This window comes from Gossypium hirsutum, chromosome A08 (genome assembly GCF_007990345.1).
Source record: "Gossypium hirsutum isolate 1008001.06 chromosome A08, Gossypium_hirsutum_v2.1, whole genome shotgun sequence".
Lineage (NCBI taxonomy): Eukaryota > Viridiplantae > Streptophyta > Magnoliopsida > Malvales > Malvaceae > Gossypium > Gossypium hirsutum.
In genome coordinates, this window is record NC_053431.1 from 14561843 (window position 1) to 14633931 (window position 72089).

Here is a 72089-nt window from a genome sequence, read left to right on the forward strand (position 1 = left end):
ATGTAGATATGTTTGAGTGTGGTTTGATTCGTGGTAAGTATATTATGTATTGGAAATGGCTTTATTTTTAAGCTTAAATTTAATTATGTTGGGTATAGTTAAATCTATTTAGATTAAAATGCTATATGTTTGGAATTACAAGTCATATGTGTTAGGTATTATGTGTTTTGAATCGGTTTGGTGGTGATGATAGATATAATGAGAAATCAGTTTTGTAGTTAGCACTATTTGGAGATTATGTTCTTGCATATAAACATGTGTGGTGAGCTTGGTTAAATAAGTCAGCTTGAATAATGCTCTAGTTGGTGTACATGAATTTGCTGTATAAATATTTGTATATTCGAGTGATACATATTACTATAATTCGGTTAGGACTTGAAAAGATGGCAGTAGTTTATTTCGATTGGTGCGTAGTTTTAAATGACATTTTGAATTTAATTAATATATATGATGATTGATGAATTGGCTTTTACACTTATATATCTATGTATATGATGTTTTGGTTTAATATAAATATGCATTTGTATTATAAAAATTACTTGGAAGATTAATTGGATGACCGAATCATAACTAATTAGTTTGGTTGTTTTTGTGCAATTTAGACAGGATAATTAACATGAGATTTGAGAGTACTTTAAATCATTATGTGTGTCTTGAATGGTAATTGTTTGCATGTAGATGATTCGGGTCATTTATATTAGTATGTGAGTTAAGTTTGATAAATTTAGGCAATGATGGTTCGACAATAATCCAAATTCGATATAGTTCAATATCCATGATGTGATTATTGGTTCATGAAATGTATACATATTCATATATAATCATTCAGTGAATTTGTCTATGACATATAAGTTAACGAACATGTAACACCCCAAACCCGGCCCAAACGTTACGACCGAATCCGGCGCGTCAAATTGAAGCGTTACTAGAAAAGTCATGTTTTATCTAAAGTCTTTCTTAGTGTTCAGAGAATATCCTTTTTATAGATTAAAGTGAATGGAAGCTGTGCACCAGGTAGGATGCCAGAAAAGAGGAGGTGAGTCAATTAGACTGCTTAAGTACCCAGCTCTCCACGGATCCAATCCTAGACATGCACACAACCATTGCCACACTTTAGTTGAGTGATTGTTTGGGGAAAACCAATTCGTTTAAAACCATTTGAAAAGGTTATTAATTTTGAAAACGTTTTCGTTGCGGAAGCTTTTCTTTGTTAATGCAATATTTTGAAATCGAGTAACCTTTTTAAAACGCGCCCTAGAGCTATTCAATTTCAAACAATTAAAACAATATCATATCTCAGCTAACAAAACATACTAAAAACAATTAAAAATAATTAAAGCAGCATTGTTACAACTTAAAAACCCAAAACAATTAAAGTAAGTAAGTGCTGATCAAAACACATGAAGAAAAGCGAATTTGCAGAACATGTGGCCACTCCGAATCCCTCACGGCTCCAAGTCCACTATGGTTGGGGATTTCCTGCATGAATGACATTAAAGGGTGAGTTTGGAAAACTCGGTGTGTAAAATAACCCAACCATATTCCAAATCAGATCAAACCACAGAAACAGATTAAGTTGGGCCTTAGCCCTAAACAAAATTTAGAATGAAGCCCATAGGTCCATAACAGATACAGAACAGATATATCATGTATGCAGAAAACCCAACCCATATCCATCCGTATACACCCCCGTACCAACCTTACACCATATAGGGATACAACTCCACCCACCCATCCGCTACACGCCACAGAATTTGTAGCATGGCTGCCAGAACAGATATTGTGACAGAGTCACCAGATACAGATATTGTGGCAAATCCACCAGAATAGATATTTGTGGCGTAGCCACCAGAAATAGATGTTTGTGGCATAGCCACCAGAAAGCTTCCTCCATCAATATAACCCCTATCCAATGCAACAGATATACATGTCATGGCATACAACATACAGAATCAAAATATCATGCATTTCAGTCAAAATTAACCTTAGGGGTATAAAAGTCACTTTGCACCTAGGGGTATAATGGTAATTTTCATACTTAGGGGTATTCTAGTAAATTTACTATTTTAGGGTTTTCATGCACATTACAGCCATTAACGTATTAACAGAAACACTTACCGAGTGTTTTTACCGAATTGGGCCTGTTGGTTCATTAACCCGATTTCTGCCCATTAAGCCCAAATATACCGAAGTGCACGAAATTGCACACTCTGCAATCATACCGCTTGAGATTACCAAGATTAACAAACAACTATCCCACGAGCACTCGCACACTCACAAGTCCACAAAAATGCTAGCTCTTCGGCATTTTGGCTTTTCGGCTTTTGCCGATCTAGTCTATAAGTGGGTGTCGTCTACACACCTGTTTTACGACGAAACGTTGACGAGTTCCACACACGAGTTGCCTACAATCAGTTACTAACGGTTAAACTATGAATCCATAACAACTTATATACAAATCCCCTTACCAATAATCGACCATTAACACCTTAGGCACTAAAGTTCTTACCTTTGCCGGAATATGGACTAGATCTAAATCTGGTCGTTCCAATTATCCAAGCCCTCGATGTAACACCCCGAATTTGGGCCTAGAAGTATTGGGCCTTGAGTGTGGGTCCGTAAGGAGGTTTTATATAGGTATTTAATTGTGCAATGAAATGACACAATTAAATGTTTGCTTTAGTGGTTAATGGCTTTGAGAAGTGTTAGAGAAATCTTGGGTTCAAACTTGGGCTTTAGCAAAAATTTTGGTATTAAGTGAAAAAAACCTGGATGCTTGGATGAGGGTTTTTAAATTATTGTGTTAAATAAATGACACAAGGAAGCTTGTAGTCTAGTGGTTGTGGCGTCATTAAGGTTGTATGGGAGCCTGGGTTCAAGCCTTGGCTCTTGCAATTTATTTTGGGTTTTTTAAAGGGAACCTGGACTTTGGCCTTTAGACCTTATAATTAATTGGTGATAAAATATGACACAAAAAGCCTTGTGGCTTAGTGGCAAGTAGCGTGTGGAGCATTTAAGGGGAGGCATAGGTTCAAATCCCATGGCAAGCAAAGAGTATTTATTTTGCTAACAGGGGGCGGCAAGAGTTGGTGTTGAATTTAAACTCTAATGTTGGAGGGATCCCACATCAGGAAGCTAATATAAGAGTGGTTGCGAAGCTGGCTTTAAATAGAGGGAACCATGAGGAGAGTAAATGTACCTTTCTTGGCTGATCCCTTTCGCTGTATGGCGTGCTCGTTTGGGTTGGGCATCGGCTAAGAGTGCTCGGAGTGTGGATTAACTCCAGTCTCCTAACATGTGTGTATTTCTCACTACTCTAGCTGTAGGATGGCTACTTCAGGTCGCGATGGGCCGAAAGGGGCCATGTGGGCCTAATGGGCCTACAGGCCCAATTGGATAAGTTGTTTGATTGTGTAGTAAATATTGGACTAGGCTAGGTGAATCTCATATTTGTGGCTAGATTTGGGCTAAAAGGGCCACACGAGCATGTGGGCCCATTTGGGCCGAGAATAGGCTTTAGGCCCATTCGTATTGTTATCCCTGTTTAGAATACTTTAGTTTACTAAAATTACCGAAATACCCTTAGTTTGTAAAAATACTGAAATACCCTCGATTTGTAAAATTACTGAAATACCCTCGATTTGTAAAATTACTGAAATACCTTCGACTTGTAAAATTACCAAAGTACCCCCGATTTACAGAATTACCGTTTTACCCCCAATTTACATAATTACCGTTTTACCCCTGATTTACATAATTATCGTTTTACCCTCGACTTACAAAATTACCGTTTTACCCTTGATTTATAGAATTACCGTTTTACCCTCGATTTATAGAATTACTATTTTACCCTTGATTTACAGAATTACTATTTTACCCTCGATTTACAATATTACTAAAATACCCTTGGTTTGTAAAATTACCAAAATACCCCTAGTTTGTAAAATTACCAAAATACCCTTGGTTTGTGAAATTATCGAAATACCCTCAATTTGTAAAATTACCAAAATACCCCTAATTTACAAAGTTACAAAAATACCCTTGACTTTCTAAAAATTATAGAAATACCATTGGTTTACAAAATTACTGAAATACCTTTGGTTTGTAGATTTACCAAAACACCCTTGTAGGATGAAATGACTAAAATACCCCTATTAGGTAAAGTGACCGTAAAGCCCCTGTAGGGTAAAGTGACTGTAATACCCCTGTATGGTAAAATGACGAATATGCCCTTATGTTCCGTATGACTGATGTGCTTAGGATTTACATATATTGATATTGGATTAGTTAAGTTTGAGTGACAGGTGGTGGTTATCGTAGGCGATTGACTTTGGAAATGTTTCAACTTCAACCCGTAACAGGTGTGTACTAACCCTCGTAATAGCTTAGATTAATATTTGCTGAAAAGCCGAAAGCTTCATATTTTAGTGATTCGGGAATTAATATTTAGATCTATTTTCTACGCACGTTTAAGTTGGATTCACAACGGATATGGGGTAGGAAGGTATTTGGAACGTTCTTCAACGAGTAGATCTCTTGGTAAGTATTCGAACCTTCTTTCCATTTGTATCTTGTGGTTGAAGAAAAGCTGAAAACCCCTCTGTCGACTCAGGCTAAAAGGGTTTTTGGTGTTATTTGGTTTGTTGGTGCTAGTGAGGATTAAAGGCTACCGATTGAGGAGTGTGTGAAAAGCTTGGATCATCGGAGTGACTAAATCTAGTCATCAACTTCGGCAAAGGTATGAACCCAAGGGCCATTGTGGATGGTGGCCGAATGTGTAAGTGATGATAATAGGTAGTTTTCGATTTGGTTTAATATTAACATGGTCTAATCTATTAACAGTTGATTATAGGAGAAATCACATAGGAGATCTCATCAAGAAATATCGCAAATCAGGTGTGTAACGAACCCTTTTCATAAGCTTAAAGCGATAAATGCCGAAAAGCTGAAATGCCAAAATTCTGGCATTTCGAGGACTCGTGAGCAAGCGAACGCTCATTAGCTAGTTAGATTCGTTGAGATGATGATCAGGAACATTGGAAACGGTAAGAATGTGATTTTTGGCATTCACGGTAAGTTGGGCCTCGAGTGGCTGCAATAGGCCCAATAGGCTTTCGGGCCCATTTGGGTAAAATTGGTAGAAAATGAAAATCTGTTAAATTACATGTTAAGACTGTTAATACTGTTGTGGATATAGGCTAAATGGGTCTAGATGACGAAATTGGCTAAGTAGGGCCCATTAGGGGTTTTAGGCCCAATAACTCGATTCGCTAAAAAATGGGCCAGAATCACTGTTTGCACCCATGAATTGTTAGTAACCGTTAATGAACATGGAAACCCTAATTTTTGGTAAAATTACAAGATTACCCTTATAACATGAAAATGACCGTTTTGCCCCTGGGTAAAAATGACCATTATACCCCTAGGGTTTGTGTATGATTTTAATACATGGGATTTTGATAAACATGGTATGTATGATATGCACATGACATGTATGATATGCACATGATATGTATGATATGCACATGATGTAATCATAAATGCATTGGGTTGGGTTTTTATATGAATGGAGGAAGTGAAAAAGGGCTTATGCCCCAGTTATTAAAGGGCTTATGCCCTAGTTATCAAAAGGGCTTATGCCCCAGTTATCAAAAGGGCTTACGCCCCAGTTATTAAAGGGCTTATGCCCCAATTATAAAAAGGGCTTTTGCCCCAGTTATTAAAAGAGGCTAGGCCTCTAGTTATATGATAAAGCAGCTAAGCTGCCAGTGGAGAGTTATGGCGGGGTGGGTCGAGTTAATCCCCACATGGTGTGTTGGTTGGTATGGGTGGAGAGTAGTGGATGGTGGGTTGAGTAGTCTCCCCAATTGGGCTTGCATTCTTTCATTGACATTATATGTGATATTGAAATGGGCCTATGGGCCATACCGTTTACAGTAAAGGCTTCGGCCTAGTAATATGAAATATGAAAAGGCTTCGGCCCAGTGTTATGAAAAATGAAATATGAAAAGGGCTACGGCCCAGTACATGTTGAGATTGGATTTGGGCTTAGGCCCAACATGCTGTTATTGTTTTGGGCTCTAAAAGGGGCTTGTTGCACACTGAGTTTCCAAACTCACCCCCTTTCCTTAATCTTGCAGGTGAGCTTAGATGTGGGGACTTGGGCCGGAGGGGATTCAGAGTAGCCACGGTGATCGTCTTTGGGCTTTTAAATAAGCGTTGGTTTTCATTAAATTTCCTTTATTATTTATTTTTGGGTTGTAATAAGGCCATTTTAACTTTTCTTTTATTTCTTTTTGGGATTATTTTAGTTTTAATAACTTTAAAATTGGTTGATAATTATTCAAAAGGGGCTAGACTTAAGACGTGATTTCAAAACAATATTTGATTTCAAAATATCACAACACCATGATTAATCGATTTATCAAAGACGTCCACTTAAACAAACTTAAACTCAATATAACAAAGTGTGGCTATGGTTGTGGGCATGTCTAGGATTGGATCCAATCAAAGAGCTTGGTACTTAAGCAGCCTTCATGGCTCACCTCCTCTGTTACGGATTCCTACCTGGTGCCCAGCTCCCATTCACTTTGTTAGCTTAACAAAAGTCGGTTTTTAAAGCACTAAAACGAAACATGGGTTTTTAACTTCAATGTGGCACATCAGATTCGGCCATAACGTCTAGGCCGGGTTTGGGGTGTTACACTCGATCAGTAGCCTTTAATCCACACTAGAGCAAAACAAATCAAATAACACCACTAAACCCTTTTAGTTTAGTCTACAGACACCCTTTGCATATAGGGGTTTTCAGCTTTTCTTTAAATCACCAAATAATGGATAGAGAAGGGATTCCGAGCATTTACCAAAGATTTACTTGCCAAAAATGTTCCCAAGTACCTTCCTATTCCTGATTTTTTGTAGATCTAACCCAAAATACGAATAGAGGATAGATCTAGGTGATTCAGCTTTTGAAGAAACGAGATGGGGAATAGAAGTTTGTGAAGTAGAGGGAAGATGTCGGCAAAAGGATAAGGGAGTTGTGAGGTTCGGCTTTTCAGCACAGAGAAAAGTCTCTATATTCGGCAATAATGAGAAGAGAATCAAAGAGAAAGGACTTATGAGTAGGAGTAGAAGATTAAGCTTGGTGAAGAAAAGATGAACAAAAAAGAATAAAGGTCAATCTTAAAAATAATAATAGATGTGAATGGCCCCAACCTAAATCGACTAACACTTAAAAATACCCAAAACTAAACAAAGAAGAAAAACAACCCATACAAGCTAAAATTTTAAGAGCGTTTTCGGCATTTAATTGCCTATAGCCGAATTGGTACTACCATGAGTCCTATTTCGGCATAAAATCCTTCCTAAGTTCAAATTCCATGTTTTTCTCCTTAATTTTAGCCACCACCTAATTTGAATTCCATCCAAATCCTTCCTACCGATTAACAGCCACCATTTTCCCACCACTTGGCCAACTTAATTTGCTGCTTGGAAGAGTTTCAGTCCAATTGAATTACTCCCCCTACGCGTGTAGTAAAAAGGTAGCCCATTGCACATACAGTAGCTCGAAACCGAGACCTCCAGGCACCCATATACGCTGCTTGCCACTACCCTGATGCTTCTCTCGTGACATAATCTTCTCACAATTAATTTTAAGGCTTAACTACTGCAGTCACAGCTACTTAAAAAAATAAATCAAAATTTCACCTTCCCTTAGGATCGAACCCACATCCTATCGGCATGCCTAGCACGCTGCTGCCACTGCGCCACAGGCGTTCTTTGTGTCAAACCTCATTCGTAACTTCTTTTAAAGCCTAATTTAGTGCAACTTGTTTACTAAAAAACAAAACAAACGTTGCGCGCGCCGTGCCTCGAACCCAGGCACCTCCCACGCCACTCCCCAAGCACCTATGTGGCGTCACATGCCACTTTACCACAAATCTTCTTTTGGCTTATTTTACCACCTCTATTTTAAAAGCCCAAAATGCCAGAACTCTCTCTCTCTAAAATTAAAAAAAATTTTGAAATTGCCTGGGGTTAAATTTACTCTTGGGCCTTCTAAAGGCCCACTAACATACTCAGACCTACATCATACAGTCAAAACACAGAAATTCTAAAATTCATTAAAAAATCACAGAAATCCCAAAAATCTAGAAAATTGGGGCGTTACAACTCTACCCTCCTTAAAGAAAATTCGTCCTCGAAATTTACCTGATTCAAACAGATGAAGGTATTGTTGTCGCATTGTCTCTTCTGGTTCCCAAGTAGCTTCCTCTCTGCCATGATTACGCTAGAGTACCTTTACCAATGGAACTGGCTTCCTTCTTAAAACCTTAACATTTCGATCCAATATCTGTACAGGCTCTTCCTCGAAAGTCAAACCAGGCTGTACTTCAATCTCTGCAACCGGTACGACATGAGTAGGGTCAGAACGATATCACCTTAACATGGAGACCTGAAAAACATCGTGAATCCTGCCTAACCCCGTAGGTAATTCCAATTGGTAAGCCACTAGACCTACTCACTTAAGAACCCGATAAGGCCCAATGAACTGCGGACTCAACTTGCGCTTCTTACCAAACCTTAATATCTTCTTCCAAGGAGAAACCTTCAAGAAGACCATATCACTCACTGAGTACTCAATCTCCTTACGCTTCAAATCTGTATATGACTTTTGCCTATCAGATGCTTCTTTTAATCAATCTCTGATTATCCTATCCTTATCTTCAGTATTTGCTACCAACTCAGGTCCAAGAACCTGTCGTTCTCCCAATTCAGTCCAACAACTAGGTGTACAACATCTACGTCCATACAACGCTTCATATGGTGCCATTCGGATACTCGCCTGATAACTGTTGTTATACGCAAACTCTGCCACGGGAAGTAATCTTCTCAACTATGTTGGAAGTCAATAACGCATCCCCTCAACATGTCTTCCAAAATCTGAATAACCCTTTTCGACTGACCATCAGTCTGAGGATGAAAAGCCATGCTAAAGTTCAATCGCGTTCCCAATGCCTCATGCAACTTTTGCCAGAACCGAGATGTGAAACTAGGATCCCGATCAGAAATAATTGATACTGGCACTCCATGAAGTCGCACAATCTCCGCCACATACAATTTGGCTAACTTCTGAAGTGAATAATCAGTATGGACAGGTATGAAATGAGAAGATTTTGTCAACCTATCGACAATCACCAAAATCGAGTCCTTCTTCGTCGGTGTCAAGGGTAGCCCACTCACAAAGTCCATGGTTACCCTCTCCCACTTCCAAAGTGGTATCTTCACTAACTGTAAAAGTCCTGAAGGTAGCTGATGCTCAGCTTTCACTTGCTGGCATGTCAGACATTTCCCCACAAACTCCGTTACTTCTCGTTTAAGCCCAGGCCACCAATACAATTCTCGCAAGTCGCGATACAACTTATTCCTTCCATGATGCATAGTACAAAGTCCTCTATGAGCTTCTTTTAGTATTGACTGCCTTAAGTCAGAGTCCTTCGAAATGCAAACTCTTCATCGAAAACACAGAACTCCTTCACTATTCAACCCAAACTCAGAAGTTTCCCCTTTCTTAATTTGTTGGAATCGAGAAACTAAACACTCATCCTTCAACTCCTTTTCCCTAATCTGATCCATCCAGGTTGGCCTTACTTGTAACTCGGTCAACAAACTACCATCATCATACAGACTCAAACGAGCAAACATTACTCTTAGATCAGATACAGCTCTACGGCTTAAGGCATCGGCTACCACATTAGCCTTGCCTGGGTGATACTCAATCGAACAGTCATAAACCTTAAGTAACTCTATCCATCTTCGTTGCCTAAGGTTCAGCTCCTTCTAAGTCAGCAAGTACTTAAAACTCTTATGATCCGTGTATATGACATACCTTTCCCCATACAAATAGTGTCTCCAAATCTTAAATGCAAAGATTACTGCTTCTAATTCTAAATCGTGAGTAGGATAGTTTACTTCGTGAGGCTTAAGCTGTCGCGATGCATAAGTAACCACCTTACCCTCTTGCATCAACACATAGCCCAAGCCCACATGTGATGCGTCACTGTGCATGGTAAAATCTTTCCCAAACTCTGGCTGAATTAATACAGGTGCCTCGGTCAGAACTTCTTTTAATTTCTCAAAAGCTTCCTGCTGCTTCTCGGTCCAAACAAACGGTGCTCCTTTCCTTATAAGCTTTGTGAATGGTGCTGCCAACACAGAAAAACCTTCCACAAACCTTCTGTAGTACCCTGCCAAACCCAGGAAACTCTAAATTTTTGACACCGACCTAGGTGGCTTCCACTCTAGAATCGCTTCAATCTTTCGAAGGTCTACCTTGATCCCCTCAGCAGAGACAACGTGACCTAAGAAGGTTACCTCCCTCAACCAGAATTCACACTTACTGAATTTCACATAAAGTTTTTTCTCCCTCAACACTTGCAGCACAATGCGGAGATGCTTAACATGCTTCTCTTCGATTTCAGAATATATCAAAATATCGTCAATAAAAACGACTACGAATCGATCCAAAAATGGTTGGAACACACGATTCATCATATCTATGAATGTTGCAGGAGCGTTCGTCAGTCCAAATGGCATAACCAGAAACTCGTAATGATCATACCGAGTCCTGAATGTCGTCTTATGAATATCTACCTCCTTGACCCTTAACTGATGATATCCAGATCGAAGATCAATCTTGGAGAATACCGAAGCTTCTCTAAGTTGGTCAAACAGATCGTCGATTCTTGGTAAAGGGTACTTATTCTTAATCGTCAGTTTGTTCAACTGCCGATAGTCGATGCACATCTGTATCGTCCTATCCTTCTTTTTTACAAACAACACTGGTGCTCCCCACGGAGACATACTCGGCCTAATAAAGCCTCTATCCAACAACTCTTGAATCTGTGCTTTCAGCTCCACTAACTCCTTCGGTGCCATCCTGTATGGTGAGATGGACACTGGTGCCGTTCCAGGCAACAAGTCGATTCCAAACTCGACTTCTCGGTTCGGAGGCAATCTCAGGAGTTCCTCTGGAAAAACATCTTGGAATTCCTTAATGGTTCTAACCTTATCCACCGTTAGACCCTCAGTCTCTAATTGACTTACAAATGCCAAATAAGCCTCACAACCCTTACGAATCCACTTCTCGGCTCTCAACGCTGACACCACATTGCACAAATCATCTCTTCGCTTACCTATCATCATAACCTCCTCACCCTCTGTGGTCTTTAACACCATTCACTTAGCTGCACAGTCCAGAGTTGCCCTATGCTTAACAAGCCAGTCCATTCCCAGAATGAGGTCGAATTCTCCAAACCGTAACTCCATCAAGTCTCTAGAGAAAATCTTACCTTGAGTTTTTAAAGGCACGTCTCTATACAGTTTGTGTACCCTAACCGAGTGGCCTAAAGGACTTAGTACCGGTACCCCACTCATAGTCTCCTCAGAGTGCGCACCCAACGACCCAAATATGGCACATGCAACATACGAATGAGTAGATCCAATATCTATCAAAGTAGTGTACGGCATGCTAGAAATCAAGAACGTACCAATTATGACGTCAGGTGCATCACCCTCCTCTCGACGACGAGCTGCATACACCAATGCTTGCTGACGAGCCTCAGCATTTTCGGCACCCCTGCCAGGTGCTCCTCGACCCCGACCATTTCCATTACCACCCCTACCTTGTCCACGTCCTTTCGGTGGTTATGGTCCACCCCTCACTGGTTGAGCGACCCTCCGTTCTACAACTTGAACCTGATCTATTTTCTAAGGACAGTCCTTGACTTTATGCTCCATAGATCCGCACCGGGAACAAGCACCGGAACGTCTCCTACACTCTCCCAGATGTACCTTACCATAGTCCCCACAAACTTGCAGTCTAACAACATTCATCGGAACTGATCAAACTGGCTCTTCCACTCTTGCTCTTTTAACATTCCTACTTGCACCACCCGAAGGTCCTGAATCCCTCCAAAAATGGTTTCGATCCTTCTCGCGATTCTGTCTTTCAGTATGCTTCACCTCCTCAGCTATCTTAGCTTTCTCCACCAAAACAGCAAAGCCACGCTCCCTCTGTGGAGTAATCAGCACCTTAAGTTCATCTCTAAGACCATCCTCGAAGCGCACACTATGTTCATACTCTGTAGCGACTATCCCAACGGCATACCGGCTGGCCTCGTACTTAGCAACTGTCTTACCCTCTTCAACCAGATTCAGAAATTTTTTCCTACGGGCGTCCACATAACTCGCCCCAACATATTTTCCCTTGAAGGCCATCTTAAACAACTCCCAAGTCACCCTGTCAGCTGGGGTCCCACCTCTCACAATAAGCCACCACTTATAAGCCTCATCTCGTAGCAATGATATGGCTCCCTTCAGCTTCTACTCTACGGAACAGTCCAAATCATCCATAATTCATTTTGTGGCCTCTAAACAATATTCAGCCACATTCGGGGCTACACCAGATACGCCCCTAAAGATCTCCGCTCCATTAGCCTAGAGTCACTCAGAAATAGATCCTCGAATCTCATTACCCATACTTGCCCTACAACCTTTTCTAGAACACGAAGCATTGCCTGAGATAGAGCGTCATCCTCGGCAACTCGATCATGAGACTCCACTTCTGTTGCCGATGGTACCGGTGCATCTGCTACTGGAATATGTCCTGAAGACGAAAATCCAGCCCGTGCACTACCTCGGCCACGTCCACGGCCTCTTCCACAAGCTGCTCTCGTACTCATGTCGTATTATCTTCTTACGAATTTTATGCATCAATTAAATATTTCAGTGTTTATTACAGATGTTTTATGAACAGACAGTAATTCAGACTTTGGTTTTCGCACAATCGTAGCCTAGCTACAGTCTCAGCCTACTTATCAAAATTCCTACAGTTCCAATATCACCCTAACTTAAGTATCATAATAGGGTTTCAGTATAGGCATATAGCTGATAATTCAGAAACATTCAGAAAAATTTAGAATGATACTTACAAACTTGGGCTGGAGATTCAGTGTGCCACCTTCTCAGAATCCAAATTTTAAAAAACTGGATGTGCAATCTTTGAAATCATTTATTATAGGAAGAAAATCTTAAAAATCTCTTCTTCTTTTTTAAACCCAGTCCACAGCCGAGTTGTTGCAATTGGGCTTTGATACCACTAAATATAACACCCCAAACCAGGCCCAGACATTACGACCGAATCTGGCTTGTCACATTGAAGCGTTACTAGAAAATTCATATTTTATCTAAAGTCTTTCTTAGTGTTCAGAGAATATCCTCGTTATAGATTAAAGTGAATGGAAGTTGTGCACCAGGTAGGATGCCAGAAAAGAGGAGGTGAGTCAATTAGACTGCTTAAGTACCCAGCTCTCCACGAATCCAATCCTAGACATACACACAACTATTGCCACACTTTAGTTGAGTGATTGTTCAGGGAAAACCAATTCATTTAAAACCATTTGAAAAGGTTATTAATTTTGAAAACATTTTCGTTACGGAAGCTTTGCTTTGTTAACTCGATATTTTGAAATCGAGTAACCTTTTTAAAACGCACCGTAGAGCTATTCAATTTCAAACAATTAAAACAATATCATATCTAAGCTAACAAAACATACTAAAAGCAATTAAAAATAATTAAAGCGGCTTTGTTACAACATAAAAACCCAAAACAATTAAAGTAAGTGCTGATCAAAACACATGAAGTGCAGAACATGTGGCCACTCCGAATCCCTCACGACTCCAAGTCCACTATGGTTGGGGATTTCTTGCATGGATGAAATTAAAGGGTGAGTTTGGAAAACTCAGTGTGTTAACCCAACCATAGTCTAAATCAGATCAAACCGCAGAAATAGATTAAGTTGGGCCTTAGCCCTAAACAAAATTTAGAATGAAGCCCATAGGCCCATAACAGATACAGAATAGATATATCATGTATGCAGAAAACCCAACCCATATCCATCCGTATACACCCCCGTACCAACCTTACACCATGTGGGGAGACAACTCGACCCACCCATCCACTACACGCCACAGAATTTGCAGCATAGCTACCAGAACAGATATTGTGACAGAGTCACCAGATACAGATATTGTGGCAGAGCCACCAGAATAGAAATTTGTGGCGTAGCCACCAGAAATAGATGTTTGTGGCATAGCCACCAGAACGCTTCCTTCCATCAATATAACCCATATCCCATGCAACAGATATACATGTCATGGCATACAACATACAGAATCAAAATATCATGCATTTCAGTCAAAATTAACCCAAGGGGTATAAAAGTCACTTTGCACCTAAGGGTATAATAGTAATTTTCATACTTAGAGGTATTCTAGTAAATTTACTATTTCAGGGTTTTCATGTACATTACAGACATTAACATATTAATAGAAACACTTACCGAGAGTTTTTACTAAATTAGGCCCGTTGGCCTATTAACCCCAATTTTGGCCTATTAAGCCCAAATATACCGAAGTGCACAAAATTGCGCACTCTTTAATCTTACCACTTGAGATTACCAAGATTAACAAATAACTATCCCACGAGCGCTCACACGCTCGCAAGTCCACAAAAATTTCGGCTCTTCGGCATTTCGGCTTTTCGGCTTTTGCCGATCTAGTCTATAAGTGGGTGTCATCTACACACCTGTTTTACGATGAAACGTTGACAAGTTCCACACACGAGTTGCCTACAATCAGTTACTAACACGTTAAACTATGAATCCATAACAACTTATATACAAACCCCCTTACCAATAATCGGTCATTAACACCTTAGGCACTAAAGTTCTTACCTTTGCCGAAATATGGACTAGATCTAAATCTAGTCGTTCCAATTATCCAAGCCCTTGATCAGTAGCCTTTAATCCACACTAGAGCAAAACAAATTAAATAACACCACTAAACCCTTTTTAGTTTTGTCGACAGGCACCCTTTGCATATAGGGGTTTTCGGCTTTTCTTTAAATCACCAAATAATGGATAGAGAAGGGATTCCGAGCACTTACAAAAGATTTACTTGCCAAAAACATTCCCAAGTACCTTCCTATTCCCAATTTGTTGTAGATCTAACCCAAAATACGAATAGAGGATAGATCTAGGTGATTCAGCTTTTGAAGAAATGAGATGGAGAATAGAAGTTTGTGAAGTAGAGGGGAGATGTCGGCAGAAGGATAACAGAGTTGTGAGGTTTGGCTTTTTGGCACGAAGAAAAGTCTCTATATTCGGCAATAGTGATAAGAGAATCAAAGTGAAATGCCTTATGAGTAGGAGTATAAGATTAAGCTTAGTGAAGAAAATATGAACAAAAAAGAATGAAAGTCGATCGCAAAAATAATAATAGATGTGAATGGCCCTAACCTAAATCGACTAACACTTAAAAATACCCAAAACTAAACAAAGAAGAAAAACAACCCATACAAGCCAAAATTTTAAAAGCTTTTTCGGCATTTAATTGCCTATAGCCGAATTGGTACTACCATGAGTCCTATTTCGGCATAAAATCCTTCCTAAGTTCAAATTCCATGTTTATCTCCTTAATTTTAGCCACCACCTAATTTGAATTCCATCCAAATCCTTCCTACCGATTAGTAGCCACCATTTTCCCACCGCTTGGCCGACTCAATTTCTTGCTTGGAAGAGTTTTGGTCTAATTGAATTACTCCCCCCACGCGTGCAGCAAAAAGGTTGCCAATTGCACGTATAGTAGCTCGAAACCGAGAACTCCAGGCACCTATATACACTGCTTGCTACTGCCCTGAAGCTCCTCTCGTGACATAATCTTCTCACAATTAATTTTAAGGCTTAACTACTGCAGTTACGGCTACTTAAAAAAATAAATCAAAATTCACCTTCCCCTAGGATAGAACCCTCATCCTGTCGGCATGCCTAGCACGTTGCTGCCACTGCGCCACAGGCACTCTTTGTGTCAAACTTCATTCGCAACTTCTTTTAAAGCCTATTTTAGTGCAACTCGTTTACTAAAAAAACCAAACGTTGCGCACGCCGTGCCTCAAGCCCAGGTACCTCCCACGCCACTCCCCAAGCACCTATGTGGCATCACATGCCACTTTACCACAAATCTTCTTGTGGCTTATTTTACCACCTCTATTTTAAAAGCCCAAAATGCCAGAACCCTCTCTCTATAAAATTAGAAAAGAAAAATTATGAAATTGTCTCGGGTTAAATTTACTCTTGGGCCTTCTAAAGGCCCACTAACATACTCAGACCTACATTATACATTCAAAACACAGAAATTCTAAAATTCATTAAAAAATCACAGAAATCCCAAAAATCCTGAAAATTAGGGCGTTACAGAACAAATTACTATGTGAATTCTTTTAATTGGTTTAAAATGTGCATGTAAAGAATTAAAAGTTATATCTTTGATTTTTAATTAGATATTCGATTACGAGTGAAGTGTTGAACATATGATGTGCACATAAGTAATATGATTTGTTTTAATGAATGTTTATAATTAATTATATGCTTTATATTTATATGATTATTATTTGAGTTATTATGAGTAAATTCAGAATTGTGCTTTTGTTCAGTAATGCCTCACAACTCCGTTCCGGCGACGGATACAGGTTAGAGGTGTTATATTTTATTGGTATCAGAGCTACAGTTTAGTAGCGTGTGTGAGTTTAGCTATACATGCCATAATTATATTCTGCGATAGTGTGATAACTTCTGACATTTGAAATGTATTTTCATATAGTAAATGGATCCCGACAGAGTTGTAACTGATGATGTCAAGAGTGTAGCTCCTACTCCCGCACAAGGGACAGCACCGATTGATTCTCGACTTTTTCCTAGTAACCAGGAAGGAAAGGCTAGACAAGCCTTTTACCAAATGATGAATGATTGGTTTACTCAATATATTCAGACTAACCCGGCTACACAACAACCTCCACCCCCAATTGATCCATCTTCGATGCCTACCGTACCTCAAGTAAGTGATCCGTTGAGATTGTATAAGCCAACTATTGACAAAATCAGAAAACATGGGGCCGAAGAGTTTAAAGCCACAGATGATGATGATGCTGAGCGGGCTGAGTTTCGGCTTGATAATACTATCCGTGTAATTGATGAGCTGTCCCGTACCCCAAATGAATGTTTGAAGTGTGCCATATCTTTGCTTCGAGACACAGCATATCACTGGTGGAATACTCTAATACCAGTGGTTCCGAGAGAGCGGGTGACCTGGGAATTCTTTCAGACTGAGTTTCATAAGAAATATATTAGCCAGAGATTTGTTTATTAGAAGCGTAAAGAATTTTTGGAGCTGAAATAGGGTTGAATGACCGTAACAAAGTATGAGCAAAAATTTGTGAGACTCTATCGATATGCCCGAGAGTGTGTTTCTACCGAAGCCATAATGTGTAAAAGATTTGAAGATGGATTGAACGAAGACATTAAATTGTTAGTTGGCATACTTGAGATAAAAGAGTTTGTGGTACTTGTTCAGCAAGCCTGTAAAGCTGAAGAGCTCGGGAAAGAGAAAAAGAAAACTGATTTTGAAGCTAGAGACTCGTGTAAGAGATCATTCAGTAGGTCAGTCCAGTTGGTACCAAAGAAGTTCCAAGATGATTTCAGTCGTTCAAAACCTACTTCGGGTTATTCTCGACGAGACCAGAGCAGACCACCGATGAGTTCGAGAGCTACCTCAGTAGCCAGTGTGGGTAATGTCAGGTCAAATCAACCTGAGTGCAAACACTGTGGTAAACGACATCCTAGCAATTGCAGATTACATGATCAGGCCTGTTTTAAATGTGGATCGATAGATCACTATATTCAGATTGCCCAGGGTTAGTTGAAGAGAATCCAGTGCAAAACATGAGATCGGGTGATACTGCGGCTCGGGGTAGACCACCTAGAAATGCAGGTAATGCGAGCAGTAGTCAGAGAGGAAATTGGGTGGTACAGCAATCAGATCTGAGGCTTATGCACCTACCAGAGCCAATGCCATTCGCGCGCGAGAGGAGGCTTCATCCCCAGATGTTATTACTGGTACATTCACTCTTTATGATACTAATGTAATTGCATTGATTGATCCTGGTTCTACTCATTCATATGTGTGTGAGACATTAGTATTCAGCAAGACTCTACCTGTTGAGTCTACTGAGTTTGTGATTAAAGTGTCAAACCCCTTGGGCCGGTGTGCTATGGTTGACAAAGTGTGTAAGAATTGTCCCTTGATGGTTCGAGATCTGTGCTTTCTGGCTGATTTGATCTTGTTGCCATTTGATGAATTCGACATACTTCTGGGTATGGACTAGTTGACTTTACATGATGCTATTGTGAACTGCAAGAGAAAGACCATTGATCTTCAGAATCAGAATGGTGAGGTTATTTGGATTGAATCTAGTGATTTGTATGGTTTACCAGCAGTAATTTCTTCGATGCTAGCTCAAAAATATGTGAGAAAAGGGTGTGAAGCTTATTTTGCCTACGTGTTCGACAGTAAAGTGGCTAAAAGAAACATTGAATCAGTGCCACTTGTATGTGAGTATCCAAATGTGTTTCCTGAAGAATTGTCGGGTTTGCCACCTATTCGGGAAGTAGAGTTTGGTATTGAGATAATGCCTAGAACGACTCCAATATCCATAGCTCCGTATAGAATGGCACCTACAGAATTAAAGGAATTGAAAGCTCATTTGCAAGAATTGTCAGATAGAGGTTTTGCACGATTGAGTTTCTCCCCGTGGGGTGCACGTATGTTGTTTGTAAAAAAGAAAGATGGAACTATGAGAATGTGCATCGATTATAGACAGCTTAATAAGGGGACTATAAAGAATAAGTATCCGTTGCCATGGATTGACGACCTATTTGACCAACTGAAAGGGGCTACAGTATTTTCGAATTAGATTTGAGATCAAGCTACTATCAGTTGCGAGTTAAAGATTTAGATGTCCCAAAGACTGCTTTCAGAATGAGGTACGGACACTATGAGTTTTTGGTTATGCCATTCGGACTCACTACTGCATCTGCTATTTTCATGGATTTGATGAACCGGATCTTCAGACCGTATCTTGACTGGTTTCTGGCTGTGTTTATAGTTTACATATTGATCTATTCTCATGATGAAGCTGAACATGCTGAACATTTGAGACTTGTGTTGCAGACTTTGCGAAATAAGCAGTTGTATGTGAAATTCAGTAAATGTGAGTTCTAGTTAACTGATGTTAGTTTTCTAGGTCATGTGGTGTCAGCATGAGGTATTCAGGTTGATCTAAGTAAAATTTCAGCTATACTTGATTAAAAACCACCTAAGAATGTTTCTGAAGTCCGGAGCTTTTTAGGACTTGTAGGTTATTATAGGCGGTTCATGAAAGGTTTCTTTATGATTGCAGGTCCAATAACGAAGCTATTGCAGAAGGATGTCAAATTCAAGTGGTCAGAAAAGTGCCAGAAAAGCTTCGATCAATTGAAATCCCTTTTAACTGAAGCTCCAGTGCTAGTTCAGCCAGAATCGGGTAAAGAATTTATTATTTATAGTGATGCATCTTTGAATGGTTTGGGTTGTGTTTTGATGCACGAAGGCAAAGTTATAGCTTATGCCTCAAGACAATTAAAGCCACATGAAAAGAACTATCTAACACATGACCTGGAATTAGCAGCCATTGTGTTCGCAATTGAAATTTGACGTCATTATCTGTTCGGTGAGAAATGTCATGTTTATTCTGATCATAAAAGTCTAAAATATTTGATGAGTCAGAAAGATCTGAACTTAAGACAACGCCGATGGTTAGAGTTGTTAAAAGATTACGAGCTTGTGATTGAATATCACTCGGGAAAGGCTAATGTTGTTGCGATGATTTAAGCCAAAAATTATTGTTTGCTTTACTGCAATGAATCCGCACATGAATATGTCTGAGGATGGTTCAATAATAGCTGAATTGAAAGCAAGACCGTTATTCATTCAACAAATTTGTGATGCCCAGAAGGTTGATAATGAGTTAATTGCAAAACGAGCTCAGTGTGAGACGGATGCTGATTCAGAATTCAGAGTTGATGCTGATGACTGTTTGAGATTCAGAAACTAAATATGCATTTCAAGGAATACAGAGTTGATTCAGATGATTTTGAACGAAGCTCATAACAGTCAGCTATCTGTTCACCCAGGTAGTACGAAGATGTATAATGATTTGAAACAGCACTATTGGTGGCAAGGTATGAAACGAGACATTTCTGACTTTGTATCGAAATGTTTAGTCTATTAGTAAGTAAAAGCCGAACATTAGGTACCTTCTGGATTGCTACAGCCGATCATGATACCTGAATGGAAATGGGACAGAGTTACAATGGATTTTGTATCTAGTTTACCGATGACACCGAGCAAGAAAGATGCAATCTGGGTTACTGTGGATAGATTGACTAAATCGGCTCACTTTGTTCCGGTTTGTACAGATTATTCACTCAATAAACTTGCTTAATTATATGTTTCTCAGATTGTGAGACTACACGGAGTACCTATTTCTATTGTGTTAGATAGAGATCTGAGGTTTACATCGCGGTTTTGGAAGAAACTACAAGATGCATTAGGTACCAAATTGCATTTTAGCATTGCTTTCGATCCCCAGACAGATGGTCAGTCCGAGCAAATCATTCAAATACTTGAGGATATGTTCAGATGTTGCATCCTCGAGTTTGAAGTTACGTGGGAATGATACCTACGTTTGATTGAATTTTTGTATAATAACGGCTTTCAATCGAATATCAAGATGGAACCTTATGAAGCTTTTTATGGTCATAAATGTCGTATGCACTAGACTGAGCTCAGTGAAAATAAGTTACACGGGGTCGACTTGATCAGAGAAGCTGAACAGAAAGTAAAAGTAATTCGTGAAAGTCTGAAAGCAGCATTGAATCATCAGAAATCTTATACGGACTTAAAACGCAAGGATATAGAGTTTCAAATCAAAGATAAAGTTTTTTTGAAAGTCTCACCATGGAAGAAAATACTCAGATTCGATCGTGAAGACAAATTGAGTCCGAGATTTATTGGGCCATATGAGGTTATAGAGCATATTGGGTCAATTGCTTATAGACTATTGTTTCCATCTAAATTAGAAAAGGTCCACAATGTATTTCATGTCTCGATGCTTCGTCCGATCCCTCACATGTGATTAGTCCGTCTGAGATCGAGATTAAGCCTAATATGACGTACGAAAAAGAACCGATTCGTATTCTGGCTCGTGAGATTAAGGAGTTACGAAATAAGAAAATTCCATTAGTTAAAGTAATGTGGCAATACAACGGTGTTGAGGAAGCAATATGGGAGCTAGAGGATATAATGAAAGATGTTTTTTGAATTTATCCACCGGTAAGATTTTCGGGGACGAAAATCCCTAAGGGGGGAGAGTTGTAACAGCCCGATTTGGACCCTAATCAGAATAGTGGTTTCAGGACCATAAATTTGAGTCAGAAAAATATTTTAAAATTATATTCTGTGTTTATTTTGTATGAATTTATATCTGTGAAATTTTCGTGATTTAATTTTGTCATTTAGGTGTCCAATTAAAAAAAAGGACTTAATCGCATAAAATGAAAATCAAGTGGTTATTTCAAAAAGGGGCTAAATTGAACTTGGCTTTTTAAATGGAAGCCTCAAAGTTGCAATAAGCCCAATATTAAGTGTATTAGACATCAAAAGACATATATTATATGATTTTATTATTATATTATTAAGGTTATTTAAGTAATTTGGTTAATAAACTTATATATGTTAAAAATAAAGTAATCAAATTCATTTTATTTCCTTTGTTCTTCATCACCGAAACTAGACAAAAGAAAAAGAAGAAAAAAGAGCTAGGTTTCGGCACTTACTCAAGCTTAATCAAGGTTCGTTTTTGTTCAGTTTTTGATAATTTTTACGTTTTTGAGATCGTTGCTTAGTAATCTTCAAGACCCAAGCTTTAATTTTTTTTTATTTTGATGAATATTTTGAGTTATGCCATTGATGATAACTTGTGATTTTTGTTGTTTGATGATGAAATATGAAAGATATGTTTTAAATTAACATATTTTGTATTGGAGTTTTTGATGATTTTCAGTAATTAGGACTAAATTGCAAAAATAATAATTTGAGGGACTAAAATGTGAAATTAATGAAATATATGGGCTTTTATAGATATGGGTACCATTCAACCTAACATGGGTACTTTGAAATTTTGTGTATTTTGTGTTTTGTGCAATAGGGACTAATTTGTAAAAATTGTAAATGTCAAGGGTAAAATGGTAATTCACCCATTTATGTGTTTTTGGACTAAATTGAATGAAAATATGTTTGACTGAGCTTAATTTGAATATATGTAGATCAAGAACCAAAGAAATCAAATTTGGATCAGGGAAAAACGAAAGTTGTCGATTAGTCGATCCGTACCGACTTTTCGTTGTCCGAGGTAAGTTTATAAGTAAATAGATGTGTTTAATGGTAATTAAATGCTAAATTTATATGCTGTTATGAAATGTTAGTATTTATATATGCTATGGCCGAACATAGAGAAACTTGGCTACTACACTTCCGATTTCGTTTTGACCGAGTTATGACGTTCGAAAGCCCAGTATGAACCTTAGGAATAGTTAGAATACATAAGTCATGCCATAGGATTCCGATATATGTGTACGAGTAAGACCATGGCATTTATATGTGATTCTGATATGTGTTTACGAGTAAGACCTTGTCTGGGACAGTGGCATCAATATGTGACTACATGTAAGACCACGTCCGGGACGTTGGCATTGTATGACTTGTGAGATTATCCGAGTATCCTATCAAATTCTGAATGGTTCATCGGGCAAAGGTAAATTGTGTTTGGAAGTGAAATACGAGCTAAAAGGGCCAAGTATGAATTTAACTTGTTGGCTAACAGTAATAAAGTAAGTATGTATTTGATATTCGTTCTTTTTATATGAATTTGGTAATATTGAACATAATTGAGATGGCATGTGTGTTCAGCTTTGTGGCCAAATAAGTTTAGTATCAATGAACAATACATAATAATGTACAAGTGTATGTGACTATGTGTAATCGGCTTTATAGGATATATATATATAAAAGTATAACATTTTGATATGATTTTCAAGCTTATGTTTTTAAGTATATGTGTGCATGATTTTCTTTTATAATTAGTTGATTTTGGAAGTTGATTATTAATAGGTTTGAATGACCATGTTAGTATTCGGCCTAGGTGGAAGAAAGTATTTGATTTAAAATTTTAAGGTCGAGTATGCTAATATTGGTATAATTGGTTGATTATAATAAATTGAATATGTCACTTGGTTGTTTATTTGCTTATGACTTACTAAGCTGTGATAGCTTACTCTATTTGTTATGTTACTCTGTTTTGATAGATTTTGGAGTCAAGCTACAAGCTCGGGGACTGTCAGCAAAGTTCATCGCACTATCAACTATTTTGGTACCTTTATAAGTTAAACTTGAATTATGGCATGTATAGGCTGGAACATATCTTTGAAGTGTTGATTTTGTTTATGCAACTAAGGCCATGTTTAAATGGCTTGCTATTTATGTTTAAATTTGAATTTATGTGTGCTTAGCTATAATTTTTTATGATCTTGATTTTTGAAATATGCGGATATGCTTGATTGTGGTTTGATTCGTGGTAAGTATATTATGTATTGGAAATGGCTTTATTTTTAAGTTTGAATTTAATTATGTTGGGCATGGTTAAATCTATTTCGATTAAAAAGCTATATGTTTGGAATTATAAGTTATATGTGTTAGGTATTATGTGTTTTGAATCGGTTTGGTGGTGATGATAGATATAATGAGTAATCAGTTTTGTAGTTAGCACTATTTAGAGATTATGTTCTTGTATATAAATGTGTGTGGTGAGTTTGGTTAAATAAGTCAGCTTGAATAATGCTCTAGTTGGTGTACGTGAATTTGCTGTATAAATATGTGTATATTTGAGTCATACATATTACTATAATTAGGTTAGGACTTGAAAAGATGGTTGTAGTTTATTTCGATTAGTGAGTAGTTTTAAATGAGATTTTGAATTTAATTAATATATATGTTGATTGATGAATTGGCTTTTACACTTATATATCTATGTATATGATGTTTTGGTTTAATATAAATATGCATTTGTATTATAAAAATTATTTGGAAGATTAATTGGATGACCGAATCATAACTAATTAGTTTGGTTGCTTTTGTGCAATTTAGACAGGATAATTAACATGAGATTTGAGAGTACTTTAAATCATTATTTGTGTCTTGAATGGCAATTGTTTGCATGTAGATGATTCGGGTCATTTATATTAGTATGTGAGTTAAGTTTGATAAATTTAGGCAATGATGGTTCGACAATAATCCAAATTTGATATAGTTCAATATACATGATGTGATTATTGGTTCATGAAATGTATATATATTCATATATAATCATTCGGTGAATTTTTCTATGACATTAAAGTTAAGGAACAAATTACTATGTGAATTCTTTTAATTGGTTTAAGATGTTCATGTAAAGAATTAAAAGCTATATATTTGATTTTTAATTAGATATTTGGTTACCAGTGGAGTGTTGAACATATGATGTGCACATAAGTAATATGATTTGTTTTAATGAATGTTTAATATTTAATAAATTATATGTTTTATATTTATATGATTATTATTTGAGTTATTATGAGTAAATTCAGAATTGTGCTTTTGTTCAATAATGCCTCACAATCCCATTCTGGCGACGGATACGGGTTAGGAGTGTTACATTTTATTGGCATCCGAGCCAGGTTTGGAAGTTGATTATTAATATATATATATACAAGTATAACATTATGATATGATTTTCGACCTTATGTTTTTAAGTATATGAGTGCATGATTTTCCTTTATAATTAGTTGTTTTGGAAGTTGATTATTAATAGGTTTGAATGACCATGTTAATATTCGGCCTAGGTGGAAGAAAGTATTTAGCTTAAAGTTTTAAGGTCGAGTATGCTAATATTGGTATAATTGGTTGATTATAATAAGTTGAATATGTCACTTGGTTGTTTATTTGCTTATGACTTACTAAGCTGTGATAGCTTACTCTGTGTGTTATGTTACTCTGTTTTGATAGATTTTAGAGTCAAGCTACAAGCTCGGGGTCTGTCAGCAAAGTTCATCACACTATCAACTATTATGGTACCTTTATAAGTTAAACTCGAATTATGGCATGTATAGGCTGGAACATATTTTTGAAGTGTTGATTTTGGTTATGTAACTAAGGCCATGCGAAAATGGCTTGCTATTTATGTTTAAATTTGAATTTATATGTGCTTAGCTATAATGTTTTAAGATCTTAATTTTTGAAATATGTGGATATGCTTGATTGTGGTTTGATTCATGGTAAGTATATTATGTATTGGAAATGGCTTTATTTTTAAGCTTGAATTTAATTATGTTGGGCATGGTTAAATCTATTTCGATTAAAATGTTATATGTTTGGAATTATAAGTCATATGTGTTAGGTATTATGTGTTTTGAATCGGTTTGGCGGTGATGATAGGTATAATGAGTAATCGGTTTTGTAGTTAGCACTATTTAGAGATTATGTTCTTGTATATAAACGTGTGTGGTGAGCTTGGTTAAATAAGTCAGCTTGAATAATGCTCTAGTTGGTGTAAGTGAATTTGCTTATAAATATGTGTATATTCGAGTCATACATATTACTATAATTAGGTTAGGACTTGAAAAGATTGCAGTAGTTTATTTCGATTGGTGAGTAGTTTTAAATGAGATTTTGAATTTAATTAATATATATGTTGATTGATGAATTGGCTTTTACACTTATATATCTATGTATATGATGTTTTGGTTTAATATAAATATGCATTTGTATTATAAAAATTATTTGGAAGATTAATTGGATGACCGAATCATAATTAATTAGTTTGGTTGCTTTTGTGCAATTTAGACAGGATAATTAACATGAGATTTGAGAGTACTTTAAATCATTATTTGTGTCTTGAATGGCAATTGCTTGCATGTAGATGATTCAGGTCATTTATATCAGTATGTGAGTTAAGTTTGATAAATTTAGGCAATGATGGTTCGGCAATAATCCAAATTTGATATAGTTCAATATACATGATGTGATTATTGGTTCATGAAATGTATACATATTCATATATAATAACTCGGTGAATTTCTATGACATTTAAGTTAAGGAACAAGTTACTATGTGAATTCTTTTAATTGGTTTAAGATGTGCATGTAAAGAATTAAAAGTTATATCCTTGATTTTTAATTAGATATTCGATTACGAGTGGAGTGTTGAACATATGATGTGCACATAAGTAATATGATTTGTTTTAATGAATGTTTAATATTTAATTAATTATATGCTTTATATTTATATGATTATTATTTGAGTTATTATGAGTAAATTCAGAATTGTGCTTTTGCTCAGTAATGCCTCACAACCCCATTCCGGCGACGGATACAGGTTAGGGGTGTTACATTTTATTGGTATTAGAGCCAGGTTCGGAAGTTGATTATTAATATATATATAAAATTATAACATTATGATATGATTTTCGAGCTTATGTTTTTAAGTATATGTGTGTATGATTTTCCTTTATAATTAGTTGTTTTGGAAGTTGATTATTAATAGGTTTGAATGACCATGTTATTATTCGGCCTAGGTGGAAGAAAGTATTTGATTTGAAGTTTTAAGGTCGAGTATGCTAATATTGGTATAATTGGTTGATTATAATAAAGTGAATATGTCACTTGGTTGTTTATTTGCTTATGACATACTAAGTTGTGATAGCTTACTCTATATGTTTTGTTACTCTGTTTTGATAGATTTTGGAGTCGAGCTACAAGCTCGGGGACTGTCAGCAAAGTTCATCACACTATCAACTATTTTGGTACCTTTATAAGCTAAACTCCAATTATGGCATGTATAGGCTGGAACATATTTTTGAAGTGTTGATTTTGGTTATGTAACTAAGGCCATGCGAAAATGGATTTCTATATATGTTTAAATTTGAATTTATGTGTGCTTAGCTATAATGTTTTATGATCTTGATTTTTGAAATATGAGGAAATGCTTGATTGTGGTTTGATTCATGGTAAGTATATTATGTATTGGAAAGGGCTTTATTTTTAAGCTTGAATTTAATTATGTTGGGCATGGTTAAATCTATTTCGATTAAAATGTTACATGTTTGGAATTATAAGTCATATGTGTTAGGTATTATGTGTTTTGAATCGGTTTGGCGGTGATGATAGGTATAATGAGTAGTCGGTTTTGTAGTTAGCACTATTTAGAGATTATGTTCTTGTATATAAACGTGTGTGGTGAGCTTGGTTAAATAAGTCAGCTTGAATAATGCTCTAGTTGGTGTACGTGAATTTGCTGTATAAATATGTGTATATTTGAGTGATACATATTACTATAATTCAGTTAGGACTTGAAAAGATGGCAGTAGTTTATTTCGATTGGTGAATAGTTTTAAATGAGATTTTGAATTTAATTAATATATATGCTGATTGATGAATTGGCTTTTACACTTACATTTCTATGTATATGATGTTTTGGTTTAATATAAATATGCATTTGTATTATAAAAATTATTTGGAAGATTAATTGGATGACCGAATCATAACTAATTAGTTTGGTTGCTTTTGTGCAATTTAGACAGGATAATTAACTTGAAATTTGAGAGTACTTTAAATCATTATTTGTGTCTTGAACGATAATTGTTTGCATGTAGATGATTCGGGTCATTTATATTAGTATGTGAGTTAAGTTTGATAAATTTAGGCAATGATAGTTCGGCAATAATCCAAATTTGATATAGTTCAATATACATGATGTGATTATTGGTTCATGAAATGTGTACATATTCATATATAATCATTCTGTGAATTTTTCTATGACATTTAAGTTAAGGAACAAATTACTATGTGAATTCTTTTAATTGGTTTAAGATGTGCATGTAAAGAATTAAAAGTTATATCTTTGACTTTTAATTAGATATTCGATTATGAGTGGAGTTTTGAACATATGATGTGCACATAAGTAATATGATTTGTTCTAATGAATGTTTAATATTTAATTAATTATATGCTTTATATTTATAAGATTATTATTTGAGTTATTATGAGTAAATTTAGAATTGTGCTTTTGTTCAGTAATGCCTCACAACCCCATTCCAGCGACGGATACGGGTTAGGGGTGTTACACCAGCGGTCATGTGCCTTGAGTATCCACTATCAAGGTAACATGAGTTTTTGCTTGAATTGCCCACCTTGAAACAATGCTCCTCTTTCTACAAACATAGAATTAAAAAAAAATTTTGGTACCCAAATTCATTTGGGTCCATAAGTATTAGTTCCTAAAATTTGTCCATTTGGGAACCCATTTTGAATGAATCTCTTTGTCTTGAGTAACACTAAGTCCTTTAGGGACCCATATACTCTTAATACTTTTTCTTTATAAAATCTTGAGGGACCTCTATGTTTATATAAATTAAAGCTTATTCCAACGAAGTTTGATCTTGAGCTCTCTCCCTTTTTAAAAATTTTTGGAGATACTTCGTTAGATAATTTTTTTCTTTTTCAAGCAACTCAAGTTGCTTTTGATGATCATCATGAACTTTTAAAAGCAAATTATGCAAGTCTTGGTTTTTTTTTCAAAATAATTTATATTAGCTTGCATATCATGAATTTTACTTTGAAGTTTATGATTGGCTTTGGAGAGTGAACTATTTTCGTCTTTTAATTTTGAAAAGCTTTTCCTTATATTTTGAAACCATAATTTCAAACTCCAAACCTAACTCATCATAAGCATCCTATAACCCATCAAATGAATAAGAAATTAAATTAGACAAGTTAGAAGATACCTTAGTGTCATCAATAGCCATAAGGCAAGTTGTCTACTTCTTGATCTTCATCATCAGATGAATCTTAATCTGTAACGCCCTAAAAATTTAGGGTTTGTAATTTTTTTCGAGTTTCACATAAATTGCATGTTTGGTGTGGTGGTTAAATGATTTGGGCATGTTTGGGGGTGTTTGAAATGGCCTAGGTTCAAGCTCTGGCTTTTACAAAAATTTTGTTTCTCTTAAAAAGAACCTAAACGTTGGCACCTATGCTTTATGAATAATTGTGGTTGCTTGTTACCACAAAAAACCTTATGGCTTGGTGGCATGTGGCGTGCGTTGGCTTCAAGAAGGATTGGTGTTCGAATCCCATGTGCTACAAAAGACGTCATTTTGCCGCATGGGGGTGGCAAGAGTTTGTGGCGAATTCAAACTCTGCCGTATGGGAGTTTGAATTAGTCTGGGTTGTTGGGAGAAGATTGTGGAGGGATAAAGGGAGTGATTTGTGGGGAGTTTCAAGGAGTTGGTGGGGGAGTGTTGTAGTTGAATTGTGCATCTTGTAGAAGCAAAATCGGCTAAGGGAGTTTGGCTAGTATTTTTCGGTATTTTTAGCTTTGGGGTAAAAGCTGAATTTTGCTTTCTCTTTTCTCGGGTTGTGTTTTGGTTCTTTTTGGGGGCATTATCTTTTCTTTGTCCCAAACTTTCTTTCATTTCTCAACCTAAGTCGATTTTGGTTTACCCTAATATCTCTCCTGCCCATTTCATCTTGCTACACTTTGTTTTGGCTATACCTTACTTTGATCGATTAACTCCATCCCATACTTTTGGTCTAAGCCGTAGAATCTTCTTGACCTTTTACTCATCTCCTACTTGTTTTGGGTTGTGTTTTCTTTCTTGAAGCCTTTGCCAAATACTCCCATATCTAGTCGAAACTCTCTCTTATTGGATTAAAGTAAGTTACTCTTGGGTTGTCGAATCTCTTGCAATAGCCGAGCTTGGCTATTGTTTCTTCCATACGTATGCTGTGGTTGTGTCGTTCTTTTCTCATCTTTTCTAGGGTGGTCTCCCTTTTTAAACCTTCTACTCTATTAGTGTGCTCTAGGAGGGCGTACTTAGCGTCGGACGTTTGACAGTGGTGTTTGCTGGGATAGGCCGAATATTGCCACTTCTTTCTCTTAGTCTCTGTTTTGGTAAGTAGTTGTTAATACAGACTGTAGACAACTGGGTTGTGGATGAAGAGGTGGTTGGAGCCCTATTTGTGCTATCAAGGTAAGCAACATATTATGTGGTGTGTAAAAGGATGTTCTTGAATGGTTAATCCAAAGGACTAAGACTGTTTGTGGAACATTAGGTTGTGTAGGTTGGGCGTGTGGAGTGCGTTGTTCTTCTCCAAAATAGGTGTGTAGTCGTTCACCCAACGTTACTCTGTGATTAATGATGAACGTAGGTGTGTAACCACACTAAGGCTGTTGTAGATCAACAAAAGCCGAAAAGCCGGAGCTTCGGCATTTGAGGCCTTGCGAGCATGCGATCGCTCGTGGGGTAAATCGAGCCACATATTATGGGCGGTAGACTATAAGACCGTTGCGTGTGGTTCACGGACTAGGGCCGTTATGGGCCTTGTTGGGCCGTGCGGGCCCAATAGACCCATAGGCCCCATACGGATAGGTTATGTGGTAAGTGGAAAAGTATGGAATGGGACATGGAAACCGCGTTGACACGACTGAACTTAGGCTAAATGGGCCACATGGGCGTGTGGGCCCACTTGGGTCGAGTAATGGGCCTTGAGCCTATTTACACCGTTTTGGCCGTAAGGGTTACCTGAGTCGTTCGAGACGACTGTAGACCTTTCAAAGGGTTGTTATCTGTACCGAGACTCTAGAATCAGTTAAATGATTAAAATACCCCTGAGGGGTAAAAATTATTATTTTACCCCTAACTGATGGAATGACCTTTATGACGCTAGTAGTAGGTTAATTGATGTATGTATGACATTTATATGCCTGGATTTGAGTATGAAATACTGCATACACGTAATATTTATGACACAACATCTGCATATGAAATACTGCATACACGTAATATTTATGACACGGCATCTGCATGGGGTTGGGTTATGATATGAAGGAAGTACTGCATTGGTGACTATGTCACGTTTACTATTACTGGTGGCTTGCCACACCTTCTACTACTGGCAGCTACGCTGTGTTAATATTACTGGCAGCTTTGCTGCGATATTGGTGTGCTAGTTAGGTGGGTTGATTGGTATCCCCACATGGTATGTTGGTTGGTACGGGTGGTGTGCTGGATGGTTTTAGGATAGGTTGCATTTTACACTGTACTGAAATTGTATTGGCCTTAGGCCCACACTGCTACTGTTGTAGGGCTAAGGCCCAAACTGTACTAACATTGAATAGGGTACAGGCCCAGACTATTATTGCATAAACTGTTTTCTATAGTCTGATATGGGATTCCACACTGAGTTTTAGTAAACTCACACTGATATGGGATTCCACACTGAGTTTTTATTGTACAGGTAATCCTCAGCCTTAGACGGTTTGGAGTTGCGTGAGACTCGGGGTGGCCACACGATCACGAATGACTTTTGATATTTACTGATTTTATATTTGGGTTTTGTTTTTGTAATAAGGCCATTTTGGGATTTTTCTTTTAATTGGGCAATGATTTGGTATTTTTCAACTACTAGAGTAGGAACATCGGGTTTTCAAAATAATAATGTTTTCGGTAAACAAACCTGCGACTTATAACTCTGATAAAAACAAACGTATTGGAAACTATACACGTTTTAAACATCATGAAACACTAGGCAAACATGGGCTTTAAAACTAAAAAGGATTTTACGACAACCGGTTAACATCATAAGCTTGTTGGGTTTTCGGGTAATTGATGTGGCACGTCAGATTCGGTTGTAACGTCTAGGCCGGGTTTGGGGTGTTACATTTAGTGGTATTAGAGCCAGGTTATAAAACTCAACTGTGGTATGGGTAGTAGAAAAATTGTTTTATTTTTTCTCGAAATTGGGGTTTGCAAAGGGTTTTTCTAAACTTTGGTTTTGAAATCTATCAACGGAATTTGACTTGTTTCTGAAATGATGTTACTGGAAGTGTGGCACACCAAGTTTCCGAAACCAAATCTGTAAGTTCTCTGCTAGTATCTATTGCTTTAAACTATAATGTATGCTGAGAAACTGTTAAAGATGGTAGCACAATACAGGAATTTCTAGTTAGAACAAACTGAGACTGTAAAAGACTGATAGTGGTGGTGGACTCTTGATCTACGGAAATAAAGCTTTAAATACTGTATATCATAAAATATCTTTTAATAACAACTGGAATTATAAACTGATAGCATAAAACTTCTAAAAATAGATAAAGCGTATCTCGATATGAGCACTAGAGGTACTCATGGAAGGGGTACAGAGGCCGTGGTAGAGGCCGAGGGGGTACTAGAGCTGGGTCTTCAGCGTCGGGTCACGTGCCTGCTAGGGAGACACTGGCTTCACCAGTAACTGAGACTGGGTCCCATGATCGAGGCCTAGATTTAATAAGCAAGATTGGTAAGTTTAGTTTCCGTTATACGAACTTACTAAGCATGTAATGCTTACTTCATTTTATTTTTCCCTGTTTTATAGTCCTCAGAAGCTCGTGAGGATTGGAGATCACTGGAGCATCATCACACTATCAACTAGTCATTTTGGGTATACTTAGTAAAATCATTTTGGTATAATGGTGTAACACCCCTAACCCATATCCGTCGCCGGAATAGAGTTACGAGGCATTACCTATCAAATCACAACATACAACATACATTTCTCATCCAAGAATCTATTAATATATAAACATCAATCTGACATAGTCACATTGTCCCTTATAAGGCTCTACGAGACCTTAAAACATGCTTGGAAGAGATTTGAGACTAAACCGATAACATTTGAAATCTTTAGGAAACTTATAAAATTTTCATTCATACAGGGATCACATGCCCATGTGAACAGGCCGTGTGCCTCACACAGCCACTAAACACGATCGTGTCACAAGCAGAGTTGAAACAAGGCATACATACTGACTTGCATCACACGGCCGGAGACACGCTCGTGTGCCTTGGTTGTGTGAAATCTGAAGGGTATACTGACTTGGACACACGGCCGGCCATACGCCCATGTACTAGCCTGTGTGTCACACACGGCCAGTAGACACGCCTGTGTGTCTAAGTTATGTAACTCACTGACTTGTTTATTTAAGTTACAGCAGACACATGGTCAAGTCAGCAGAAATAGGCTTGGTTTAAGCAACATTTCTCACCCTCTTCAAGCAAACCAAAACCACATCATTTCATACCATTTCAATACATTTATAGGCAACCAAAACATGCTATTTCATATACAAATCATTCCATTTAAAATCCATCCATTTCACTACTCAAATCATAATCCAAAACATACTAAAACAATATGCCATTACCAACAATTTCACCTATCTTCTTTATGTATTTTTCTCATCATCTTATCATCTATTTTAAACCTCAAATCATACCAATTACTCATCACAACATCCATAACAAACATGCCAAAACGCAAGACCATTTATATACATCATATTTCACTTACCAAACTCATGAAATAAGTCAACCCATATGGCCAAATACACACCAACATTTATATCATTTATGAGCCAAATCTCATGGCTAATATCATATCTCAAAACACATCATCATATCACTAGCCTATATATGCCATATATAATATTTACAAAAGACCAAAAATACCAACAAGTTAATCGATAGTGTGACGGTGTTCCTAATGATCCGCGAGACCGAACTAGCTTTGATTATCTATAAAACTAGGAAAGAACACACAAAGTAAGCTTTAAAAGCTTAGTAAGTCATATGCAAATAAAATTACCACATGAATCAACATTATTTCTCTCAATAGGTAAACTATAAGTAAACACATATAAGCTCATAAACCTTTCCCAATGTATACATATTCAATATCATAAGTGAATTCATCAAATACTTCTCTTTCAATACTTGTATGAATCTTGTACGTACTTAAGTCACTTAACTCATTCACACATTCTTTCTCGACTTGAATTTGCCCGGTGAAGCTTTTGGAATTGTTAAGGATACTCGAAAATCACATATAGCTCATAAATGCCATATCCCAGATATGGTCTTACATATTATCACATATCGATGCCAATAGCCCAGCTATAGTCTTACACGAAATCAAATAACGATGCCAATTACACGTAATCACATAATGATGCCAATGTCCCAAACATGGTTTTACACATAATCACATATCGTTAATCCAAATGTCATGACATTCGTATCTTATACTATTCCTAAGGTTTGTACGAAACTTTCATATATCGTAACCCTGTCGATTCTTGCTCATATTTGATCATTCAACATTCATAGCAATTCAATGACAATTAAAAATATATAATTCAATTTAAAGACATTTATTTGCATATGAACTTACCTTGTATTCGGGATAAACGGACTGGATCAACTATTCGATAACCTTTGTTTTCCCTCGATCTAAATTTGATTTCCTTCGTTCTTGATCTATTTACATTCAAAATTAATTCATTTATTCATAAAATCATTCAATTCAGTCCAAAAACACATATTTGGGTATTTTTACACTTTAGCCCCTAAAGTTCCACATTTTTATAATTTAGTCCCTATTTCACAAATACTCAAAATTCATGAAATTTCATTAAACCCAAGCCTAGCCGAATTTCATATAGGTCCCTAACAGCCCAACACTTTCATTTATTTCACATTTCAACCCCTCAATTTACACTTTTCACGATTAAATCCCTAACATGCATTTTTAGCTAAAATCACTTAACAAAACTTGTGTAACTATCAACAAATATTCATTTTTCACCATCAAACATTCAAAAACTCAAGTATTCATCAATGGCACTTCACAAAATCATTAAAAACTTCAAAAATTAAGGCATGGGCTAGCTAGAATACAAAGCAACGATCTCAAAAACGTAAAATTTATCAAAAATCGAGCTAAAATCATGTACCAATTGATCCCTCAAAGTGCCAAACCCTAATGGCTTCCAATGGCTTCTTCAATTTGTAATTTTGATGGTGGAAGATGATTATGAAACATATTTTCTTTTGTTTTTAATTAATATTAACTTAATAACCTAATTACCATTTTAACCTTTATAATAAACATATAAAATCACTTAATATAAGGTCATCTATGTCAAATTCCACTATCAATGGTTTAATAACATCATAAGGACCTTTCATTGAATAAACCATAGCAATTAAGCACTTTAAACAAATAGAATGCAACTTTGCATTTTACACGATTTAGTTCTTTTATCAAATTAAGCATTCAAACACTAAAATTATTTCACGAAACTTTCACACATATATATTCACATTCTATAAACACCAAAAATAATATTAAAATAATTTTTTGAACTCGGGTTTGTGGTTCTGTAACCACTATTCTGATTTAGCTAAAATCGAGCTGTTACAAATGGCATGTATAGGACAATTTGGCTAAAAGTGGCTTGAAATGTTATTTTGTAACCTAACCATTGGAATGGCTAGTAATGGTTCATTTTGGTATGACTAAGTAGATTTCTATGATATATATATATATATACACATGTGTTATGTTAAGAATATGTGATCAATGTTGTAAATGCCTAAGTTGAACTAAGGTAAGGTTGTGATCATGTATGCTTGTAGTCATATGGCTTGTGAATAATGAAATTTGCTTGAGTTGAATGCTTGGATTGGTTGGTACTGAATGTGTTTTTCAAGTGCAGGTCTTGGGTGAAATTTTAGGTGAGAAATGATGCTAGAAATGGCTTCATTTTGTCCACACGGGCGTGTGTCTAAACCGTGTGTGACATACAACCTAGTAACATGGGCATGTGGTTAGGCCATGTGTCCCCTGTACCTTAATATTGAGAAACGGAATGCTCAAAATTGAGCACACGGGCAGAGACACGGGCGTGTGTCTCAGCCGTATGTGCCACACGACCTAGAACATGGGCGTGTGTCTTGACTGTGTGAAACCTGCACCTATTTTCGAATTGAATTAATTAACCAATGGCCTCCAACATAGGCGTGTCCCAGGGTCACACGGGCATGTCCCTTGGACCACACAGACGTGTGAGCCCTACACCTTAGAAAAATTTTGAAAAGTCGTGAAAAATTCTTAAAGGTCTCGATTAAGTCCCAACTCGATTCTAATGCTCATATTAGGCCTCGAGGGCTCGATCAAGGGACGTTATGAATGATCTTGGTAAAAATGTTTTGAATGTTTCGGTAACCTCAAAACCTTGATCCGGCGATGAACACGGGTTAGGGGTGTTACAGATACAATAACCTTTAGATATATTATTAAACTGACAATTCATAAAAGATTTAACTTTTGTCTAATAGTTGTTGTTACAACCTTTTATGAATTACTGTATAGTAAAGTTTATATTAAAATTCTTGAACGATTTAAATTGTTAGAAACATATTAAAATTCTCAGGAAATTGTTCATTTATATAATGTGTCTATATTTATAATATTGAAGCATATTGAAATCTTAAAATCTAAACATTTTCATCTATATAATGTTGAAGTATATTGAAACATAGCATATTTCCCGAGTATTCCTTATGTCTCAATTTTGTTATTTTAATCAAATCTTAAATTATTTTCTACATTTTTTATATATTTTAAAATAAATTATCTATATCGTAATATAAAATTTTTAAAAAGATAAATAATTAATTTTAACTATGTTTTCAAACAAAACTCACTGAAAAAGTAGTAATATCCCAAATAAAATATCTACTTTTCACATGCACATATGTACACTCTTTTCTTCTTTCTTTTTAATGATATGTACGCTCTTTTCTTTTCTCACTAAATTTAAACTGTTTGTATCTTTCATAGCGACGCAGTATATATATACATCCATAACTATATCTTTTTTTTGTCTATATGTATACTATTAATTAAATATATTCAGAAAAACATAAATAAATTAGTAAAAATAATATATAAATATGGGTATTTTCCAAAAGAAAAGCTTGTCCTGGCATATAGTTTTTTTTTAATATAAATATGGGTATATTAATTTGATTTTCACTTTTTCACAGATGGGCATAAAACTACATGGGAGACATTAAAATTGTTGGTACCAAAATTGGGAAAGTTGGTGAAAGGCATTGGATTTGAAGAAATAAAGGAGCTAGATTTGGGTGATAAATGCTCATAAATCAAGGACCAACTAACGTGGGGTGCAAAATATTGTTAAAGCGTAGCATCATTTCATTTGCTACAATGGTAAAGTGTGCAAACATCAGACATCAGTCTCGTGGATCCGTTTATACCAAATGTTAGCTTTGGAATTGAGTTATCAACTTCAACTGTAGGATAGGAGCAGTTTTTATCAACTTTTTTAATACGAAAGTTGAATAAATGGATAAATATTTGTGGGTGGTCCTCCTTCTCTCCTCCCCACCCCAATGGTTGGCCATAAATGGGTTTGTTAAAGCAGGACCACACTCTTCTCCAAGGATTGAGCCCATCAGCGAGGCCGCACTGTTGCACTCTTCTCCAAGGATTTATAAAATACTACATAATCTAATCTCTAGCAATATTATAAATTAGAATTTAGTTATTAAATTAAAAAATAGATGAACTAAATTTTTGGATTACACCAGCAAGTGTTGGATGTAGTTGTAAATAACATTGCACTCTAGGGAGAAAATTCAAAGTTAGAATATTAAAGACAATGTTGTTGGGAGGGTTATTTCTTTCATCACCCCCAAACAAGTCAATATTAGCGCTATGGTGCATAAATGTAATTCACTATTTAAAGAATTATTCAAAGTTCCTAGAGCTCCTTGTAAAGTTTGTTGGAAAATTCATTATTGAACTTGATTAATCGCTTTTTGTTGTTCAAATAAATAGTTTCATTTTTTTAATTTTTTAATTGTCCTAAAATCTTATAAGTTGAATCAATCAAATTTAATTTTTCCCGTTCTATCTCAGAGTATCTATTCACTCAAATTGATCCACCTCCATTTCTACTTTCTGTAAGCAAACCCAAGCCTTTTCCAGCCGTTCAATAGCCAACCACGACATAGTTCTTATGAATTTTAAATAGTATTCAAGATCCTCTCTTTTCGATTATCTAATAAATCACTTAATTAAAGTAGATTATATTTTCATTCTTTTTTTTATTTCAAAAAATTCATGATTCCTTCCAAACCAAACATGAACCTTTCGAATCATTTGACTCTCACACTCATTTATTTTTTATTTGTTGGGAATTAATTTCCATATCTTTTTTTTCCCTAATAACCAATCTATGGGGTGATTGGAGTATTATATGAGGGACTATAACAAATATGGGTATTTGGAATTACGAAGGTGTGGCCAAAGTACATATTGTGTTTTCTAGCTTATGCTTCTTAGTAGCTATCTGGCATTGGGTATATTAGTATCTAAAAAATTTTGTGATGAGGGCATAGGAAAACCTTCTTTGGATTTGCCTAAGATTTTTAGAATTCATTTTTCTCTCTCAAAAGTGGCTTGCTTTGGATTTGGTGCATTTTATGTAACATGATTGTATGGTCTTGAAATATGGGTGTTCGACCCATATGGGCTAATTGGAAAGGTACAATCTATAAATCCAACAAGAGACGTGGAAGATTTTAGTCTTTTTATTCTGGGAGGAATAATCTATCATCATATTGTAGTAGAGACATTGGGCATATTAATGGGCTTATTCTATCTTAGTGTCTGCTCCCCAATATTTATGCAAATATTGGGATTAAATTCTAACTGTGAAAAGAGTATATGATTCAATCAACTACAAAGCAAAGAGCTTCTTTCTTCAATCATAGATATATATAAGAAAACGTGAGATTGGATCTATCAATTTAGTATTTGTGGGAGAGAGACCTAACCATAAAATCATAGAGAAGGACCCATTTGAAGCAATGAGGAGTCCCTTGGGCATGAAGAGCCCACCCAATTCCTTTGTTTATAGCAGTGGTAGCAGTATATAGGCCTGAAAAATACATTCCTAATAAAACATGAAAAGGCCCAAAGATAATTAAACAAAATTTTTAAGCGCTAACCGAAAGGCCGGCAAAGTTTCGAACTGATAAAATCAAAAAGCCCTACGCCCCTAAACCTAATCCCCTCATAGCTTCTATATAATCTTCCCTTTTGATTTCATCTTCTCCAGTCGCTGATGGCAACCGATCTTCATTTTTCTAGCGACCATCTTGCTTTTAAGTGAGTTTTGAAAATATTACCTGACTTTATTATTAATGTTTTTTCTTCAAATTTATGAAAATATTTTGGAAATTATCAGTGGATTTGTTTTTGTTTAATTTATTTATTACGATTTGGGAAAAAAAAAGGCTGATGAGGAGAAGAAATGGGCAAGAGCTGCAACAACAAATAAAGCGCACCGTGTAGATCCATCTACATGGGTTGTTGTTTGCTTTGATGAATGTGCCAATATGCTAATCTGAGGCTTTTCCTTATTTATTTTCAACTATTATTCTCCTTCGAAGTTGTTCTTCCCCAAAATTTATCAATTTCTTTTAAAATACTCTGATTTACATTTTTTTTTGGGTCGACTTGCTATTATTTTATGTTATTTTTCCACATTTTGTCAACTTGGAAATGATTTTATTACAACTTTTTTAAAAACTTCAAATTTCAAATCACATTAAAATTCAAATGATTCGTGTTATTTGTGATTTTTTGTGTACCGTCGTTAGTCACTTCAAAAAGAAATTAATCAAATTTAACCTAAAGGTGCGTTTTCATATACGGAATTAATGGATAATTTATACTAAATTTAGAGCGGAACAAAAACTTTTAGTGATTAAAATAATAAATCTATTCAAAGTGAGTATCTATTTTTTTTAATTTGATTTTAGGATACATCTTAAATTCTAAATCTGAGATATTACACGCGTTCAAATAAATGCCTTTCAAATTGTTACAGATGCAATTTTTTTTTAAATGCAATTTTTTTATTAAATTTGTATCTTTGTAATATTTATCTTTATAATTGGAATTAGACTGTAAATGTAAGGATTGTTGTTTATAAAATAAATAAATTTGAATAAAATCCTTTGAAATGTTTGATCTGTACTTTTTCACTTTTTTAAACTGAGGATGTTTACGAGCAGAGATTTCATTTCACCAAAAAAAAAAAAACTCCCCATTAACCCTTCTATGTTGGCAGAATGGTGAGGGATGATGATCATGTAAGGAGATTTTATCCTTTTACAAGGGGTTTACCATTTCAGCAGATTAATAAAAATTTGAAAGAAAAATTAGGAAATAAGTAACTTAAAACACAAACAAAAACAAACATACATACCAGGTCAAAACCCCCCATAACATACGAAGACCTGAGAAAATTGGAAGCCAGTTACAATGGGAGGAGCTTAAACATAAATTATTTGTCAATCAACTATATTCAAATAGATTCAATAGATCGTAGTACAGTTATCATACACATATCAAGACATTATCAATTACGTACTAAATGTGACTATTCAAAACTTACCTCGGATATACTTGAACGGTTGCGGAAAGGCTACTCAATTACTTTCTCTTTTCCCCTATCCAACTTCGACCCTCTTTGCTCTTGAGCTTAAATTCAAAAATTTTAAACTAGTCATTATTCGACTATTCAAGCATTACTTCAGAAATATAATATATATATTTGACTTTCACACATATAGATCATAGTAAGTTTTTAAGAAAACATTAAGCAACTCATTAACAAATTTTTATCAATGTTAACCACATAATCAGAAATTCACAATAAGTTGTCTTCCTGAGCAACAGTCACCAAATTATTTATAACTGGAGCTACGAAATTCCAAATCAATTGCCGTAAAATTTCCCTGAAAATAGACTCATATATCTTTTATCCATAAAATTTTCAAAATTTTTAGTTTGGCCAATAAATACCAGATTTTTCTTAAAATTTCCCCTGTTTCACTGTTTGACTAATCTGACCACCCTTTACTACGAATCAAATTTCTAATTGTACAGAAGTCAAAATATGTTCTCGTTGATTTCATTTGAAACTAGACTCATTAAGCTTTAATTGCATAGTTTATTCAGCTTCTAACTCCACTCTCACAATTTATGGTGATTTTCCAAAATCACATTACAGCTGCTGTCCCAAGTAGATTTACTACAATTTACTATTTCACAACTCTTTGAATTCATATTTTTTAAACATGTATATCACAAATCAATTTCATCACATATCTATAATTTCACTTAAGCATAATCTCAATCCAAATATATTCATTGTCCATATATCAAGCTTACTTAATGCTATTTATAATCTATTCATATCATTAACCAAATATAATTATGCAACCAAAACACAAATTATACATACCTTATACTATGCATATCAAAATAACTCCAACCATGATCGGATATAACCGAATTTAAACATGAAAATTAAGCCATTTTCGAACTCCTATAGCTCATTCAGCATTTACAAAATCATACCATTAGAATTCATGTACAATACCGAACCTTTAGACATTCAAACATCTACCCTATTCTTTTCAAATCATCTAAAACGGCAATACTCACATTTTAGCATTTAACTACAAAACATTTATTCAAGTAACTAAACAAGTCCAAGTTCAGCTATTACACATATAAATACTATAAAATTTTTTAACTAATTCAAACTTCTCTCATCAACATTTATTCATCAAAACATAAAGAAAATAATCAAATCTCTTCATTAATAACCATGGCCGAATGCTCCATTCACCACCCAAATCCAAAATTTTAACATGGGCTAAGTAAGGAACTTAGTTACTAACTTAAAATAAGCTAAAATTTCAAAATCTAACATGAATTACTAACCTTGTTTTAAGCTTAAGATGGCCGAATGCTATATCCCCTTTTCTTCTCTAAAGTTCGGCTACTAAGGAAGAACCAACATTTTGTTTTTCTTTTGTTTTTCTATTATCCTTTCTTAATTTACTTAATTTTTTTTATTTCATAAATTAAACCATTACCATATAATATTATTATACAACACATATTTTACTTACCATCATTATCATGGCCGGCCACTATAACTAAAGTTGGATATTTGACATGCAAATCCACTTATTTACACCATCAATTATTTGGCCTCTACAAAAATAACCTATCATATTTCAAAATGTCTCATATAAGTCCTATTTAACAAATTTCACATACAAATGACAAAATCAAAGCATGAAACTTTCACACATGCATTTTCACATATAATAAGCATAAAATATAACGGTTAATTATTTTTGTGACTCGGTTTTGTGGTTCTAAAACCACTTTCCGACTAGGGTCAAATTAGGACTGTCACAATATGGCCCGATACCGACGATTCAGCCTTAACACCTCGCAGCCTCGACCACGGCCTCTTGCACCTCTTCTAGCACTCATCATTGATTCACGTATTATCTAGATTAGAAATTTTACAAAGTTTTAATTAGTTTCAATAATTAAGCCAATGTTTTATGAAAGTATTAAAAAGAAAGTTATTTTCGTAAATCCTCTACAGTTTCAAGGTCCTATAGGCTTTAGTTTCACTCCAACTAAAAGCCTTAGTATAATCAGCTAAAGTAGCCCACTAACTATCTACAGTATATCAAATTAAACAAGCTTAATAATAAAAGAACTTACTTGGTTCGACGTCGGAGACTCGGTGTGCCGCACAGCAAGAACTTTTTCCAAAACATTGTGATCCAATTTTTTTTAAAAACAAACCCAAATAATATGGCCCACCTCACATCTTGAGTTTTGTAACTTGGCTCTGATACCACTAAATATAACACTCCAAACCCGGCTCAGACGTTATGGCCAGATCCAGCGCGTCACATTGAAGCGTTTTATCGAAAATCTTGTTTCATTGAAAACCCTTCTTTGAAATAAAAACCATAAGTAAAATCCCAGCTTGTATTTGTTGCTTTCAAAGCGAGGTGTATTTTTTAAAAAAAAACTATTCCTTCTTGTATGATAAAAATTACTTTGTAAAATCGCTTTTCAATTGCGAAAGCTTTATTTAAAATAGATGATCTATGAAAACTTGTCATTTAAAAATTTAGTTACGGAAACGTAGTATTTAAAAACAGTTATGGTTTTAAGAAAACCATGCTCTACTTCTAGCAAATATAAAGCATAATAATAAATATAATTCTAATTTGAATTATAACCAGAGGAAAGGCCTTATTACATTCCGGACTGAAATAACTTTAAATACTAGAAATAATAGGCTTAAGAAAAGAAGTCCAAGTCGTCTTGCTAGCTGGCCACCTCGGAGTCCCCCAACCGTCGAACCACCTACTGAGGATCACCTGAGAAAAATAAAAGAGGGGTGTTTTTTGAAAACTTAGTGTCTACAACCCTAGGCAAATAGAAAAGCACGCAATAGCAAGTGTTTTTGGGCCTAAGCCCAATTCAATTTTAGAACAAATGTAAAGCAATCAAATATGCACGAATCCCACCCATCCAACCGCTACACACCATCTCCATCCCCCGATACACACCATGTGGGGATATAATATCGACCCACCTATCTGATACACTCCAATGGTAGCCCGGTTGTGATACTACCTTTATTGCAGCAAGCTGCTAAACAAATATTGGGCTTAATAGCCATCGATGGATCCACGGTCGTCAAGCAACCATGCGATCCTCATATACTTCCTCCGTTCCATAATTCCCAACCCATATGCAACCTAATGCAGTAGGTATACATGTAACATCCATAAATCTTACATTCTACACATAAGGGTATTTTAGTCATTTTTGTCCTTAGGGGTATTTTCTATAATTTCTCTTTATTATGGGTTTATTACTTACCTTGGCCCGTTAACAAGTCCTCGTTGGCTAAAGTGAATAGACACTATGCACCAGGTAGGATTCCAGAGAAGAGGAGGTGAGTCATTAAGACCGCTTAAGTACGAAGCTCTCCCTAGATCCAATCCTAGACATGCATATACCCATTGCCACACCGTAACCTTATGACTAGTCCACAGTTGCAATTAATTAATTATTTAAGTTTTATGCCTGATTGAGTAGTTACCAAAAAACTGGGTCCACAACCCCTTACTAAACACTAACAGATCCATACTTATTCATTTGGCCCCTTTAGGCTCAATCTCATTCATATGGCCCATCAAGCCCAATCACTTTCATATGGCCCATCAAGCCCAATCACATTCATAGTCATGGAATCATATGATTTTTCATTACATAGTATCAATTTGCCAATTTTGCCTATTATGGGCCCTATAGCCCATCGGCCCATTTAGCCCATTTTGGCCTGGTTGGCCAATACACGGCAGAAGTCCATGGAATCGCTCATGAGGCCTTTGATAACCTATCGGTTTCTCCCCTTATGAGTGTTTGCACACTCGCAAGACTATTGTAGCCAAACTTCTAGCTTTTCGGCATTTTAGCTTTTCGGCGTTTCGGGATTTGCCGGTCTACTATGTGTGCAGTGGATGTACACACTTGGTACTAAAACGTGCCATGATCTCCTTAGCCACAAACCTACAAACGATGTCACTCAATGATTAATTGCACATTTATCAAATACGATCACCAAGAACCGAAAATCTCACATTTGCCTTACCTTGAATGACAAGTCTTAACAACCCTTCCTTGATCACTAATCACGAGTATTTCTTAAATCTGCATCAATCTTAATCATTAAGAACTAAACAACAAGTGACTCACAATCATCTTAAGTCACTCTTAACTCATCCATGACCATTTGGTCAACCTTAACCAATAAAAGAGGAAAACTTACCCAAACCCCAAAACGCCTAAGGAGCAATTTGACAGAGATCTGAAATCCAAGATTCGATACTAATCCCCTACCAAACCTATTTAGAAAGAGTGAGGGAGAGAAGAAATCAGTACTAGGAAGACAAATTAAAAGAAAGTAATGCACTTACACAATAATCGATCAGCCAACGTTGAAGAAAAAATGGTGGCACAACAGGATTTTGGCCAAAAGATATTCAGCTTTAGAAAAAGTAACTAGGAGCGAGAAAGAAAAAAGTTTAATGGGAAAGGAAGGGAAGAAATTGACACAAACTAAAAGAGAAAGAATAAGGGATTTCGGCTTTTAGATATTTGAAGAGAAAGGTGTTTTCAGTAAAAAGAAAGGAAGAATTCAGCATTAGCCTAGAATCCCCAAAATCGGCACCTATATATACTATAGCCGAATTTACTTATCCCCAAATTCCCAATTCGGCTCCACTTCTCTACACTCCTTATCTCCTAACTTTTCTCCCTGATAACTCCTTAATCCCTTCCTTAAATTTCTCCTCTAATCACTCCCTTCAGAGTTCACATCTAACGCCACTATTGGCCACTTATTGAGAAAAAATAAATCCTTCTTTTGAGAAAAGAGGGATTTGAACCCCAAACCTCCTTGCCATGCATGTGACGCCACCTCTAAGCCCCACATGTGACGCTACTTACCACTCCAACATAAGGCTCCTTGTGTCCAATTCCTCCTTCATTTATTTAAAAACCAAACTACTTGCCACCAAGGTTATTTTAATTATTAAACTATAATTTCTTTCACCCCAAAGTTCGAACTCATAACTTAACCAAGGCCTATTATCACATAAATAACACTTGACTAGGAATATTAGGCACACCTTTTATCAAAACCGATAAAAAGGAAAGTTTAGGATTCTTTTTTTGGGTGTTACATTATTTGGTCATTTATACTTAACATATAAGTGTTTATCATGACATTATGCTTTATAAGTACCAAAGCATACCATTACTAGCCATTTCTAATGGCTAGATTACAAATAAAATATTTAAGCCATCTATGGTGAAGTTAGCCTATACATGCCATTATACCAAAATAAGTGTACTATTTATACCACAATAAGTTCATGGATAGTGTGATGATTTTCCAACTGATCTCTAACCTTCGTAAGATTTCGAGCACTATAAACAAGGAAAATAAAACTAAATAAGCATTACATACTTAGTAAGTTCGTATAATAGGAATTAAAACTTACCAATTTACATTTATTAACATTAAGCATTCAATGACATGCTTTGTTTTCAATTTGACAAGTTTACCTAAACACATACACTCAATCAAATAAGTTAGGTACATGAATGTTCACATATGCATCAAGTGAGAATGGATGAGCTCATCCTTCTATATTCTTTCAAGATATCATTCATTTCGTATTAGAATTCTCACATCATGTCAAGTAATTTATCCATTGAATCATTGAAATTCCGATGGATATTCAAACAGTACACTCAAGGTGTACAATTTAATAACCTGTCAAATTCATATTCAAGAGTACCCATTAAGGCACTAAATCGAAAAGCACACTCTCGAGCCTCATAACATATAACATGATTACCAGTCCAGGCTAAATCCTTTTTGTAATATATGCTCAAAAGAGCTCAATTAGGATTACCAGTACAAGCCAAATCCTAATTGTAACATATGCTCGAGAGGGATTTTATCAGGATTACCGTTCCAGGCTAAATCTCGTCAGCAACAATGCAGGACCTCATTCAGTAAGGAAATTTTGTTTATCCATCGAAATCCAATATTCAAACTGAATTTAGCCCTTCTCAAACAATCTCAAGCATGTAATCATTTCTTATGTTATAACATTCAAATTAACTCACATAAATATAAAACACATTCCATACAACACAACATTCAATTGATCATATTTACAAGCTCAATTAAGTTACACAAACTTACCTCGACATTTGTTTGCGTATATAAATCTACTAATCCGAAACTTTCTCTTTTCCTCGATCTAGCTTTAAATTTGTGTTATCTAGATCCAATTAAGCCAAGAAAGTTTCTTCTCTCTCTCTTAGGGTTTCTATGTATTTTGGGGATGAAGATGACATAAAATAAGATGATAAAATAAGATTATATTTCTTTTATCATCTTTTAATTAATTAAATTAATTTAATATCAAATTTAGTCCTTGCCCTTTTTCTAAATTTCCATGGATGAGATCTACATACTTTTCTTTAATGACCATATAAGGACCTCAAGTTTTGAATTCTATAGCTATTTAATCTTTCTAGCTGATAGAATTTAACTTTTGCATTTTATGCGATTTCGCCCTTCCAGTATTTAATCGCATAATCGATAAAATTTTCTTATCAGAATTTTCACGTGACATTTCTAACGTAATACGGACCATGTAATAAAATTAAAATAAAATTTATTTTTCAGCTCGGATTTGTGGTCCCGAAACCATTGCTTCGATTTCACTGAAATTAGGCTGTTACATGTAGACTTACTGGAAAGGATAAAACCCATAGGGTGTAAGTGGATCTTGTAACACCCTTAACTTGTATCCGTCATCAAAACAGGGTTTCAGAGCATTACCAAAACATTCAGAACACTTTACAATTTATTTCCATAAATTACTATTTAATTACCGAGATCATTCAAAATGTCCCTTAATTGGACCCTCTAGGCCCAATACGAGCATTAGAATCAAGTCGAGACTTAGTCGGAAACTCATAAAATTTTTTGCAACATTTAAAAATTTTCCCAAGCTTGTAGGGCTCGCACGCCTGTGTAGTCTAGGGACATGCCATGTGGTCGGGCAGTGTACTACACACGTCCGTGTCCCTAGCCCGTGTAACTCTTTGACTTTTAAGGCATGAAAAAATTGAAGTCACATGGACAAGTCACATGTCCGTGTGCTAGGCCTTGTGGCGAATTTTATTTTCAAATTTTAGGTGTAGTTTTCACACGGCCGTGTAACACTCCCATGTTCAAGGTCATGTCAACCACACGGCTGAGACACATGCCCGTGTCTCTGCTCGTGTGCCTAACTCTGAGCATTCTGTTTCTCATTTTTAAGTTGCAGGGGATACACGGCCAGACCACATGCACATGGGACAAGCCGTGTGTCACACATAGCCAAGACACATGCCCCTGTGGATAAAATAAAGTCATTTCCTAGCCTTATTTGTCACCTACCATTTTCCTGCACCTAAACTCACAAGCATAGTTCTACCTATCCAACATCATAGTCACATAAATTTAGCCATCAATCATTTGGTATTATCTCATGCATCAAAGGATATAAACTTACTCTTATCATAAACTTATATGCTAACATAATTCCAGCAAACTAACATATAATGAACTCTTATGTGATTACCAAAATATTACTTCAAAAATAGCCAAACTTAGGCCATCACTAGCCACTCTAATGGCTAGATTACAAAACAACAATTATAAGTCATCATTGGCCAAATAAGCTTATTCATTCCATTATACCAAAACGAGATTTCTATTTGTACCAAAATGAGATAGTGGATAGTGTGATGACTGCTTTGATTGACTTCCAACCTTCGTGAGCTTTGAGCACTATAAAACAAGGAAAATTAAACGGAGTAAGCATTTTATGCTCAGTAAGTTCATATAACGGAAAATAAACTTACCAATCATATTTATCAATACAAACATACATAATCATACTTTCCATAAATTTTGGGTGAGTTTACCTAAACCCAAATACTTAATCAAACAAGTTAATCGCATAACCACATATAACTATCAAGTAAACATAGATGAGCTCATCACATTACAAGCTTCCATTAATTTCACCTTTCCATACTTCAAGAGTCCTTTCCGTCGAACTATTGAAATTTCAATGGATGTTCGGGTAATATACACATGTGCAAAAGTACCCATTAGGGAAAAGGCACACTCTTGAGTCGTACATTTTAAGTAGGATTACCAATCCAGGCTAAATCCTATCTGTAGCACATGCTCTAAGGAGCTTAATATGGATTATCTGTCCAGGCTAAATCCAATTTATAACGTAAACTCAAGAGGGCTTACATTAGAATTACCTGCTCGGGCTAAATTCTATCTGCAACATATGCACTATTATTCTTATCCCATCGAAATTCAACATTCAACTGGAACACGATAATTTGTCCATATTACACAAATTAAGACTATTTCATTCTGTATATATCATCTCACACATATCAACACAGTCATACAATTAAATTCAAGCATGTTAACATACAATTTTAAGTCACACAAACTTACCTTGAAAATGGTTCGTATTTGAATTTCAACTAATCCAAAACCTTGTGCTTTCCTCGATCTAGTTCCATGGTTGGTCTTTCCAGATCTATATGGGTAAATTTAACTATTAATCTATCACATTTCATATACATTTGCATCCTATTACATTCTAGGAAAAATTACCATTTTACCCCTATTTTTTTCAAAAATTTCAATTTCGTCCCTAGGCCCAGAAAATGAAATTCATGAAGTTTAACCCTCTTTCCAAGTCTAGCTAAAATTTATATACTACATTTACAGCACATACATTTCACAAATTTTAGAATTTTCCATGGGTTTTGTAACAGCCCAATTTAGACCCTAACCGGAAGGTGGTTTCGGGACCACGAATTCGAGTAAAAAAATATTTAAAAATTATTTTCCATGTTTATTTTGTGTGAATTTATATCTGTGAAATTTTCTTGATTTAATTTTATCGTTTGAGTGCCCGATTAAATAAAAGGACTTAATCACGTAAAATGAAAACTTGATAGTTTAAAGCATAAGTGCCGAATTGTTAGTGGCTTTCTAAATTGGAGCATTTATGTTGTAAATAACCCATTGAAACTTATAATGGCCGGTTGTGACCTTGTTAAATATATTTTAGTTATTAAATGGTAAAGGTTAATTAAGTAAAATAATAATAAGTTAATATATATGATATAATATATGATAATTAGAATAAGCTTTCATTTTATTTTCTCTTGACCGAAACCAAAATAAGAAATAAAAAGAAAAGAAAACCTAGGTTCGGCACTTTCAAGCTTGATGCAAGGTAAGTTCTAGCTCGATTTTTGATTATTTTTACGTTTTTGAGATCGTTGCTAAGTTATCTTCAAGACCCATGCTTGAATTTTTTATTTTGATGAATATTTTGAGTTATGCCATTGATGAGAGCTTGTGAATTTTTTTGTTTGATGATGAAATATGAAAGATATGTTTTATATTAACATGCTTTGTATTGGAGTTTTTGATGAATTTGAGTAACTAGGACTAAATTGAAAAAAATAATTTTAGGGACTAAAATGTGAAATAAATGAAATATATGGACTTGTATGAATACTAGGAATATTCAGCCAAACATGGTATATTAAAATTTTGCATATTTTGTGTTTTGTGCAATAGGGACTAAATTGTAAAAAGTGTAAATGTCAGGGGTAAAATGGTAATTTTCCCATTTATGTGTTTTTGGACTAAATTAAATGAAAATATGTTTGAATGAGCTTAATTTGAATATGTTTAGATCAAGAACCAAAGAAATCAGATTTGGATCAAGGGAAAACGAAAGTTGCCAACTAGCTGTCCCGTTCCATTTTATATCGTCCGAGGTAAGTTTATAAGTAAATAGACGTACTTAATTTTAATTAAATACAAAGTATATATGCTGCAGTGAAATATATGATTTTATATATTCTATAGCCAAATGTGAATAAGCTTGACAAAAATGTTTCCGAATTTGTTTCGACCGAGTTATGGTGTCCGAAAGCCCTGTATGAACCATAGGAATAGTTAAGATACATATATCATGACATAGGATTCTGATATATGTGTACAAGTAAGATCATGGCATTGATATGTGATTCCAATATATGTGTGTAAGTAAGACCCTGTCTAGGACAGCGACATCAATATGTGATTACATGTAAGACCACGTCTGGGACGTTGGCATTGTACGATATGTGTGATTATCCGAGTGTCCTATCCAATTCTGATTGGTTGATCAGGCATCGATAAGTTGTGATCGAAAGTGTAAAATGAGTGGAAATGACCAGGTATGGAATAGTTGGCTACCTAACTAAAATAAGGTAAGTAAGTAATTTGATTATTGTTGTAAATCATGTGTGATGCAAATAAAAGATCTATGTGATCATGATATATGTGTTTGGTCTTAAGAATGAATGATATGAATATTATGGAATTGGTTTTTGAATAGGTGTATACAAGTCCATGTATATTCGACCATATAGATATGTATATATACATGATGTTATATTATGATTTGAGCTCAAGTATATAAGTGTATGTATTTGGATTATAATAGCATTCGGCCAAGTTGGCATTTATGAATGAATATATATATGTATATATATAATATGAACTTTATATGTTTGGATCTAATTGTGTTATGATACTATAATTTGGCTTGGTTTAGTTAAGTTGATATTATCATTGGGTTGTACATTTGCCCATGACTTACTAAGCTATAAAAAGCTTACTCTGTGTTTATGTGTGTTTTTGTTTTATAGATTTTGGATCAAGTTACAAGCTTGGGGATCTTCAGCAAGATCATCACACTATCTACTATTTTGGTACCTTATAAGCTAAACTCAAATTATGGCATGTATAGGCTATCTTTGGAGTTAGTTATTTTGGAAAGGGCATGTATAAAGGCCATGCGAAAATGGCTTAATTCACATGTTTAAATTCGGTTATGCTTGGTTGTGGCTTGAATTTGTTTTAGTAATATTGTTAAGTGCTATGAATGATGCTCATGATAGGTATTTTATGTTTTAGTATTGATTAATGATTTTGGTTGAATATATGGTTAATTCGGCTAAAATATACATAGAGTAAAATATATGTGATTGTGGTGGATATATTTGGTCAATGTAATATATGTGATTCCGCATCATAGACTTGGCTAAGACCAAACATAACTTAAATTGTTTTAATATGATTATTACATGGCAGGTAAGATTCGTGTTTTGATTATATGTCTATTTGTAGTTAAAGCCTTATTCTTGAGAAGTATAAATTGTAATATTAGTTGGTTTGGAAATTTTATGATAATGAATTATAAATATTTATGCATATGATAATGCGACTTGATTTGTTTTCTACATGATATGAAAGATTTAAGTTTTGAGTATGATTATGTGTGGGTTACGTTTTTCAATGATAGAAACAATCCCCTTTAGTTGATAAGTATTTTCGGTCAAACTTATTAGATTATGGTTGCATGCTTAAACTTGGTTATCATGGATATGCTATTAAAGTTGAGTTTTAGATGTCAAATAGTAAAACAAAGCCTAAGTTGACCAACTGCTAACAGTTAATTGGTTATTGAGTATGTAATATTAGACATATTGATTGGCATAGCTAATTAGTGTACTTTTGGGTGGTGTGTGTGTTCATAAAATGATTAAATTTACTAAGGTCAAATGTGCATGATTTAATGGCCTATAATAAATATGTATAGTCTTTTATAATTAATATTGTTTTTTTAAAGAAGTATATGGTAATATATGGTTAGTTCCGTATGGGTGTTTAAAATTTATATTTAAATGCAAAGCATGCAAATTCAAAATTTACCTTGACCCTAGTTGCATATGTAAGCAAATTTTTATTTATGTGTATTATGGTTTATTAAATTATAAGAATATGCATGTGATATTTGGTGATTTATGCATAATTTCATAAGTGAACTAATAATATGTTTAACCATGTTGTTAATGATTAATGCTATATATATATATTTGCATTATGCACAGTAAGTATTAAGTTGAAATTTGATATGACTTGTGTTTACAATGCGCAAAATAGTATATGTTCTCAAATGTAAGTTACCAATATTTTATTTATTAATGAGTTTGACTTGGATGAAAATTTATTAATGATCGGATTTGTGCTTTTAATCGGTAATGCCTCATAACCCTAGTCTGGCGACGGATATGAGTTAGGGGTGTTACAGGTTTTACCACTTTTTCATTTTAGTCCCTAAATCAAGTTTTCGTCAAAATTGCTTTGTAAAAGTTGTTTATCTATGAATAACTTTTTATTTTCTACCATAAATTTCTAATTTTCAGCATATTCATCCATGACCCAAATTTCATACATTGATAACTTTTCAAATAAATCCCCTAAATAGAAAGATTAGACTATCCCGATTCTAAAAATATAGAAATTACTAAAACCGGGACTTGATTTCATACCTTATTAAGCTTAAAAAGTTTTCTTCCTCTCTCCTAGGGCTTCTATAGAAAAATTGGGGAAGATGATATGAAAATAGATGATTTTTTTTCTTTTTAATTAATTATCATCTATTAATTTTCTTGATTTCCAATTTAGTCCCTACCCTTTTCTAATTTTTCCATGGATAAGTCATTAAAATATCTACTAACTACTCTTCAATAGTCTAATTACTATATAAGGACCTTAATTTTTGAATTTCATAGCTATTAGATACCTATAGCTACTAGAACCCAACTTTTGCATTTTATGCAATTTAGTCCTTTCCCTAATTAAACACACAATCGGTAAAATTTTTGTGCCAAAATTTTCATGTGACCTTCCTATCATGATACCAACCATAAAATAAAAAAAATTATTTTTGGCTAGGATTTGTGGTCCCGAAACCACTGTTCTGATCTCACCGAAAATGGGTCGTTACAAATCTACAAGAAGAAAAGAAATGCGGTTGGAAAAGTGAAAACTTATAAGGTCAGATTTGTAGCAAAATGTTATATTCAGAAAGAATATATTGATTACGAAGAAATTGGTTTGAAAACTTAGATGAACCTTGTGTTTATAAATATATTTAGGATGGAAAGGTGGTCTTTCTTATTCTATATGTCGATGACATTCTACTAAATGGAAATGATATAGGGACATTGTCATTGGTTAAGGTATGGTTAGCTTAACAACTAAGAAAGAAGGACTTGGGAGAAGCTAATTTTTTCTGGGTATTCGAATCTTAAGGGATCAAAAGAAAAACGTGATAACATTATCCCAAGCTTCATACAGAGACAATATATTGGAATGTTATGCAATGACCGATTTAAAGAAGGGAAATCAACCTTTTGTATTAAGATTTCAACTTTCTTTAGAAGACTGTCCTAAGAGAGCGAAAGAAAGAGAAAACATGATAAATGTTCCTTTTGCTTTGGCTGTAAGAAGTCTCATGTATGCAATGTTATGCACATGTCTAGATATCTATTTTATAGTGGAGTTCGTGAGTCCATATCAGGCAAATACAAGACCAAGACATTGACAAGCAATTAAGCATATACTGAAGTATTTACAGCGAACGACGGATAATATGCTTGTGTATTCTAGAGGAGATCTTACTCATATTAGATATACTAACTCTGACTTCCAAACGTGTTGGGATTTGAGGAAATAAACATTGGGCTGTGTTTTTGTACTAGACAATGGGTCCATAGTGTGAATAAGTGTCAAGCAAAGTTACACTGCTAAATTCACTAGAGAAGGTCGAATATGAGGATGGAAAAGCTATGGCACTATAACAGTGTAGTTATAGCTAAACCCCAAAGAAACCACATAAAGACAAAACACTTTGATAAAAATTATCTTAAGGGAGACGACAGTGGCAGAACAATAGATGTAGTTAAATATGCATATAAGGACAAACCCTAGGGATTTATTTTAGCAATACTCTACTAGCCAGAGAGTTTGTAACACCCCATACCCTGTTCGATCATTGGACTCAAGCTATAGGATGCTACAAAAGATAACAGAATAATTACATGTAAATCTAACATTTAGCTATCAAAAGAGTCATTAAAACATTCATAATTCAAGTATGTTATAGTTTACACGTTAATTCGATTCCTAAATGAGCTTACGAAAGCTATTAAACCATCTCAGAAACAAACAGGGGCTTAATTGTAAACTTAACAAAATACATGGAAATGTCAGTAACAAAAGGTCATACGGATGTGTGGTTAGGCCATGTGAGAAGTTGTGCCTATGTGTGCATGAGTCATATGGCCTTGTGGCTAGGTCATGTAACCGTCTGTGTTCGTGTGGAAAATATGCAATCCCAAAATCAACAGAGCATAAGACCGTGTCATTAGCTAGTGTGTGACACATAATCATGTGTGACACACAATCATGTGCCAAACTGTGTGTACAGGAAAAAGTAACTAATGCACAATTTGGCTCAACCTTATAGAAAGACCTATAATGCATTCATTTACTAACATTAACACCTACTTACATATGCACATTTCATGCCCAAATTATAACTTATAAAGCATTCCTAAATGTCTAACCAGTATGCCATAGTTGGCACCACAATCAACTAAACTATTCCCCATCCATTCTTTCATTATTTATGCATTCATCCAACTATCACATTCTAAATCACTTATCACATATTTGATCTAGTCACACACATTTTCATATGATATGAGCATAATTATAACTCAAGTTATGAAAAACAGTCTTATAAACTTCCTCTAATGTATTATCCAAATAAACATACTAAAAATGGGCAAGTTCATAAATTTAAATACAAAGCACATATATATATCACACATATTACATGCCACTTATAACCCAAAAAAGATGAACCAAATATTATCAAAGGTGGATAATCAGATTCTACCATGTAGGCATCCTCGAATACGCCATATTGGCATTTCATAATTCACCATAAAGGCTACATAGAGTACAATGCAAAGTCTTAGCAAATCACACCACACAGGCAACACACAAAATCCCGTGTTTACTGTCCCAGCAGACTTTTACAGAAGGTGCCATGGATTTAATCCTCATGGACCTATACATATCTTTATGTCATGATCTGCCAATATGGTTTACATATCACGAAAGGCATCACCATGAGTATTCTTATTATAATATTATGCCATGGCTTTTAGCCACATGAACTTACATATCCTCATGTCGTGATCTGCTAATTGAATCCTCATCTCACTAGAGGCAATGCCATTAATGTATTCGTTGTCATATAATGCCATGGGTCTACACCACATGGATTTACGCATGTCTTCATATCATGATATGCCAGTCTGGTTAGCAATATAACTACCCTACAAAACGCATCAAAAAGGAATGTTTTACTTAAAATTTACTTAGCTAGATTTGTTCACATACCTGACTGATTCTTACTTTCTCATATCAGGTATCATAGGCAAACTTAGAATTTAACTTCTTTTCAAATAGTACTTTACACATATCATCCTTACTCATGCAGAATCTTTAAATTACTTCGTATACATACTTACCAGTTGTCTGAGATATTATCATAATGTGTATTTCTAATTGAACAGTTCACATGCAGGAGCCAAGATAGAGACTCACTTGATACTCACCTAGACTGCAGCTTGGAGTGCCAAACTCGAACATCCCTTTTGGATAAGCAATAACAACTGCTTAAATCATTAAACCACCAGTAAAACCCATTTACAGACAATTGCCTAGCATCCCAATTATAGACGACCCCTATGCAGGGCTTCTTATTCATAACTTATGGTTTATATGGTTCTTAATATCATTATTCTTTCAAAAACATAACATGCAGAGCTATCAGACTTACTAGGATGTAACAACCCATTTTAGGGTCAAGTCAGAATAGTGTTTTCGGGACTAGAAATTTGAAGTAGAAATATTTATTGTGATATTATTTTAAGGTCTACAATATTATTGAATGATTGTATAAAAATTTCGTTAAGAAATTTTATCAATAGAGTGTCCAATTTGACTAATAGGACTAAATTGTAATAGGTGCAAAATATGTGTTCTAGAAGCTAAAGGTGTCTAATTTAATGAAATTTTAAATTGGAGATCCTTAAATGGTAATTAGACCATTATACTTTAAGTTGGACAAAAATGGACATGGCTAAGTGAAATTTCAAAGTTTGGCATTAAGGGAACTTTGGTCATTTGGTAAATAAAGACAAATAAAACTAAAATAAAAGTGTTCATCTTCTCAAATCAGTCCCCCCATAGCTAAAAATTTCAACGAAGACAAATCTAGGGTTTTGGCCACTTTCAAGCTCGATTGTAAGTCCGTTCTTACCCTGTTTTTAATGATTTTCATGTTTTTGAAGTTCTTTCAAACTAATCTAGCTATTTTAAGGACTAAATTGAAAGAAAGATGAAGTCTAAAAATTTACCCATGTAGAATATTTGTGTATTTTGATTTCTAATGGTAGAAAATGTATGTTTGATGTTAGGTAAACAACATCTACCAAGTGATTTTTGATGAAAATGTCAAATAGGGACCAATTTGTAAAAGTTATAAAATTTGTGTTAAAATGTGAATAAATGAAAAATTTGGGCTGTTATGAGTATGAAAAAGATTCAGCTAAACTTGAGTAATGAAGAAATTGGATGAAAATCTTTTTATGAGCCTAGGGACTAAAATGTACAAAGTTGAAAAGTTATTTGCAAAAATGTGGTTTTTTTGCTATAAGGTGTTTTTGGGATTAAATTGAATAAGTTAAATTTGATATTATAGATCAAGAAAGATAAGGTTTTAACCTAGACCGGGGAAAGAAAAAAGTTGAGGACTAAATCGAACTATTAGCCATTTTGTACCGAGGTAAGTTTGTATGTTAAAAGCTTTAATATGATTTTATTTTATTACTTTAATATTGCATGAATTGTATGTTTGATAAATGTGGATGAGCTTAATCTTATGAACGAGTCCAAAGACGAATCGACAAGCAAAAAATCCCGTTTGAACCTTAGGAATAGCGTAGCATACAAGTGACATGTCACTAGGGTTAGCATGTGTTATGTGATTTTGTAATCTGGGTGCTGGTCTTGTACGTCCTATCAGTGGCTGAGTATACCGGCATATGTTACGGATATTTGACAGCTTGTGTGAGCAGCACCCTGTAGCTACGTCTTGACTAACAGCTTGTGTGAGCAGGCTCGATGATAGCTCGAGAGTGAGGAATTAAATGATATGAGATTGAGGTAGCATTGGCTACATATGTGGCACTTAGTGTGCAAGAATCACGAGTATCTGACATTATTACTCCGAGTGGTTCACGGGTATGTCAAAGATGAAATTTTGTGTAAATTCCTTTCGAGATGGTACAAGTCCGTACTTGAAGCTCATATCTATTAAATACTTGAAATGATGAATATGAGGTAAGTTTTGTGATGGAATGAGATATAATTATGAGACCATGGTAAATGTGCATTTATTTATGTTATATTATTTGAATGTTACACGTATGATAGGGAGTTTATTTCTTGCATATGATCTTACTAAGCTATATAGCTTACTCCGTTTATTTTTCATATTTTTATAGTGTTACCAAGCTAGCTCGGAGTTGGAGATCGTCGGATATTCGCCTCACACTATCAAAACTGTTATTTTGCGAATTTGATGATCTTAGTATTTTGAAAGTATGGCATGCATAGGGACATGGTCATTTTGTTATATGTGTCATTTGATTTGGCCAAATGTATTGGCTTACATTTGTTTAAGGTGTTTTGATAATTGGCCATGTAAATTGGCTCATTTTGGCTAATATTGTTGTAAGTCTATTTATATGCATGTATGTGCTAATGCTTCTTGGTGATGAGATTTATAATGGTTTGTTACTTGTTGATTGTGGTTCAATACTTTGTTGCGAAATGGATGAATTGGTTTATTAATATGCTATATCACCTTGATAAGTGAATACAAGTTGATATTAGTCTTAGTAGTATTTTGGGAATGAGAAAAATGGTATGTTTGGTTTGGCTTGTTAAAATGTCATGTGTATGTTAGATGATGGTATTGGATTGGTATGTATTAGCCATGATTGTGGATGTAGTATCCATGTTTTGTGCCTTTGAATTGGTGTACGTGTATGGGCAAAAAAAAGGGTGGCAAATGGCTTGGTAAATAGCATTTATTTTGTCCACATAGGCAGACACATGGGCATGTGTCTAGGTTGTGTATGACACACGTTTTGCCCCATGGGCATGTGTTCTAGCTTTGTGTCCCCTACACCTTAATTTTGAGAAATAGAATGCTCAGAATTGAGCACACGGGCAGAGATACGGGCACGTGTCTCAGTCGTGTGGACGACACGGCCTCGAACACGAGCGTGTGCCCTGGCCGTGTAAAGTCTGTACCTATTTTGTGAAAATTAATTTTCCACACAGCCTAGCACACAGGCGTGTAACTTGGCCTTATAATCCTAATTTGTTCATGAGTTACAAGTCAGAGAGTTACATGGGGTTGGGACACGGGCATGTGTGATCACACGGCCTGGCGACACGGGCGTGTAACCTTTGTTTAGTGGAAAAATTTTCTAAGTTTCGTGAAAACTTCTAAAGTTCTCGGTTTAGTCCTGAACTACTTCCAAAGCATGTTTTGGGCCTTTTAGGCTCGTATTAGGGACTTAATGGTTAAATGTAAATGGTTTTTAATTTAGACTCAAATTTATGACTCAGTTTAGATCGTGCCATCTGAAAGTAGACCTGTGACAATTAGTCAGGGAGAAGAGGCTAGGGAAGCCTTCTTACAAAGGATGAATGAGTGGTTTGCCAAGTTTGTTCAGACAAATCCTGCTGCCCAACATCCTCCACCCCCACCTAATCCTCAACCAATTCCCATAGCTCCCAAAGGTGTGGATTTGGTAACATTGAACAAGCCTCAAGTCGATAAGATCTGAAAACAAGGGGCTGAAGAATTTAAAGCAAATATCGATGTTCTAGAAAGAGCAGAATTCTGGCTTGAGAACTCTATCTGGGTATTTGATAAACTTTCTTGCACACCAGATGAGTGCTTGAAATGGGTTGTGTCAATTCTGAAGGATATAGCATATCAGTAGTGAAACACTCTCATATCTGTGGTACTAAGGGAAAGGGTCACTTGGGATTTCTTTCAAGAGGAATTCAGAAAAAAGTACATCAGTTAGCGGTTCATTGATCAGAAATGTAAAAAGTTCTTAGGACTGAAACAGGGCCATAGGACTATGACTGAATACGAGCGAGAGTTTGTTAGACTCAGTAAGTATGCTCAGGAATGTGTCTTGATAGAAGCTATTATGTGTAAAAGATTCGAAGATGGAATGAATGAAGACATTAGACTGTTAGTTGGGATTTTAGAGCTAAAAGAATTTGTTTTACTAGTCGAACGAGCTTGCAAAGCTGAAGAGTTGAATAAGGAAAAGAGAAAAGTGGAGTTTGAGACCAGAGATTTAAGGAAGAGGCTGATGAATAATTCATTTCAATCCTCATCAAAGAAATCGAAAGATTTGTATGCTCGCTCTAATGCTTCTGTCAAGTATCCCAACCAAGATCATGGGAAGCGATATTTGGGTTCTAAAGCCCAAACTACATCCATAGCGAGCATTGGTAATGCTAGGTCTAATAAGCCTAAATGCCAACACTGTGGTAGATGACATCTCGGTGAATGTAGGATGAATAATCGAGCTTGCTTTAGATGTGGCTCCCAAGATCACTTAATTTGGGATTGCCTTGAAATGGTTGAAAAGGATAATTCAGAACGCAAGATCGATTAATACCGTTGCTAAAGAGTGGCCAGTGAGAAACACGGGAAATAAGACCAGTAGTAGATATGTATCCTTGGATTCAGCTGTGAGATCGGAAGTTAGGACACCTGCGAGAGCTTATGCCATTCGTGCTCACAAGGATGTGTCTTCCCCTAATGTGATCACTGGTACATTTTCTCTTTATGATACTAATGTAGTTGTATTAATTGATCATGGATCGACTCATTCCTATATTTGCATGAATTTGGTATCTAGTAAGAATTTTCCTGTTGAGTCGACTGAATTTGAGATTAAGGTATCGAACCGCTTAGGCAAATATGTTTTAGTTGATAAAGTTTGCAATAGTTGTCCTTTAATGATTCGAGGTCACTGTTTTTCGGTTGACTTAATGCTTTTGCCATTTGGTTAGTTTCACATGATTCTTGGAATGGATTAGTTGACTATGCATGATGTAGTAGTGAATTGTAGACGAAAAGTTATTGAATTGAAATGTCAAAATAATGAAGTTCTTCAGGTTGAGTCGGATGAGTCGGGTGTTTGTGATTTCGTCTATGTTAGCTCAGAGGTATGTAAGAAAGGGTTGTGAAGCATTTCTAACGTATGTGTTGAATACGAAAGAATCTGAATTAAAGATCGAATCTATGGAAGTAGTTTGTGAATATTCAGATGTGCTCTCAGAAAAGTTACCAGGGTTACCACTGCTCAGAGAAGTGGACTTTGCTATTGATTTGGTACCGGGGACTGGACCAATATCGATAGCTCTGTATAGAATGGCTCCAACCAAGTTGAAAGAATTGAAATCTCAGTTGCAAGAGTTGACAGAAAAAGGTTTTGTGAGACTGAGTTTTTCTCCCTCGGGTGCACCGGTATTATTTGTCAAGAAAAAAGATGGATCCATGAGACTTTGTATCGATTATTGTCAACTCAATAAGGTTACGATAAAGAACAAGTATCCGTTATTGAGGATTGACGATTTGTTCGACCAGTTTAAAAGGGCAACAGTGTTTTCAAAGGTAGATTTGAGATCTGGCTACTATCAGCTGAGAGTTAGAGACTCAAATGTGCTAAAAATCGTGTCCAGAACGAGGTATGGGCATTATGGATTCTTGTTATGCCTTTTGGATTAACTAATGCTCCTGCTGTTTTTATGGACTTGATGAATCAGATCTTCTGACCATATTTGGATATGTTTCTGGTTGTATTTATTGATGACATTTCGATTTATTCCCGAGATGAATCTGAGCATACCGAACATTTAAGAATTCTTTAAGAGATAAGAAGTTGTTTGCTAAGTTCAGAAAAAGTGAGTTTTGGCTCCAAGAAGTTAGATTTTTGGGGTATATTGTCTCCGTGGAAGGTATAAAAGTTTATCTAAGTAAAATTTTAGCAATTGTTGATTGGGAACCGTCGAGGAATGTATCCGAGGTTAGAAGCTTTTTGGGCTTAGTCAGGTATTATCGATGTTTTGTTAAGGGATTCTCGATGATTACTACACCTATAACAAGATTGTTACAAAAAAATGTTAAGTTTGAGTGGTCGAAGAAATGCCAAAAGAGTTTTGAACAGTTGAAAGCATTGTTAACTGAGGAACCTGTATTAGTGCAACCTGAGTCGGGAAAAGAGTTCGTGATTTTCAGCGATGCGTCATTAAACAGTCTTGGATGTGTGTTGATGCAAGAGGGCAAAGTGATAGCTTATGCCTCGAGAGAGTTGAAACTGCATGAAAAGAATTATCCGATGCACGACTTGGAATTGGTCACCATTATGTTTAAAGATTTGGAGACACCATTTATTCGGTGAGAAGTGTCACATCTTTAATAACCACAAGAGTTTAAAATACTTGATGAATCAAAAGGATTTGAATTTACAGCAACAGAGATGGCTCGAGCTATTAAAAGATTTTGAGTTGGTAATCAATTATCATTCGGGAAAGGCAAATGTAGTCGCCGATGCTTTGAGTAGGAAATCTTTGTTTGCTTTGAGAGCAATGAGTACGCGACTAAATTTATCGGATGATGGTTCAATTTTAGTTGAGTTAAAGGCTAGACCGACCGGTATTTCTTCAATAAATTTGCGAAGCTCAAAAAAGTGATAAAGAACTTCAAGCTAAAAAAGTTCAATGCAAATTGAACAGTGATTCAGATTTTCAAATTGGGGTCGATGATTGTTTGATGTTCCAAGGTAGGATTTGTGTAACGAGAGATATCGAGCTTATTCAAAAAATTCCTCACGAGGTACATAGTGGTTGTTTGTCTGTTCACCCAAGAAGTACGAAGATGTACAACAATTTGAAGAAATTGTATTGGTGGTCAAGTATGAAAAGAGATTTCTAAATTCGTATCGAGATGTTTGATTTGCCAACAAGTAATGGCCAAACACCAAGTACCTTTAGGTTTACTTCAGCCTGTGATGATCCTCGAGTGGAAATGGGACAGAATTACGATAGATTTCGTAACTGGGTTACCTCTGACTTTGAAGAAGAAAGATACCGTTTGGGTAGTTGTTGATAGATTGATGAAATCGGCTCATTTTATTCCAGTACGTACTGACTATTCACTTGATAAGCTAGCTGAGTTGTACATAGCTGAAATTGTTAGATTGGACGCAGTTTCTATTTCTATTATTTTGGATAGAGATATGAGATTTACTTCACGATTTTGGAAGAAGTTGCAAGAGGCTTTGGGCACAAAGTTGAATTTTAGTACTGCATTTCATCCATAAACCGACGGTCAATCGAAAAGGATGATTCAAGTTCTCGAAGATATGCTTCATTGTTGTGTATTAGAGTTCGAAGGTAGTTGGGAAAAAAATCTACCTTTAGTCGAATTTGCTTATACCAGCAGTTTACAGTCAAGTATAATGATGGCATTGTATGGCCGTAAGTGTCAAACTCTGTTGTACTGGACCAAACTCAGTGAAAGACAGATTCACGAGGTTGATTTGGTTAGAGAAATCAAAGAAAAATTGAAAATAATTCGTGATTGTTTGAAAGTGGCTTCAGATAGACAGAAATTGTACGTGGATCTAAAACGAAAGGAAATTGAATTTCAATTCGGTGATAAGGTATTTCTAAAAGTGTCTCCATGGAAGAAAATCCTTAGATTTGGTCGCAAAGGCAAGTTGAGTCCTTGCTTTATTGGTCCATATGAGGTTATTGAAAGAATATAGCCAGTGGCATATCGATTAGCATTGCCGTCAGAATTGGAAAGGATCCACAACGTGTTTCACGTGTCCATGTTACAAAGATATCGATCAGATCCATCGCATATGATTTCACCAACAGAGGTGGAGATTCAACCCGATATGACTTATGGTGATGAACCGATCAAGATTTTAGCTCGGGAAGTTAAACAGTTGAGAAATAGAAGTATAGCCCTAGTAAAAGTTTTATGGCAAAGACATGGGTTGAAGAGGCTACGTGTAACCCAAGGAAGCTATAAGAAAATAGTAACCACAACTCTTTTCCAGTAAGATTTTTGGGGACAAAAATCCCTAAAATGGGGGAGAGCTGTAATAGCCTGTTTTAGGGTTAAATCAGAATAATGGTTTTAGGACCACAAATTCGAAGTAGAAATATTTATTGTGATATTATTTTAAGGTCTACAGTATAATTGAATGATTGTGTAAAAATTTCGTTAAGAAAATTTATCGATAGAGTGTCCTATTTGACTAATAGGACTAAATTGCAATAGGTGCAAAATATCTTTCTAGAAGCTAGAGGTGTCTAATTGTAATGAAATTTTAAATTGGAGGTCCTTAAATGGTAATTAGACAATAAATGTAGAATGGGATATAGCTGGGTTTGGATACTCCTATACGGGCTAACACTGAGCCGGGATATACCTGGAATGGGATATCCCTAGGAGGATTAAGTATGACAGGTTGCCCGGTCCAGGCAAGAAAAAATAGCTGAACCGGCCACTAAAACCCATAAACCGGAATCTAAACATTCTGAACCGGAATAAGAAAAGGCAAGATATCCTGGGAATAACTTATTCCGAGTAGGTGTATGACAGGGATAAAGGCGGAGCAAAATAAGAAAGAAAATTAACTACAGCAAGACAATTAAAAATCTGTACAGGATAGAAAATTTTCGAAACAAATGACATTTAAGTCTCTTGTTTGGCTTTCGGGAAAATGCAGAATGAACAAAATTTGCTGACCCACAGGTGTATCAGTAATTATTTAAAAAAACAAAAGAAACAATAATTAAAACTACCATTTTTTTCAGACACCTATTTTTTTTAATTTAGGTTTTCTTATTTAGTAAATCGTAATAAACAGCATAAAATAAACAACATAAAACAACAAAAAAGTAAGTCACAGACCACATCAATAAATTTCAAACACATACACTAGGATTCAATTATTCAAATATTTGCAAGAAAATGTTGTTAAATCAAAGGGAAATAAACAATCGAAAAATAAAAATAAAACACATAACAGGCAGTAAACTATAAAAAAAATGACAACATCCAAAGATTTAAAAAAGAAAAATATAAAAAGTGTTTCATAAGGCTGAACACCGAAAAGTATAACAAAAACACTAAAAAAACAAAAAGAAGAAGCATAAATCTGAAATCTAAAATAAAGATGAAAACCACAAACCGCAGAAATAAAAAGACGTGAAAAAGGAAAGTTAGTAGGAGTGAAAATCATAGCTGAAATCACAATCCGACGAAGAAAGGGATTTCAATAACCTGTTGTACCAAGTATGTTATTTCTGCATGCGTTTACAGAAAAGTTTAAAAAGAAATGTCAGGAAAAAAAATGGAAAGAGACCCAGACACAATTTACAGGAGAAAGAAGCGTCTCTCATCAAGAATTTAGAGAGACGTTGGAAGTTGTTTAATGTATCTATTTTAAATTTTAATTCAGTGTTAAATTTTCTTGTTAAATCAAGAATTATTTTAAAAATTCAAAATATATATAATTCATTAAAATTTTAAAAAATATCAAATACATGTAATTTGTGAGGTGTGTTGAAATGTCTAAAATTTTAACTAATATTTTTATTAAAAATAAAAATTTCATTTTTTAAAAAAAATTGAACAAATTTTAACTAATGAAAATAAATGAGAAATAAATATGAAAAATGTGTAAAAGAAACATACCCAAGATCGGACGAACTTAGACAAATGGCTAGGTGAAATTTCAAAGTTTGGCATTAAGGGCATTTTGGTCATTTGGTAAATAAAGACAAATAAAACTAAAATAAAAGTGTTCATCTTCTCAAATTAGTCCCCCCATAGCCGAAAATTTCAAGGAAGACATAGCTAGGGTTTTGGCCACTTTCAAGCTCGATTGTAAGTCCGTTCTTGCCCGTTTTTAATGATTTTCATGTTTTTGAAGTTGTCTCAACCTAATCTAGCTATTTCAAGTACTAATTTGAAAGAAAGATGAAGTCTAAAATTTTACCCATGTAGAATATTTGTGTTGTAACACCCAAAACCCGGCCTAGACGTTATGACCGAATCTAGTGCGCCACATTGATGCGTACAAAACATTCCGTATTACTTAGTTTGGAAAACTTTATTGGTGATGTAAAAGATACTTTTAATATAGGTTAAAGTGAATGGGAGCTGTGCACCAGGTAAGAAACCAGAAAAAGAGGAGGTGAGTCTGTCGGACTGCTTAAGTACCAAGCTCCCCTCGGATCCAATCCTAGACATGCACACCGCCATTGCCACACTCTAACATCTCGTATAATTGTGAGAAAACCATTTGGTTAAGTCCATCTTAATAATGTGATTAAGTTTGAAAACGTTTGCTTAGCGGAAGTCTTACTTGTAATCGAGTTATTTTGAAATCACTTAATGTTTTTGGAAACGCGTCCTAAAGCTAACCCATTTTCCTTAGTTATCATAGTTTTTTTTCATCATAATAAAATAAAATAATAAAAGTAAAACAAAACCATAAAAATAGTTAAGCGGCCTTATTACACTTAAAACCCAAAACCATAAATGAAATTAAAAGGACGTCCAGTTCACCAGAAAGAAACCAGGTTCGTAGAAACATGTGAGCAGTCCGAATCCCTCACAGCTCCAAGCCCACTATGGATGAGGATTACCTGCGAGGATGAAAATAAGGGGTGAGTTTTGGGAAACTCAGTGTGTAATTCAACCCAACCATAGCCTAAATCAGTTCAAACCACAGAGACAGAATAAGTTGGCCTCAGCCCAGAACAGATATCAGAATAAAGCCCATAGGCCCAGAACAGACCAAAACAGATATATCATGCTTATGCAGAAACCCAACCATATCCAACCACATACACCCCCACACCATCCTTTGGCCATGTGGGGAGACTACTCGACCCACCCAACTGCTACACGCCACAGAAATATGCAGCATGGCTGCCAGATACAGAAAATGTGACAGAGTCACCAAATACAGATATTTTGTGGCAGTGCCACCAGAACAGATATACGTGGCAAGGCCACCAGAACAGATAATTTGTGGCATAGCCACTAGGACGCTTCCTCCATAATATAACTCATGTCCCCATGCAACAGATATACATTCATGGCATACATCATACAGATTTAATTCATCATGCTTTTTAGACAAAATTAACCCTAGGGGTATAGAGGTCATTTTGCATACATAGGGGTATAATGGTAATTTTGCATACATAGGGGTATAATGGTAATTTTGCATACATAGGGGTATTCTAGTACATCTAACTATTTCTAAGGTTTTCATGCATATCGTAGCCATTACGTTTAGCCAGAAACACTTACCAAGTGTTCTTACCGAATTGGGCCCGTTGGCCCATTAACCCAGTTTTGGCCCATTAAGCCCAAAATATCAAAACGCACGAAATCGCGCGTACTGCAGTTTTATCACTTTCGATTACCAGTAATAATTACCCATATGTCTTACGAGAATTCGCACACTCGCAAGTGCCCAAAATACCGACTTTTCGGCATTTCGGCTTTTCGGCTTTTACCGATCTAGCCTATGAGAGGGTGTCAGTTACACACCTGTTTTTGGGATTTCCTCGACGAGATATACACACGAACTGCCCACAATTGAATCACTTAATATTACTCCAAATATCGAAATAAGATTGAGTATATAGTCCCCTACCACATTCGGCCAAACATGCCTAACACCCTTATTGCTCTTACCTTACTGCCGAAAGATGGTTAACTCCAAAGATCCGATCGTTCCACCTGTCCAAGCCCTTGATCAACCGCCTCTAAATCACGCTATTACCAAAACAAAATAGTTATTACGACCCCTCAGGGTTACAAGTCCAAATCGACAACCTCCCTAACTTTTAGGGATTTAGGCTTTTCCTAAAATATGTAAGAAGACTAATTTTTGGAGAAGACTTACCACCGATTCCTTAGTGAATGATTCCAATGAGTTTCCCACTCGATCCCGATGTAGATCTAAGCCCTCAGATGATAACAAAAGTTGAGCTTTCAGTGACTCCAGTATTCGGCCAAGTCCCTTTTAATGTGGGGTTTTCGGCTTTTTGCAACTTGTGTTTAGAAAGGTAAAACGAGAGGGTTTTGCTATGGTCTTGTCGTCAAAACTTGAGGTTTTAGAGGGCTGGTGAATCAGCCACAAATGATGAAGAGAAGATATGTGGTTTTGGTTATAAGAAATCGGCACAAAAAGAATCAAGCTTTCGGGATTTCGGCTTTTTATGGCCACAGGCTATGAAGGTTTTGAAACGGTTGAAGGGAAAAATGGAGATGAACAAGATGGTAGGAAGGTTAAGCAATGGAAGAAAAGAGATGAAGAAAAAGGTTGATGAGGAGAGGAGAAAAGAAAAGATGAGGAGAAAAGTTAGGAAGCGGCACCAACTACCCTAAGTGCCGAATTTATACTAGCTCCTTAACCTAGCCGAATTTTGCCCCCTTAAAGAATCCCTTGGCCGGCCACCTCTTGCTCTTTAAGAGTCCAACATTCAGCCAACACATCTCTCCCTAATCAGCTCCTAATTTCTCTCCCTTATCCCTCCTTGCTCCATCTCCTAAGCAACTCAAACTCTTGTTAACAGTCTCTCACTTCATTTCCATTACCTAGCTTTTCTATTCATAAAAATTAATCCCTTGTTTTGCTATCAATGTGACTTGAACCTGGGTCCTCCCTAGCTTCCACACGCCACTTATAGCCTTCCCTGTGGCGTCACATGCCATTTCACCACTTGCTTCCTTGTCATCTATTTTACACAATTAATTCCTCAAAGCCCAATTTACCAGAACCCCTTTCTTTTATGGAATTAAAATTAATTAAAACTATCGGGTTATCCTAAGCTTGGGCCTTCTAGAGGCCCACTATCACAATTAAACCTACACTTAACAAGCAGAACATAGAATTTTTAATTTTACAAACTTTTTTTCAGAATTCCCAAAAATTTGGGGCGTTACAACTCTACCCTCCTTAAAGAAATTTCGTCCTCGAAATTTACCTGATCCGAACAGATGAGGGTATTGTTGTTGCATTGCCTCCTCTGGCTCCCAAGTAGCTTCTTCTCTGCCATGGTTACGCCAAAGCACTTTCACTAATGGTACAGATTTCCTCCTCAGAACCTTAACGTCTCGATCCAATATTTGTACAGGCTCCTCCTCAAAGGTCAAATCAGCTCGCACCTCAATTTCTGCAACCGGCACGACATGAGTAGGGTCAGAACGATAACGCCTTAACATGGAGACATGAAAAACATCGTGAATCCTGTCTAACTCTGAAGGCAATTCCAACTGATAAGCCACTGGGCCTACTCGCTTCAAAATCCGATAAGGCCCAATGAAACCGCGGACTCAACTTGCCCTTCTTACCAAACCTTAGTATCTTCTTCCAAGGTGAAACCTTCAAGAAGACCATATCGCCCACTGAGTATTCAATCTCCTTACGCTTCAGATCTGCATACGACTTTTGCCTATCAGACGCTTCCTTTAACCGACCTCTAATTAACCTGACCTTATCCTCAGTATCTGCCACCAACTCAGGTCCAAGAACTTGTCGCTCCCCCAGTTCAGTCCAACAACTAGGTGTTCGACACCTTCGCCCATACAGTGCTTCATAAGGTGCCATTCGAATACTCGACTGATAACTATTGTTGTATGCAAACTCTGCCAAAGGCAAGTAATCCTCCCAACTACCTCGGAAATCAATAACACATCCCCTCAACATGTCTTCCAGAATCTGAATACTCTTTCCGACTGACCATCAGTTTGGGGATGGAAAGCCGTACTAAAGTTCAATCGCGTTCCCAAAGCCTCATGCAACTTTTGCCAAAACCAAGATGTGAATCTAGGATCCCGATCAGAGATAATCGAAACCAGAACTCCATGCAGTCGCACAATCTCTGCCACATACAACTTGGCTAACTTCTGAAGAGAAAAGTCTGTGCGAACAGGTATAAAATGAGCCGACTTGGTCAACCTATCCACAATCACCCATATCGAGTCTTTCTTCGATAGTGTCAAGGGTAGCCCACTCACAAAGTCCATGGTTACCCTCTCCCACTTCCAAAGTGGTATTTTTACTGGCTGCAATAATTCAGAAGGTAACTGATGCTCAGCTTTCACTTGCTGGCATGTCAGACATTTCCCCACAAATTCCGTTACCTCTCGTTTAAGTCCAGGCCACCAATACAGTTCTCGCAAGTCATGATACAACTTATTCCCTCCATGATGCATGGCACAAAGTCCCCCATGAGCTTCCTTCAAAATTGACTGTCTCAAGTTAGAGTCCTTCAGAACACAAATTCTACCTCGAAAACATAGAACCCCATCATCATTTAACCCAAACTCAGAAGTTTCCCCTTCCTTAAGTTGTTGAAAACGAGGGACCAAAGACTCATCTTTCAACTGCTTTTCCTTAATCTGATCCACCCAGGTTGGCCTTACTTGCAATTCAGCCAACAGACTTCCATCATCATACAGACTTAGACGAGCAAACATTGCTCTCAGATCAGATACATCTCTATGACTTAGAGCATCGGCTACCACATTAGCCTTGCCTGGGTGATATTTGATTGAACAATCATAATCCTTAAGCAACTCGATCATCTCCTTTGCCTAAGGTTCAGTTCCTTCTGAGTCAGCAAATACTTGAGACTCTTATGATCTATGTATATAATACACCTTTCTCCATACAAGTAATGTCTCCAGATTTTAAGTGCAAAGATCACTGCTGCTAACTCCAAATCATGAGTGGGATAGTTCCCTTCGTGTGGCTTAAGTTGTCGAGATGCATAAGCAACCACCTTACCCTCTTGCATCAACGCACAACCCAAACCTACGTGTGATGCATCACTGTACACAGTAAAATCTTTCCTAGACTCGAGTTGAATTAACACAGGTGCTTCAGTCAGAACTTTCTTCAACCTCTCAAAAGCTTCTTGCTGCTTCTCCGTCCATACAAACGGTACTCCTTTCCTTATGAGTTTTGTGAGAGGTGCTGCCATCACAGAAAAACCTTCCACAAACCTTCTATAGTAACCTGCCAATCCTAGGAAACTTCGAATTTCTAAAACCGACCTAGGTGGCTTCCATTCCAAAATTGCTTCAATCTTTCGAGGATCCACTCTAATCCCCTCTACAGAGACCACATGCCCCAAAAAGGTTACCTCCCTCAACCAGAACTCACACTTGCTAAACTTCGCATAAAGTTCCTTCTCCCTTAACACTTGCAACATAGTGCGGAGATGCTCATCATGTTTTACTTCGGTCTCAGAATATACCAAAATATCGTCAATAAAGACGACCACGAACCGATCCAGAAATGGTTGGAACACACGATTCATCAGATCCATAAACGCTGCAGGAGCGTTTGTTAGTCCAAATGGCATAACCAGAAACTTATAATGACCATAACGAGTCCTGAATGCTGTCTTATGAATATCTGCCTCCTTGACCCTTAACTGATGATATCCAGATCGAAGATCGATCTTGGAAAATACAGAAGCTCCTTTAAGCTGGTCGAACAGATCGTCAATCCTTGGCAGAGGGTACTTATTCTAAATCGTCAGTTTACTCAACTGGCGATAATCAATGCATATGCGCATCGTCCCATCCTTCTTCTTCACGAATAGTACCGGTGCTCCCCATGGAGACACACTTGGCCTAATAAAGCCCCTATCCAACAATTCTTGAATTTGCGCCTTTAACTCCACTAACTCCTTCGGTGCCATCCTATATGGTGCAATGGACACTGGTGCTGTCCCAGGCAATAGGTCGATTCCAAATTTGACTTCTCGGTTTGGAGGCAATCCCGGAAGCTCCTCCGGAAAGACATCTTGGAACTCTTTTACAGTTCTAACCTTATCCACTGTCAGCCCCTCTACATCTGTTTGACTTACAAATGCCAAATAGGCATCACAACCTTTCCGAATCCACTATTCAGCCCTCAATGCTGATATCACATTAGACAAATAGTCCCTTCGTTCACCGATCACCATAACCTCATCCCCTTCCGTGGTCCTTAGCACCATTCGCTTAGCAGCACAGTCCAGAGTCGCCTTATGCTTAACAAGCCAGTCCATTCCCAGAATGAGATCAAACTCTCCAAACGGCAACTCCATTAGATCGCCAGGAAAGATCCTACCTTGAGTTTCTAAGGGTACATCCTTATACAGCTTGTCTACCCTAACCGAGTGACCCAAGGGACTTAGCACAGATACCCCACTCACTATCTTCTCAGAATGTACTCCCAAAGACCCAGATATGGCACACGTAACATAAGAATGAGTAGATCCAATATCCACCAAGGCAGTATACGGCATATTAGAAACTAAAAACGTACCAGTTATGACATCAGGTGCGTCGCCCTCCTCTCGACGACGAGCTGCATACACCAACGCTGGCT